At 47.4% G+C, this 71,158-nt stretch overlaps 2 protein-coding genes across 2 annotated transcripts; both read left to right on the top strand.

Moving 5' to 3' along the window:
- Positions 1 to 26,743: 26,743 nt before the first annotated feature.
- SRSF6 (serine and arginine rich splicing factor 6) lies at positions 26,744 to 30,400 on the top strand. Its single transcript, XM_068565483.1, has 6 exons — positions 26,744 to 26,989; positions 27,216 to 27,364; positions 28,658 to 28,782; positions 28,929 to 29,137; positions 29,386 to 29,469; positions 29,568 to 30,400. The coding sequence occupies exons 1-6, from the start codon at positions 26,883 to 26,885 to the stop codon at positions 29,929 to 29,931; spliced, it is 1,038 nt and encodes a 345-aa protein (XP_068421584.1). The 5' UTR covers positions 26,744 to 26,882; the 3' UTR covers positions 29,932 to 30,400.
- A 14,807-nt stretch (positions 30,401 to 45,207) lies between these two features.
- L3MBTL1 (L3MBTL histone methyl-lysine binding protein 1) lies at positions 45,208 to 69,394 on the top strand. The gene is given in 22 exon segments (XM_068523931.1): positions 45,208 to 45,266; positions 47,801 to 47,946; positions 48,118 to 48,344; positions 48,677 to 48,818; positions 49,140 to 49,293; positions 49,425 to 49,557; positions 50,228 to 50,312; positions 55,070 to 55,158; positions 55,652 to 55,756; positions 56,628 to 56,763; positions 57,102 to 57,193; positions 58,446 to 58,597; positions 60,650 to 60,726; positions 61,290 to 61,375; positions 61,559 to 61,669; positions 62,147 to 62,261; positions 63,054 to 63,153; positions 63,660 to 63,857; positions 63,948 to 63,997; positions 68,417 to 68,574; positions 69,027 to 69,123; positions 69,126 to 69,394. Coding segments are annotated over 21 exon segments (2,541 nt in total). The 5' UTR covers positions 45,208 to 45,266; positions 47,801 to 47,810; the 3' UTR covers positions 69,224 to 69,394.
- Positions 69,395 to 71,158: the final 1,764 nt, after the last annotated feature.

The following is a 71,158-nucleotide window of genomic DNA, read 5'->3' as shown; positions in this document are numbered from 1 at the left end:
ACAGGATAAAGAAAAAAGAATGAAAAGAAATGAAGACAGCCTAAGAGACCTCTGGGAAAACGTTAAATGCAACAACATTCGTATTATAGGGGTCCCAGAAGGAGAAGAGAGAGAGAAAGGGCCAGAGAAAATATTTGAAGAGATTATGGTCGAAAACTTCCCTAACATGGGAAAGGAAATAGTCACCCAAGTCCAGGAAACGCAGCGAGTCCCATACAGGATAAACCCAAGGAGAAACACGCCGAGACACATAGTAATCAAATTGGCAAAAATTAAAGACAAAGAAAAATTATTGAAAGCAGCAAGGGGAAAACAACAAATAACATACAAGGGAACTCCCATAAGGTTAACAGCTGATTTCTCAGCAGAAACTCTACAAGCCAGAAGGGAGTGGCATGATATACTTAAAGTGATGAAAGGGAAGAACCTACAACCAAGATTACTCTACCCGGCAAGGATCTCATTCACATTCGATGGAGAAATCAAAAGCTTTACAGACAAGCAGAACCCAAGAGAATTCAGCACCACCAAACCAGCTATACAACAAACGCTACAGGAACTTCTCTAAGTGGGAAACACAAGAGAAGAAAAGGACCTACAAAAACAAACCCAAAACAATTAAGAAAATGGTCATAGGAACATACATATCGATAATTACCTTTAACGTGAATGGATTAAATGCTCCAACCAAAAGACACAGGCTTGCTGAATGGGTACAAAAACAAGACCCATATATATGCTGTCTACAAGAGACCCACTTCAGACCTAGAGACACATACAGACTGAAAGTGAGGGAATGGAAAAAGATGTTCCATGCAAATGGAAATCAAAAGAAAGCTGGAGTAGCAATACTCATATCAGATAAAATAGACTTTAAAATAAAGAATGTTATAAGAGACAAGGAAGGACACTACATAATGATCAAGGGATCAATCCAAGAAGATATAACAATTATAAATATATATGCACCCAACATAGGAGCACCTCAATACATAAGGCAACTGCTAACAGCTATGAAAGAGGAAATTGACAGTAACACAATAAGAGTGGGGGACTTTAACACCTCACTTACACCAACGGATAGATCATCCAAAATGAAAATAAATAAGGAAACAGAGCTTTAAATGACACAATAGACCAGACAGATTTAATTGATATTTATAGGACATTCCATCCAAAAACAGCAGATTACGCTTTCTTCTCAAGTGCGCACAGAACATTCTCCAGGATAGATCTCATGTTGGGTCACAAATCAAGCCTCAGTAAATTTAAGAAAATTGAAATCATATCAAGCATCTTTTCTGACCACAATGCTATGAGATTAGAAATGAATTACAGGGAAAAAAACGTAAAAAACACAAACACATGGAGGCTAAACAATATGTTACTAAATAACCAAGAGATCACTGAAGAAATCAAAGAAGAAATCAAAAAATACCTAGAGACAAATGACAATGAAAACACGATGATCCAAAACCTATGGGATGCAGCAAAAGCAGTTCTAAGGGGGAAGTTTACAGCTATACAAGCCTACCTCAAGAAACAAGATAAATCTCAAATAAACAATCTAACCTGACACCTAAAGGAACTAGAGAAAGAAGAACAAACAAAACCCAAAGTTAGCAGAAGGAAAGAAATCATAAAGATCAGAGCAGAAATAAATGAAACAGAAACAAAGAAAACAATAGCAAAGATCAATAAAACTAAAAGCTGGTTCTTTGAGAAGATAAACAAAATTGATAAACCATTAGCCAGACTCATAAAGAAAAAGAAGGAGAGGACTCAAATCAATAAAATTAGAAATGAAAAAGGAGAAGTTACAACAGACACCACAGAAATACAAAGCATCCTAAGAGACGACTACAAGCAACTCTACGCCAATAAAATGGACAACCTGGAAGAAATGGACAAATTCTTAGAAAGGTATAACCTTCCAAGACTGAACCAGGAAGAAACAGAAAATATGAACAGACCAATCACAAGTAATGAAATTGAAACTCTGATTAAAAATCTTCCAACAAACAAAAGTCCAGGACCAGATGGCTTCACAGGTGAATTCTATCAAACATTTAGAGAAGAGCTAACACCCATCCTTCTCAAACTCTTCCAAAAAATTGCAGAGGAAGGAACACTCCCAAACTCATTCTATGAGGCCACCATCACCCTGATACCAAAACTAGACAAAGATACTACAAAAAAAAAATTACAGACCAATATCACTGATGAATATAGATGCAAAAATCCTCAACAAAATACTAGCAAACAGAATTCAACAACACATTAAAAGGATCATATATCATAATCAAGTGGGATTTATCCCAGGGATGCAAGGATTCTTCAATATACGCAAATCAATCAATGTGATACACCATATTAACAAATTGAAGAATAAAAACCATATGATCATCTCAATAGATGCAGAAAAGCTTTTGACAAAATTCAACACCTATTTATGATAAAAACTCTCCAGAAAGTGGGCATAGAGGGAACCTACTTCAACATAATAAAGGCCATATACAACAAACCCACAGCAAACATCATTCTCAATGGTGAAAAACTGAAAGCATTTCCTCTAAGATCAGGAACAAGACAAGGATGTCCACTCTCGCCACTATTATTCAACATAGTTTTGGAAGTCTTAGCCACGGCAATCAGAGAAGAAAAAGAAATAAAAGGAATACAAATAGGAAAAGAAGAAGTAAAACTGTCACTGCAGATGACATGATACTATACATAGAGAATCCTAAAGATGCCACCACAAAACTACTAGAGCTAATCAATGAATTTGGTAAAGTTACAGGATACAAAATTAATGCACAGAAATCTCTTGCATTCCTACACACTAATGATGAAAAATCTGAAAGAGAAATTAAGGAAACACTCCCATTTACCACTGCAACAAAAAGAATAAAATACCTAGGAATAAACCTACCTAGGGAGACAAAAGACCTGTAAGCAGAAAACTATAAGACACTGATGAAAGAAATTAAAGATGATATCAACAGATGGAGAGATATACCATGTTCTTGGATTGGAAGAATCAATATTGTGAAAATGACTATACTACCCAAAGTAATCTACAGATTCAATGCAATCCCTATCAAATTACCAATGGCATTTTTTATGGAACTAGAACAAAAAATCTTAAAATTTGTATGGAGACACAAAAGACCCCAAATATCCAAAGCAGTCTTGAGGGAAAAAAACGGAGCGGGAGGAATCAGACTCCCTGACTTCAGACTATACTACAAAGCTACAGTAATCAAGACAATACGGTACTGGCACAAAAACAGAAACATAGATCAATGGAACAAGATAGAAAGCCCAGAGATAAACCCACACACCTATGGTCAACTAATCTATGACAAAGGAGGCAAGGATAGACAATGGAAAAAAGACAGTCTCTTCAATAAGTGGTGCTGGGAAAACTCGACAGCTACATGTAAAAGAGTGAAATTAGAACACTCCCTAACACCATACACAAAAATAAACTAAAAATGGATTCGAGACCTAAATGTAAGACCGGACACTATAAAACTCTTAGAGGAAAACATAGGAAGAACACTCTTTGACATTAATCACTTTAAGATCTTTTTTGATCCACCTCCTAGAGTAATGGAAATAAAAACAAAAATAAACCAATGGGACCTAATGAAACTTCAAAGCTTTTGCACAGCAAAGGAAACCATAAACAAGATGAAAAGACAACCTTCAGAATGGGAGAAAATATTTGCAAACGAATCAATGGACAAAGATTAATCTCCAAAATATATAAACAGCTCATGCAGCTCAATATTAAAAAAACAAACAACCCAATCCAAAAATGGGCAGAAGACCTAAATAGACATTGCTCCAAAAAAGACATACAGATGGCCAAGAAGCACATGAAAAGCTGCTCAGCATCACTAATTATTAGAGAAATGCAAATCAAAACTACAATGAGGTATCACCTCACACGAGTTAGAATGGGCATCATCAGAAAATCTACAAACAACAAACGCTGGAGAGGGTGTGGAGAAAAGGGAACCCTCTTGCTCTCTTGGTGGGAATGTAAATTGATACAGCCACTATGGAGAACAGTATGGAGGTTCCTTAAAAAACTCAGAATAGAATTACCATATGATCCTGCAACCCCACTACTGGGCATATACCCAGAGAAAACCATAATTCAAAAAGACATAGGCACCCCAATTGCAGCACTATTTACAATAGCCAGGTCATGGAAGCAACCTAAATGCCCATCGACAGATGAATGGATAAAGAAGATGTGGTACATATATACAATGGAATATTACTCAGCCATAAAAAGGAACGAAATTGCATCATTTGTTGAGTCGTGGATGGGTCTAGAGACTGTCATACAGAGTGAAGTAAGTCAGAAAGACAAAAACAAATATCATATATTAACGCATATATGTGGAACCTAGAAAAATGGTACAGATGAACCGGTTTGCTGGGCAGAAATTGAGACACAGACGTAGACAACAAACGTATGGACATCAAGGGGGGAAAGCGGCGGGGGGTGGTGGTGGTGTGATGAACTGGGAGATGGGGATTGACATGTATACACTGATGTGTATAAAATGGATGACTAATAAGAACCTGCTGTATAAAAAAATTAAAAAAATAAAATTTGAAAATTTAAAAAAAGAAAGAAAATGAATACACAATTCTCAGACTAGAAAAAATGCACAAAACATATATATCTGACAAATAGTCAGTATTCAGCATAATTTCTTTAAAAGCCTCCTACAACCAATAATACTAAATTTAAAAGCCCGTTAGCAAGCACTTCACAAGAGAAAATATATGAGTGGCCCATATGCACATGAAAACACGTTCAACATCTTCAGTCATCAGGAAAAGCAAACTAAAGTCACAATGAGATACCTCTACATATTTACCAAAATGAATATATTTAAAGACTAACAGCACTGATTGTTGTTAAGAATGTGGTGTGATCACAACTCACATCTTGTTGAGGGGAGTGGAAAATGGTACATTTGGGGAAAAGATCCATCAGTGTCTCATAAAACTAAACATACACCTACCATATGATCAGTCATCTCACTCCTAGCTATTTACCTAAGAGAAAGAAAGCATATGTCTAGAAAAAGAGATGTACACAAATGTTCACAGCAGCTTAATTCATAATAATCAGAAGTTGAAAACAGCTCAGAAGAATGGATAAACATACTGTGATGTAGTCATAAAATAGGATACTACTGAGCAATGAAAAGGTACAAACAATATAAATATATCTCAAAAATATTATGAAGAGTGAAAGAAGCCTTACTAAAAAGTACTTATACTATATTTCATTTACATGAAGTTCTAGAACAGAAAAAATTAATATGTCATGAAAAAATCAGAGCAGTGGTTGTTTCTGGGAGCGTGGGGTGGGAGCGATTGGGAAGGGACATGAGAGTAGTTTCTGGGGTTGATGGTAATGTTCTATAACTTAGTTGGCATTTGGGATATAGAACAGCATGCATTTGTCAGGGCTTGTTGAAAGGTACACTTGAGATTCGAACAATTCATTGCATATAAATTATATCTGAAAAAATCTGTAAACAAATATTGAACTAAAATTAATAATATGATGCTAAAGTGTTTAGAAGTGAAGAGTACTGAAGTCTACAACCTTGAAATGCACCAAAAATAAGATGGGTTGATAAAGGAAAAGGCTGTAGTACAGGAGTAGCTGGTACACAGGCAAATATAGCAAAAGGTTCATTGTAAATATCAGTGATGGGTGTATCGATGTTAATTGCATAATTCTTTCAATTTATCTATATATTTAAAATTTTCTAGAATAAAATTTTAGCAAAAAAAAAAACATAGCCTCTTCAACCCAATAATTTCACTCCTGGGATCTATCCCATAACAATACTTGTCTATAAGAAGGGATGTGTAAGAGTATAAGATGTTTATTGAAATGTTGCTCTTAGTGAACAAGGAATGGAAGTAAAATGAATATCCATCAGTAAGGAGTTCATTTGAATAAACTGTGGCATGACCATGCCATGGTCTACTACATGGCCATTAAAAAGATGAATCAGAGCTCCTCCAGAGAGTTTAAAGGAATTTCACTGAGGTATTGTTAAGGGAGAAAAGCGAGTGTGAATATGATCCTATTGAGGAGATATGGGGATATATGTTTACGTATACCTGATTCACTTTGTTATACAGCAGAAACTAACACACCATTGTAAAGCAATTATACTTCAATAAAGATGTTTAAAAAAAAAAAATCACACACACACACATACCCCGTATGGGATTATATACGTAAAGAGAAAAATATGGAAGAACATATTTTAAATTGTTAACACAGCTTATAGGGAGAGGCTAAGATAAGGGGTTGAGTGCTGATGCAGGCTTAAGTGGGGAAATCTATGATAAAAACAGCATGTGTATCATCCCATTTAAGTTAAAGTGTCTACATGTATGCCGTGAGTGGTACCTGAAGAGATGCATAGAACTAAAATGTTGAAAATGGTCAGTCACGCCAGGGTGGTAGGATTCCTAGGTGACTCTTATTTCCTTCTCTTTGTCAGAAGGAATGGAGGGGCAGAGGGAAGGAAGGAGTCGTCCACAGTGTTTCCACATCCTCACCTCCGATTCACCCCTCAACCCCGCTCCAACCCCATTCTGGCTCAGTCCTTATCTTATTTGACCTCTCTCCAGTATTTCACTTTGTCGATTCTGTCTCCCTGAAATACTCTTTTCCATCAACTTCCACAACACCCTGGTCCCCACCCCTGCCTCTCTGCCATCATTTCTCCCGTCAGCTTTGTAAAATCATCTTCCTCTCCCCATCCTTCCCATTATTGCCCTCTGGATTTTGTCCTCAGACCCTTCCTTTTCTCAATTTAATTACCATCTAGCTGCTAATATCTCCCAAGCTTCTCTCTTGTGCTCCAACCAGACATCTCTGTCTGGAAGTCCCACCGGTTCATCAGACTCGGCCTGGCCAAAACAAACCTCATCATCCTTCCCCCCAAACCTACTGCTTCTCCTCCTGAAAGTCCAGCCTAAGGAAACTGCAGACATCACCGCCCACCCAGTTGCTCAAGCCATCAGCTTGAGTATCATCACTCACTCGCTCTCACCCCCACAGCCAATCAATCACTCAGTGCTATCAATTCTACCTCCTGGGTCTCTATCAAATCCAGCCTCTTGTCGGCCCAGCCCCTCCACTACCACTACAGTTCAGGCACCGTACCTCTCTTCTAAAATGACTGAAGCAGGGACTGCCCTGGTGGTGCAGTGGTTAAGAATCCACCTGTCAATGCAGGGGACAAGGGTTCGAGCCCTGGTCCGGGAAGATCCCACATGCCGTAGAACAACTAAGCCCGTGCACCACAACTACTGAGCCTGAGCTCTAGAGCCCACGAGCCACAACTACTGAGCCTGCATGCTGCAACTACTGGAGCCCGTGCTCCGCAACAAGAGAAGCCACCGCAATGAGAAGCCCGCACACCACAATGAAGAGTAGCCCCCGCTCACCAACCCGCGTGCAGCAACGAAGACCCAACGCAGCCAAAAATAAATAAACAAATAAAAAAAATTTTTTTAAATGTTATTTTAAAAAAATAATAATAATTTTTAAAGTAAATAAATAAATAAAATGAATGAAGCAGCCTGAAACTCGTCTTTCTGTCCACTGCCTCTCACTCATTCCCCACGGAAACCAGGGAGATCTTTCTAAACCACAAATCTGACCACATCACTTCCTTGAGGCTTTCCCAATGCTCTTAAAACCAGAATCAAACTCTTAATCATGAGCTGTTGGTTTAAGGATATGCTCAGCCTCCCCCAGCACACCTCGCCTCCAGCCCCTTGCTTCTGTCTTCATCCCACACCTAAGAAGGGAGAATATTGCTGTGGGCCAGGGTGAAGGTCTAGGGTGCTAAGCTAGCCTATGGCACAGACTGAAGAACTGGACACTTCGCAGAGGTGAGCATGTGTTTCCTGCCTGAGAAAACTACCTGCCAGGTGGCTAAAGATGTAAGAGGGCGGAGCCTGCTTCTCCTAGAGCGACAGCCTGCCCTCTCTCCCTTGTCCCTCTGACACTGTCAAGAGGTTGAGCAATGGGCTGGTTGGAGGCTACTGATCACAGGGAAGAACAGCTGGAGTGGGGATGAAGCCACTTTTCTCTGGCTTTAAGGAAAAGGTTCCGCTCTGGCTTTCTCCTGAGTTGCCTCCATTTTAATTCCTGACACCTGAATATTGGAGCTTGGGACCAAGCCCAGAGGGCTCCTTTGCTAGTGACCGTCCTCCACACATACACAGCACAGTGCTGGGTACAATAATTGTTTAATTAAATCTCATTCGTGGAGTGTACGATACACCTTTCCCCTCAGCTCTGTGGATGAAAACTATCACCTGCCACATCAGTAAACAAAGGATGTTGCAGTCATCAAGCCAGCAGCCACTGCAGAGGCCCTGGATGGTGCACCCTGAGGGGATTCAGGATGGAGAAAAGCAGGATTCTGGCCCTAGATAGTTAAGGTGCATATCAAAGGAATGATTTCAGTGAGCGAAGACTCTTGCATCTTCCCATACACAGAAAAAGCACTAAATTCATTAACTTGAGATGTCTGGTTTTCTTTAATGAACAGTAATCTTTAGATGTTCCAACTACCTGTTTTTTGTTGCAAAACTCCTATATATTCTGGCTTCTCCCTTGCCTCTTCAGTCCCTCAGAGCTATCTGAGAGGCTGTTTTCCAGGCTTAAGTCCTCAGTTTTGCCTGCCAAATAAAACATAATTCTCAACTTTTAGGTTGTGCATTTTTTTTTCAGCGGACAGCTCCAAACTCCCAAGCCAAAAGATGAGCCTGAACAGGCTGGAAAAAACTGAAGTGAGGAAACTATGAGGCTGCAGGCTGGTCAGAGGGGCCTCCTGCCCTTAGAGGTACCCCATAAAGTGGCCGCACACTGCCTTTGGGGTCCACCTATGCTTTTAGAGCTGGCCTCATCTGTCACTTACTGTGTAACCTTGGCCTCATACCCTGAGCCTGGCAGAGGGGTGGGTGAGATTACAGGGCTTGTGTGTGTCCGCTTTCCAGAAAAGTCCCAACTTGAATGCTCCTAAAGAACACTAGCCCATTCTTTTTTTTGGAAGCTTCCACATTTACATATAAATTGCTACCTAGTGGCTCTGCCCTCCTTTATCTTAGCTCCAGGTTCTAATGAGCTGGAAAAATGGTCCTGTGCCAAGGAATAATGAAGCTCCCAGGCTGAGGAAGGAAGACAGTGTAGTTCTTCCCTCCCTGTGCCGCGGGAAGGGAAGGAGGGAGCGAGGAGGGGAAGCACGACGCCCCCTCCCCACTGGGACGCATGCCCCACTGTCCCAAAGGAAGGAAAAAAAATTTTGTAACAGTGTGAAACACGGTGGAAAATCAAGCATGAAAGTATGTGAAATCCACTACACAATTTGTGAAAAGCGAGTAATAATTCTATTTGTTCTGCCCAGTGTACACATCGCAAATTTTTTGTCCAGACAGAAACTAAAAACTAAGATGAACCAGGAGCGCCATCTGGGGTGAGAGGTGTCACTACCTCTGCCGCTCTAACTAGGAGGTCTCCGCGGACACCTGGGGGTGTGTGAGGCATGTTATAAAGCCCCCCTCCAACACACACACACACACACACACACACACACACCCTCCACTGGGTGCCAGGCCCTTCTTAAAGCACTTTAATACATCCTTTAATTTCCACAACCCCTGAGGTTCCAATTCCCATTTAGAGATTCAGGACACTAAGACAAGTCCAGCTAAATACCTGGCCGTCTCAGGATTCAAGCTCAGGTCTGTCTGATTCTATGGCCCAGGTTCATTTATACTGCACCACTGAATGTGTCCACTAGAGCAGAGGTTCTTAAATGGGGCAGATAGAATTTGGGGGCGGGGGGGTGGGGGTCTGTGGCTGAAAAAAAACTACCTCTTTATTTTCTCCCACTTCTAACTGCAATTTAGTACTTCCTTCTTTTTATTATCATTATTATAAACTATTTCCCTTTTATTTCTTTTAACAATTAGGACATTACAATAATTATTTATAATTATTTGTACAGTAGGTAATATAATCTATAAATTTTTATTTCAGGGTAATATAAGGTGGTTACAAAAAATTTTAAAAAGGGAACATCACATATGATGGGATTGAGATGTGCTGTTACAGGTATTAATCTGTGTTTTTAACATTGCAAATGATCTTCCCCTAATATGTCCCTCATTGTTCTCTGTCTATGGTGTCTTCCAATGAACTGAGCCTTGATTTTTGATGTGGTCAAATGTAACTTTGCCCATCATATTTTGTGGTTGTTGCATCTTTAAGAAATCCTCCTGAAATCCAACAATAAGTGGATCTTCTGTTATATTATTTTCTTCTAATAACAGCTTTGCCTTTCATCAGGGGCTAATTTTTTGTAGTACTTCCTTCTAATATAAATGCGGGTGACTTTGTCACCAACAGAAATCATCGATATTTTCATATCCTATTACAGTTGTTGCTGGTATCTCAAAATGCCATTTATGTTCACCACCATTTCAAAATGTCAGTAAGTTATCAGGCCCATGACAAGATCTTGTCACTTAATATGCTAATAAAGAAGCACTGTGGCAGCCAAGTGGCTCCTGGAAAATAAAGCTCTACGCAGCATTTGCTGATTCCCATGGTGTAAATACTCCTAACACTGCCAATTTCGAGGATGGCTGTGTTTAAAGACTGGTTTGCAAATTTCCTAAAAATTTAACAATTAGAAGCAGGGACAAGCACACCGTTGGCACAGAAGTGGATTTTCCTGGGCCTGCCTGCCTCCCTCCCTGTATGTACCTCTCTTTCCTAAAACCCTCTGTGGCCTCCGGTATGATGATGTCAATAATAACAATAATAGATTTTAAAAATATACATTAGGGCTTCCCTGGTGGCACAGTGGTTAAGAATCCACCTGCCAATGCAGGGAACATGGGTTCGAGCCCTGGTCCGGGAAGATCCCACATGCTGCGGAGCAACTAAGCCCGTGTGCCACAACTACTGAAGCCCCTGTGCCTAGAGCCCGTGCTCCGCAACAGGAGAAGCCATCGCAATGAGAAGCCTGTGCCCTGCAACGAAGAGTAGCCCCCACTCACCGCAACCAGAGAAAGCCCGTGTGCAGCAACAAAAGACCCAACGCAACCTAAATAAATAAATAATAAAATAAATAAATTTAAAAAATATATATATACATTAAATCCTTACTCTGTGCCTGGTATAGTCATAAGCACATAACATGACTTATATCATTTAATCTACCAACGATCCTGTAAGGCAGATATGATCGGAGTGGTTCTCAATGGGGTGGGGGGAGGGGGGATTTTCACCCCCTAGATACAGTTGGCCATATCTGGAGACATTCTTGATTGTCGGAACTGGGTTTGCTACTGGCATCTAGTGGGTAGATGCTACTACACATCCTACAACGCACAGGACACACACACAAAACTCAACGTAGAATCATCTAGCCCCAGGTGTCAACAGTGCTGAGGTTGAGAAATCCTGCATTACTGTTAATCCCATTTTAGAGATGGGAAAACTGCATAGAGATGAATTTGCCCAAGCTCACAGAGCTATCACATTGTAAGTTCTCAGTAAAGACTAGTTCCTACTCCCTGGCTTTCCCTCACCAGATGTAGGGAGAGGAGCTTCCTGGAAAGAAGGCAGCCTGCTGGGGTTAGTCTTGGCGATGTGTGCCTCATGGAGGCTCAGGCATTACATGCTGGAGGATCCAAACCCAGCCGCTTCTGAAGAATGAGAAGGAGACTTGGCCCCAGAAATGATTTCCAAGGTGTGTCAACCAGGCGGCCCATTTGGGCTGACTGCAAAATGTGTTTAAGACAATAAAATGGAAAGGGGAAGTGAGGATTGCTCTTCCACAAATATTTATTAAGCACCTACTAGTACCAGCACTATTTAGGTGCTGGGGATCATGTAGGAAACAAAACAAAAATGGCTCTCATGGACTGTACAATCTGGTGGAGGGGACAGGAAAGCAAATAAAAAATGGGTTAAAATAGGGAATTCCCTAGCAGTCCAGTGGTTAGGACTCCGCTGAGGGCGCAGGTTCAATCCCTGGCTGAGGAACTAAGATCCCACACGCTGCGCAGCGCGTCCAAAAAAAAAAAAGGCTTAAAATAATTTAAATAGATGCTGTGAAGGAAGCAAGTGAGGTGCTGTGAAAAATAAATTTAGGGGGACTTTCTTTAGACATGGTGGTCCAGGAGGAGTTCCCCAAAGACGTGACATGTGAGCTAAGACCTGGAGGATGAGAAGCCAGCCACGGGAAGAGAGGGGAGAAGGAGGAAGAACAGGAGAGACTAGCAGGGCAGGTGATGGGGGTCCGAGGAGGAAAAGTGGTGGATACATTATAGTCATCAAAAGGAGGTCACTGTGACTGGAGCACAGAGGAGAGAGGTGAGGAGAAATTCAGGACCTAAGAGGTCAGCAGGGGCCATTCCACTCTGGGCTTTGCAGGACTCTGTCCCATCCACCCTTGTGTGCACAACAGTCAGAATAGGTGTGACACAAAGTAAGCCCCAGGCTAGGAGGGCTGGACTAGTGAGTAGACCTGGGGGTGGGGGGGACCTGTAGGTACCTAGATGGACATCTGGCCCCTCTTCTGCTCCCCCCACCCATGTCCCTTAACCCAACACTTCTGCTGAACCAAGATTCCCAGATGCCAAGACGCAGGACCCTAAACACATGAGTGAATGTGTGTGTGTGTACAATAATGACAATGGTCAAATAATCAAATGACATTGGAGGAATCTTCAGCTCCAAGGTAATTCACACCTGGGGAACCAACACACCTCTTTCCTGAGAAAGTTGCATTAATAACTAGTCATTTGGGGGGCTTCCCTGGTGGCGCAGTGGTTAAGAATCTGCCTGCCAATAAAGGGGACACGGGTTCGAGCCCTGGTCTGGGAAGATCCCACATGCCGCAGAGCAACTAAGCCCGTGCGCCACAACTACTGAGCCTGCGCTCTAGAGCCCACGAGCCACAACTACTGAGCCCGCAGGCCTAGAGCCCGTGTTCCGCAACAAGAGAAGCCACTGCAATGAGAAGCCCGCGCACCGCAACGAAGAGTAGCCCCCGCTCGCCTCAACTAGAGAAAGCCCGCACGCAGCAACGAAGACCGAAAATAAAATACAGCCAAAAATAAAATAAATAAAATTAATTAATTAAAATAATAATAATAATAATTAGTCATTTGGGGAGCTGCAGCCCACTTATGCCTAATCACCCCACTATTGAACAGCAACGGGATGGGCTGCTGCTTGAGAGCTTGATGAGCTTTGCTGAGCGGGTTAACAGATCCAGTACCAAGCTCTGTGTACAGAAGCCCAGAGTTCTGGTACAGGCAGGCTCAGCTCAGAGGGCAGGGGATGGCAGGAAGTTGAGGAGACAGGGAGGGAGAGGAGGAAAGGAAACAGATACCAAGAGTACACTCAGTCTGTGCCAGCTGCTATGTAAAGCTTCACTGTACACCCATTATCTTGTTTGGTCCTTCCAACAACCCATATTGGGGGGGAGGGTACTATTTTCCCAATTTTCCACTCAAGGACTTTAGACCCAGACAGGGCCAGGACTGGAATCCAGGTCTCTCTTTTCCTTATGGAAATGCCCAGCCAAAGTTTGGATTATACCACCAACGGTTCAAGGAGCCTCTTTGTCCACTCAGGACATAAATAAGTGAGCAAAGAAGCCATCCATGTGCCCAAGACAAATATGGCTCTGATGTGGGGAAGTAATGCTAAACAGGAGAATTTGCTGGAACTCTCCTGAAATAGTGAATGCCCAGAGAGGGGCAAAGATACTGGGAACTTGGGGACTCATGTCACTGCGTAAAGGGGATGTTTTTGAAACTATCAAATGGATCCATCTATTTTGCATCCGCGTGAATCATGATGTTGTGTGTCCCTTCACCCCACCCCACCCCCGCCCCATTCAATCAAGGACATTTATTACCTTAAAAGGAGTGCAGACACCACCTGAAATAAAGAGGTCATAGTTTGGCTTTGAGTCTGTCTAGAGACGATAGTCTTAAAATCTGGCCATGGGAGGAAAAAAAAATAGAGTTTCTTAATTCCAGAATCTTCCTTTTACATATCAAGGGCAAAGCCTAAATCTGGAATTTATTATGAGCAATCAGGAGATGGGATTCAGGAAAAGAGGTCAGGAAAGTGCCCACCCCACGAGAAGAAGGTGATCTCTTCTAGAGCTGGAGGTGGACCCAAGGAAGGAGGGAGACTTGGAAAGAATGCGAATAGGAGAAAGACACTGACTGGGCCTCAGGGACCCAGTGCCCCTGGCCAAAATAGGAAGGTAAGAAACTAGCAATCCCAGTAGGTAAGGGGATAAGGACAGATCAGAGCGAGTTTTGCTTTGCTGATGCTCTAAGAGGAGACTGTGCCTCAGGATACCCCCATGCCCACCTGGAGCAGCTAAGATGGTGGAGAAAGGTGGGGTAGCCATCAGGATTTTGTCACAGAAATTAGAGCCTCTGCAAGTGCTATGGGAATAAGATGTTTCATATTGTAAGGACTTACACAGATGTGGGAGGACTTGGGGAAGGGAAGGAAATGAGAGGGGCAGAGAAAGAGGCGCTATTGTGTCTGCTGGAAACACTGACGTGAGTGTTGTAGTGCACAGCAGAGCCTACAGGGAAATCCAAGAAGCTGTTCCTGTCTGCCAAAGGGAGCCCACGAAGGGGGGGCCTCATTGTGGAGGAGTGGTGGCAAAGGAGATGGAGAAAGGAGGATAGACTTGAGAGATGCTTGGAGGTAGGACTGAAAGATGAGTAATGGGAAGGAGAGGGGCCACAGAGGAGCCCAGATTACTGGCTTGAGACCCTGAGTGGACTGAGTGCAACCTACCAAGATGGGGATGACAAAGAGGCCGCAACAGGACCAGGACAAAGGTGAGACGAATGAGGTACTGCCTCGGGCACCAGATACAAGGGCATGCCAAAAACTCAGTAATCAAGACAAATAATGTTCTAGTGCAATATTTTTTTAATCAAAATGAATGCCAAAAAAAAATCCATGATGAACAAGATCAGTACTACTGATTTTTCCTTTGCCTCAGGCTTCAATATGGCTTGGCACTGTTACTGATCCTGTCTAGATTTAAAATTCTGATATCTTTTTCATTGTGGATTTTTTTTGCATTTATTCCTTTTTTTTTTTTTAATTGGGGCATAGCTGTTTTACAATGTTGTGTTAGTTTCTACTGTATGGTAAAGTGAGGTAGAGTTCCCTGTGCTATACGGCAGGCTCTTACTAGCTATCTATTTTATACATATTACTGTATATATGTCAACCCCAGTCTCCCAATTCATCCCACCCCCCCATTCCTTTTTTTTTTAAATATTGCGTTAAAATATTATTTGATGGCCATGTTTTTTGGTGCCCCCTTAAATGTTGAGCCTGGCACGAAGGCCTCACTCTCCGCACCCTAGTCCCAGCCCTAAGGAGTAGGACTGAGAAGAGGAGGTAAACTAAGATTCAGTCTTGGATATATGCAGAGGTTAAATGAGATGGCAGATGTTAAGTGCCTGGACCACAGTAGGTCTCTATGGGTACCTGGCTCAAATTCACCAGGCCTTACCATTTCAAGGCATGCCAGCTGCCAACACCTGCATTTCCTGCCTGAGGACTGTCTTGGCCACCAAGTGAAATAGGCCAGAAGCACTGGGTAATTAACACCCCTGCAGCAGCCCTCAACCAATAATGATCCACAAGAGTGTAAATACCCCCACTCCTTCACCCTCCAATGGGGTAATTTTGAAGTGTATATGCTACACCATTTCCAGAGTCCCCAGGTGAGATTAAGCTCCATTGTCCACAATGTAACTGGCTTTATAATACACCTCTAAGCTCTGCCCCTTCCCCATCTCACTTCCCTTCCCCACCTCACTTCCCTTCCCTCCTGGTGTTTCCCAGGATCGCCTCCCAAATAAACTCCATGGACTCAAATCCTCGTCTCAGAGCCTGTTTCAAGATCCACGTGTGTCCTTTCTTCCCTTACCCTCTTCTCTGTGGAATCATGGAATGTTCTGCATATACTTGGAAGTCTGAGCCTGCCCCCGAAGAGAGACCCCTGACTTCCACACTCTCCCGAGAGGGAAGTCAGTAAGGGGGTATTTGCCAGCCAGTGCTGGGAGGCCTGGATCTGAAATGGGCTCCACTGTGTTTCTGTAATCTCTGCACCTTGAGTGGAAAAATAATTGGCAGACACCTTTCCTGGCCATTAATTTTTCATAGCCAACACTGAGCCCTTGGGGCAAAAACTGATTGTCTGCTGTTACTGCCAGCCTGGCCCTGAATTCATAACAGGAAGCATGACTCTCCCCCTCACCCTCTTTACAGACAACCTCTCCTCTCCCATGGTTCCATCTCCCACCCACCCACAGAGCCCAAGAGCGGCCAGAGAGGGCTATTGGTGAAGACTAAAGACAAGAAATGACCCGCAATCCAGGGGGACTAAGGGGTTGAGTCAAAAATCATGGATGGTGGAGACTTTATGCTTCTTTTTTAGGAAAAATTTTTTGAGCATCCACGTTTTCCCATGATATCCATTCACACTTGCAACAACCCTATGCAGTAGGTAGATTATCACGCCCATTTTACAGATGAAGAGGCTCAGAGAAGGGAAGTATGTTAGCTTAGGTGACAAAGAATCTCTCCTTGACCAAACTTTAACCTCTGAACTCTCTTCCCAGCTAGGGCCTGATTTCGAAGCTTCTGTGTTCATCTCTGCTAATATGTACAATTTTTGCAGGAATCCTGCTAAGTTGGTTTCACTAGAGTTCCCCACCCTTGATATCTGATCACAGTCAATATCTGATCAGGTTCCTCATCTTCTACCATCCCCCAGGTGATGACAAATCACCCTGGCCTGCCTTCAGCAAGAATCCTGTTAGGTTGGTTTAACCAGAATCGCCCCTTACTCCTGATGTTTCCCCTTGATAATTTTCCATCTGTCAACCCAACACACCATGCTCTTTGGCTATAAATTACTTGTTTTCCTTATTGTATTCGGAGTTGAGCTAAATCTCTCTCCCTACCACAAAACCCCATTGCAGTAGTCCCTACACTTATCTCAATTTTCCCCCCTGAACTGAGTCTGCTTTCCCGTTTTTTAACAAGGGTGGTGAATAATTTTTTTCTTTAACACAGGTCACAGGACTTGGACCCAGGTCTGTTTGACTCCAAAGGCCATTCTCTTCCCAGTGTCATATGCTGTTTTTCCTGAGCACCTACTATGCACCAGGCCCTATGCTGAGCCCAAAGGAGGACAAAGGTGAGTAGGAAACATTGCTTCCCTCTAAGAGAGAGAAATAAAAACCTCCCCATTCTGCCCATTCCCTATCCCAGGGGTCAGCACTGGGGGCTTGAGCCTTAGAAGGGCAGATCGGAGTAGGTGCAACAGAGATTTAGCCCACAAAGCCAAAGTATGCACTGCCTCACCCTTTACAGAAAACGTTTGCTGACACCTGGTCTACCAGGCTGTGCCCTGCAGATGCACCATCTTAATTACTTCTCAACTCAACTCCACGACTTCATCCTATAGTTATGTCCATTCTACAGATGAGGAATAAGGCTCAGAGGCACAAGATGACTTGGCACACTGCCAGAAAGGTGAAATTTGGATAATTCCGAAGCCCTCCACCCTTTCCTTCTAGGCACTCCTCCAAGTCACATTCAAAACATTGGTGGCCAAAGTTTTGAAACACTGACATTCACTCTTGAAACAGCCCACAACCCCTACCAGGAGCGGGCCACTGGACCAGTCCCCTGACCTCCACCCTCCCCACCTCCAGACATCTGCCAGGCTGCTCCTAGAGCTGAAGCCCATCTGGTCTCCAGCCTTGTATCATGCTTTTCTCCAGCTGGTATCCAAAATCTGAGGCGCCGAGTAATTATTTCTACTGGTTTTATTATTGAACTTTTATGAGAAGAGCAGAGCAACAATCACTGGAGTTGGCATGTCAAGGTGGAGCTGGTGAAGGCAGGGAAGGGGTGGGGGAACTGGGGTGTGCTGAATGACAAAAGCGCCCAGCTCAGTTCACAAGAAACCGTACATCAATCCATTCTTATCAGGGGAAGATGCCTTGAAAACGGAATTGCAAGGGGAGGTAAGTCGACATGCCCGTGGCAGATGCCGAGCTAGCTGCTTCGTCTTCTCAACACTCACCTCCACAGCCAAGGTTGCAGTGCTGGCAACACCTGCGCCTCTCTACCCCAGGGCTTGACTTCTGGCTGTAGGAGACAGTTGGCCACTTGGGCAAGCTGGAAGTGGCAGGGAGTGAACGCTCTTGGAAGCAGCCCTCCTCCAACACGGCTGGCCAGCTGATGTACCGCTGCGAAACCTCTCAGTTGCGCAAAGGCCATTCTCTTCGCCAGTCTGAGGTGTGTGCTCTGCACTGGCTCCCAGAGTCCTCAGGGGACTCCGCAGCATTTGGGATCTTCCCGGACCAGGGCTCGAACCCCGAGTTCTCAACCACTGCGCCACCAGGAAAGTCCCCTAGTGGACTATTACAGTGAGACACTGCAGGACACAGCGCCCCCTTCAGGCCTGGAGGGCCAGTTCTCATTTTTGGCAGGATGAGTAGGAAACTCAGGTATGCGGGGTGGGGTGCAGGGCAATGCGGAGAGGCTTAACCTAGGTTCTCTGGAAACAGTACAGTTGGTACGAAGCACTTGATGGTCTTGGTCTTGTTACGTGTCTTTTTTTTTTTTTTAATCATTTTTACTGATATATAATCTACATACAAATACACCCATTTTAAGCATCCATTTCAATGAGTTTTGGTAAATGTATACGTTTGTGTACACACCACCACAGTCATGACATGGAACACTTCCCTCACTCCAGAAAGTTCCTTCCTGCCCCTTTGCAGTCAATCCTCCCCCTCCAAACACCAGGCCCCACAACCTGTCCCTTTAGTTCTGCCTTTTCCAGAACATCATATAAGTGAATTCACACAGCATGTAGATTTTTGAGTCCGGCTCCTTCCACATGGTATAATGCATTAATCTGAATTGTTCCTTTTTATTGCTGAGTAGTATTCTATTTTGTGAATCTGTTTAGCCATTCACCTGGGCTGTTTGTAGTTTGGGGCTATTATGGGCAGAGCTGCTGTGAACATTCACGTACAAGATTTTCCCAGTTTTGGCAAAGATTTTCATTCATTTATTTTAATTACTAAGTAATGCATGAATACACTCTTCCTCTTATAAAAATAATACACAAGTAGGGTCAAAAGAACGACTCCCTTGCACCTTGCACTGGCAATGCTTCTCAAACTTGAATGTGCACACGAATCCCCCGGGAATCTTGTTAAAATGCCTGTTATGATTCAGTAGGTCTGGGGTGGGGTCTGAGATCTTGCCTGTCTAACACGCTCTCGGGGAATGCTGATGGGAGGGAGGTCCACAGACCACACTTTGAGTAGTAAGACCCCAGGCCAGTATTTCCCGAGCATGGTCACTTGACCATCTGCTTTACAATCACGCAGGAGGATGTTAAACATGCAGATTCCCAGGCTCTGCCCCATACCCACTGACCCCGGCTCTGAGGGATAGAGCCTGCATAGCTTTGAGCTGAAATCATGCTTGCCAATGTCCAAGGATCACTGCTTTGGGACTAGTTTTTGGAGGGCCTGAGTGGGTCTTTTTTCACACCGGTTATGTCCCCTGAGCCTCACAGAGTGCCGGGACCACGCAAGACGCCTTTAAAAAGACTTACTTCCCCTCCCTCTGCTAGGAAGTGGATTTCATGTGCCAGGCACACCCCTGGATGCTCTCCAGCATGTTCCACTCAACTTCTCTGCCCTACGACGTTAGAGGGTCACCATGCGATGCAGCTTTTGCTGCCAGGGTAAGAGCTGTAGTGATAAGCATGAGCACTGACAAGGCAATCAGCTTCAGCTTAAATTTTTCCAAATAACAGCATGTGGAACTAATGACAGGTAAAATGTCTGAAAGCCAAGCTCAGTGCCAGGTGGAAGAACAGAAACCTACATGCAGCAGCCCCGGGGAACATCTGTGAGGGGACCCAGCATTGCCTCTCATGGGACTCTGACAGGCTTGGAGCCCACAGCACTGGCTGAAGGCTGCTGTGGGTTCTGTAGTCATTCTTTTCAGATTTCCTCCACGGCCTCGTGCTCTTCACCTGACACATGGCCAACTCGGATCTTTCTCATCGGCACTTCTGCCTCCCGGCTGCCCCAGAAATTGAAGCAATGATTCTGAGTCCACCTGCCTATGAGCGCTGGATTTCCATCCTGCTGCCTAGCCTGCTTCCATTCACAAGACAAACATTTTTTGCCACAGTGGGCTATTCCAGGAGCTTCTCGATCCCCGTTTGGTTCCGCACAGCATGAGAGGCAGGGCTGAGTGAGGAATGAGACAGCAACCACCACCTATGCCAACAGCGGCCACAGCTCTTAACTGGCCCAGAGAACAGTATGGCGGCAGCAGCAATGGGCACGTCCAGACAAGCCCAAGGGGGCGAGCTTGGCTCTTAGGGCCGCACCTGAAGAGGACCACAGATGAGTCTCAACACACGAGCAGCCAGCAGCCAAGGTGACAAATGGACTTGAAAGAGGGCCCCAGGAAAGATTTGGCAGAAACTGTAGACATTTAGCCAAAAGAGGGGGCATGAACAGGGAGAGGGTCTGTGTGCTGCCCCCAAACATCTGAAAGACCTATGTGTGGGAAACAGATGTGGTTATTGAACAGCCTCGGAGGCACAGTCAGAACCAGTGGGTAGACAGTTCAAGGCAGCAACTTTTTTACTTTCTTCAAAGAATTTAATCACAGTGCAAGATGTCCAAGAATGGACTTGGCTGCCCAGTTAGGCAGTGAACTCTCCATCAGGGGAGGTGTTCAAGTAAGGGCCAGAAAACCTCTGGGTAAGGGCTTGACAATTAGAAGATTTGGATTCAGGGACCTTCAAAGACCTTGTCACTGAGCTGCAAGAGGCATGGACGAGGCAGCAGGTGGAATTTATCTACCACTGTAATAACAAATAGCCACCAGGTGGCGACAGAGCCACATCTTCCCAGCCAAGGAGCAATTAGCTTACAGAAAACCATTTGGAAGCAAACACAGTAACTAATGGATTCAAATCAACATTCATGGGCAAAAACTATGAATCAAGTCCTCAGTAGACCTTTAGTCCCCAGCAGGACCCAGAGGGCTCCAGGTCAAGTAAGTTACAATTTTCTTTGCGAGAGATTTATTATCTTTTTTTTTTTTAATTTTCCACTGGAGTACCACACACATACAGCAAGGTACACAAACCATAAGCGTACAGCTTAATGAATTCTCACAAACAGGGTACACTGTGTAACTGGCACCCAGCTCAAGAAACAAAATATGACCAGAATCCCAGAAGCCTCCTCTCTAGTCACTCCCCGGACTCCTGGTCCTAACTTCTAACACCATAGCCTAGTTTTGGTTGTTTTTTTCAGTTTTACATACATGGAATCATAGAGTATGGATTCCCGTGCATCTTGCTTAGAGGGTTACATCGTTGTGAGAGCCACTGATTTTGCTGTGTATGGTTGTGATTCCTTCTCGTTGCTGTGTGAATAAACCACAACTGATTTGTCCATTCTCCTGTTGATGGCATCTGAGTGATTTCCAATTTGGGGGCTGCTACACATTATGCTGCTATGAATTTCTAGCACGTTCCCTAAGGAGAGCGTATGTACATGGTTCTGTTGGGTGTGGAGCTGTTAGGTCATGGGGTAACACTAGCAGTTTTCACCTTTAGTAGACCCTACCAACCAGTCTTCCAAAGCAACTGTATTAATTTGCATTCCTACTGACAATGTATGAGAATTCTGGCGTCTCCATAGCCACCCCAGCCTTCTCTCTCTGTCTAGACAAGTTTGGGTGGAGGAAGTGTGGGATCTGGAGTGGACATCTCTGCACACCTCTCAGCCCTCAGAGGGGGTGAGTGTGTGGGCAACACGAGTGGGTGAGCACGAGCCAGAAGGAGGAAGATTCCATCCCACCAGCATGTCCCAATGAGCCCTTCAGTGCAGGTATCTGCTGGACGGACAGCCTCATTTCCTGGGCTCTGAACAATTACCACGCTGAGCACTTACTGTGGGCCTGCCACCTTCCTCCATACTGGGGATACAGCAGTGAAGAGACAGACGACATCCCTGTGCTAATGACACTTATGCTCTAGTGGGGGTGGGGAGAGAGTAAATAAATACATGTCACGTGGTCAAAGTTTGATAAAGAAAAATACAACAGGGTAAGAAAGTACAGGGAGGCATGCTGTTTTAAAGTGGATGATCACCATATCACCTCACACCTGTTGGAATGGCTATAATCAAAAAGTGAGGATGCGGGGAGAAGGTGGGAGTGTAAATTGGTGCAGCCACTATGGAGACAACGTGGAGGTTCTTTAAAAAATTAAAAATAGACTTATTATATGATCCAGCAATTCCACTTCTGGGTATACAGTATATCCAAAAGAAATGAAAGTGCTGTCTCAAAGAGATAACTGTACTCTCATGTTCACTGCAGCGTTATTCACAGTAGCCAACACATAGAAACAACTTAAGTGTTCATCAATGAAAGAATGGATAAAGAAAACGTGGGGGGGCCTTCCCTGGTGGCGCAGTGGTTGAGAATCTGCCTGCCAATGCAGGGGACACGGGTTCGAGCCCTGGTCTGGGAAGATCCCACATGCCGCGGAGCAACTAGGCCCGTGAGCCACAACTACTGAGCCTGCGCGTCTGGAGCCTGTGCCCCGCAACAAGAGAGGCCGTGATAGTGAAAGGCCCATGCACCGCGATGAAGAGTGGCCCCCGCTTCCCGCAACTAGAGAAAGCCCTTGCACAGAAACGAAGACCCAACACAGCCAAAAATAAATAAAATAAATAAATTAATTAAAAAAAAAAAAACAAAAACGTGGGGAGGGACTTCCCTGGCAGTCCAGTGGTTAAGACTCCACACTTCCACTGCAGGGGGCGCAGGTTCGATCCCTGGTCAGGGAATTAAGATCCTATGTGCCTCACTGCGTGGCCAAAAAAAATAAATAAATAAATAAATGTGAGGAATGTGCTATATACACACACACAATGGAACGTTATTCAGCCATAAAAAAAGAAGGAAACCCTGCCTTTGGCTACAACATAGGTGGACCTTGAGGGCATTATACTAAGCCAAGTAAGTCAGACAGAGAAAGACAAATACTGCGTGTTCGCACTTATACACAGAATCCAAAAAAGTCGAACTTATAGAAACAGAGTAGAATACTGGTTGACAGGGGCTGGGGAGTGGGAGAAATTGGGAGATGTAGGTCAAACGTTACAAACTCCCAGCTCTAAGATGAATAAGTTCTGGAGAATCTCATATACAGCATGGTGACTATAATTCATAATTAACAATACTGTATTAACAATTTGAAAGTTGTTAAGAGAGTAGACTTTAAAAATTATCACCACACACACCCCCCAAAAATGGTTACTAAGTGAGGGGATGGAGGTGTTAACTAACCTTATTGTGGTAATCATTTTGCAACGTATACATGTATCAAATCATCACATTTTACATCTTAAACTTACATGTATTATATGTCAATACTATCTCAATAAAACTGGGGAAAATAAAATAAAGTGAGTGGTTAGAGGAGTGATAAGGTGATTTTGAGCAGAAACCAGAAATGAGGGAACAAACCATTGGAAAAGAGAGCTCCAGACACGGGGAGACAGTCAGGGCAAAGGCCCTGTGGTGGGTGGGAGCTTGGCACATTCAAGGCACAGTAAGAAGCAAGTGGGAGGAGGAGTAAGGAATGCTAGGAGAGGATTAGCAGGGACATGACTGGGTAGGACTCACCCCCACGGATGCTCAAAGACAACCACAAACCCAACCCTTATACACATATATGTTCATATATAGGGTTGAGGCTTGGGGTGATTGTTGTTGTTTATAAGAATAGGATCATGCATATATTAAAACTAGCCTTTCTCATTTAACAACATACCACAGGCATCTTTACAAGTCCCTAACATGGACCAGGGGTAGGCAAACTTTTTCTGTGAAGAACCAACTAGTTTATATCTTAGGCTTTGCGGGCAGTCTCTGCTACTCAATACCGCTGTTGTGGCTTAAAAGCAGACACTAGGTAAGTAAGAGGGTGTGGCGGTGCTCTAATAGAACTTTATTTACAAAACCCGAAAGCAGGCCTGATTTGGCCTGGGGCCATAGTTTGCCACAGTCATTGCACGCCACCCTCTTGAGTTGCCATGTTTTCCCAAAATCCATTCAAATTGACAGCCTCTGGAATGATAAATTTTTCAAACATAAGACAGCCTATCAGAATCCAGCTTACATCACTTCAAAGCTTGGGAAATACTTTTGGTTTCCAAAAGTAAGAATACCCACTGGATTGAAAATCACAACTATGCCCTGCTCCAGACTGTACTTTACAATCTGGTTAATTATGGATTTGAAGTTATTAACTCTCTTCTGTATCAGATTGAGGCTCCTCTCCCTCTCTGACAGACTCCTGTCAGCGCTCCACAACTTTCAAATGAGCAGTGATCTTTATCTGCCACCATGTTTATAGACACTTCAGACACCACCACATGCTGTACATCCATCATTTCTCCTTTGAGTTGTTCTTCCAAAATATCAACAGAGGTGAGTTAGATTATCAGCAAGACTCCACAGAAAGCTGATGGCCCAACACTCCCTTCAATGAAGCTATTTGAGACTGTTTCCTCTTAGGCAATTCAAATTTTTTGTTAAGAGTAGCCAGTGGGCGGTACTTCCCTGGCGGTCTAGTGGTTAGGACTCCGTGCTTCCACTGCAGGGGACATGGTTTCAATCCCTGGTCGGGGAACTAAGATCTTGCATGCTGCTGCGCGGTGCAACCAGAAAAAAAAAAAAAAAAAAAGGAGTAGTCACTGCTCTGGAGAAAGAGAGGTGAGAGAGTGTGGAGGACAACGTCAGCTGCATCTTTCTCTTTGGGCAAATGAACTGAAAGGAGAGAGGAGGCAACACCCCACTCCCCATATGCTTCTTACTAATAAGTACCACCCCATTACCTTCCCAAAAGGAATGTTCAGAGTGGCATTTCCTGGTTCACCTCTTGCCAACAATGAATTTTTGCGTGGCTTTTGGGATCTTAGTTCCCCAACCAGAGATCGTACCTGGGCCCTAAGGCAGTGAAAGCATGGAGTCCTAACCACTGGACAGCCAGGGAATTCCCCTCCAACAATGAATTTTAACAAACTTTAAAATATTGACAATTCAATGAGTGAAAAAAAATGTTATCCCATTAATTCTTCTTTCCCTAATTACTATATGCCACACACACAATTTTTTTAAGATCCACCTATAGATTTTACTTATCTAACTTTAAGCACAGTGTAGCCTCTACCATCAGATGCCAGTTATTAACACTCCCCCTCCCCTAGTCGTGACAGCCAACAGACCCCCAGACTTTGCCAAATGTCCCCTGGTGGGGGCAAAATCGCCCCCTTTCAACCAGAAGCTGTAGAATATCAAGGCTGCCCCGCCCACGAAGAGCTGGAATATACGGAGATACCTAAACAGCCAGTATTATCTCCGTGATGCCATTTCCTCTCAGCTTGTGTGACACCATGCCCTCCAGCTCTTTTTCCCACCTCTCTGGTCACTTCTTCCCAGCACCTTTTCCTGAACTGAAGTTTCAGAGGACTCCAGGGTCTTCTGCTCTCCACTTAAACTTATTCCTCTGTGGTTTTCATCTAGTTCTCCTGCTTTAAATGGCATCTCTAGTGATAGACTCCAAAATGTGCGTTTCTGCCACATAGATAAGATGCCTTCCAAACCAATGGGGGAAGGGATCGCGTTGGGACAACAGACTCTCCACAGTGGGGAGAAAATGAGCGTACCTCTGTGGCAGGACTGCCAGGTCTTGCTCAACTTTCTTGGGCCAGAGGCCTTGGCCCTGCTCCTTTCGTCGGCAATTACAGCGAGCGTGGGACTGCCATATACACCTCAATCTATAGGTGACTCCAGGTGCCAGTGCTCCAAGAAAGACCCATGGAAGGAGAGGTGGACGTACAGGGAGGCGGTGAAGTGAGACCACGATGACGTCTGTGAGACCACGATGACGGCTGTGAGACCAAGAGGGATAGAAGCCAGCAGGGCTGTGCGCGCCCGGCCGGGCCCCCACGACCTCGGAGCGCAAACCTCGGACGCTGTGGAAAAAGGCACTTAATCGACTGTGTCCGAAGGCACCTTCCCCACCAGCCGAGCGTGAGCCGAACGACCCGCGGAGAAATTTCGAGCCTCGTTTCCCGGGACCAATCGGAGACCGCGGAGGCCTATTATGACAACCTCGAGAACCAATGAAAAAAGGGATTCTCCTAGCGCCAGTCCCGGAGAGATCACACAGAGGAACGGTTCGTTTTTTTATTTTAAGTACAAATTAGAAAACAAGTCCGCGGCTGGAGACAGAATACGACGTTTACAAGGATGTGTGGAGAAAATTCGATGAGCTGGTAGAACCTCACTTCCCCGAAACTTGGCGGGCGAAGAACTCGCAAGTCACCCTCGCGCCCAGCGCTCCGGATTAAAGCGCGGGAGGGTAGGTGCAGCGCGCTGACGCCACACGCCGGGCCCCACCCCCAGCCGCCCGCCCTTATAGCGTAGCCCAGGCGCGCGCGCACCATTGTGTGGCTGGACTCGGCCGCCGCTGCGGTGGGTGGTGTGTGCCCGGGCCCTCGCTGTCCCCGCACCCGCACCGCGGCTTCTGTCTTGCGGTCCGCCGTTCGACAGCCAGCCCTCGGGCCCCTCGCCCGCCGCGGACATGCCGCGCGTCTACATAGGACGCCTGAGCTACAACGTCCGGGAGAAGGACATCCAGCGCTTTTTCAGTGGTTATGGCCGCCTTCTCGAAATAGACCTTAAAAATGGGTGAGTCGGGACTGGGTGCCCACGTCCGCCCGCAGCGCCTCGGGGCTGCGGCGGCAGGGCCCGTCGGAAGGAAGAGACGACCAAGGCCGCGGCGCCGCGTGGCAGGGCCGCCAAGATGGCGGCGGCGCGGGGCTGCGGGAGCGCGCGGGGGGGAGCGGGGGCGCGCACGCGCGCGCCCCCGGCCTAACGACTCCCGCCGGTCTCCCGCCCTCGCACCGCCCCCCAGGTACGGCTTCGTGGAGTTCGAGGACTCCCGCGACGCCGACGACGCCGTTTACGAGCTGAACGGCAAGGAGCTCTGCGGCGAGCGCGTGATCGTGGAGCACGCCCGGGGGCCGCGCCGCGATCGTGACGGCTACAGCTACGGAAGCCGCAGTGAGTCCCACCCCCGCGCGCTCCGCGTCCTTGGGACCCCGGGGGGCGGGCGCAGGCTTAGGGGGGGCGGGGTGGGGCCTCCCAGCCGGGCAGGCGCGGTGGCCGGGGTCGTTTGACTCGGGTGTCCCCGGGGCCCGCTGCCTTCGCGCCTGCCCGGGGAAGACACGGGACGCCGGAGCGCGGGGATTGGGTGGTGGGTTTTGCTTAGCCAGGGTTTGGGTGTTTGGGGGCGGGGTTGCTAAGTTGGGAGGGACTGACGTGCTGGGCCCCTGTCAGCACTGTCGTGGGCTCTGCCTACAGAGGAAGTGAGGGATGGCTGTATTTGTTGCATGCCCCTTACTTACCTGTCAGTGCATTAGCTGGGAATGTGAATGATTTAGCCTAGAAGTTTGGGGACAGGCTGGGGTGGAGGTGGGGTCGGGGCGGGAAAGGGGGTGGGGTTTTAAGAGTAGGTTTTAGTGTTATTCAAATTGGCGGGGGCCAAAGGAAATATTCTTTAGAAGTAATGTGGTAGTCTACCACAAAGTAGATTTAAATGAGCTTTATGCTGTATTTGAACTAGTTGGGGCATGTTATTGGGAGGAGGTGGGGGGATTTTTGGTTATGTTAAATGTTTGATGTTGAAATTGTTGCATGTTGAATTCAAACTTTTTAACAAGTCCTTGATGTTTCAATTTGAAAGTGACCAATGGGGCTGAGGCTGTGTCCACTGAGGCTAAGATGACTGCCTTTCCTGATTGGCCTTGGCTTTTCCATACATTGTGTGACCCTTGCCCTATGACCCTTTGGCTGACCTTACCGGAAGCCATGACGACAGCAGCCTTTTGCCATTAGACGCAGGGTGATGGTGAGGATTCCAAGGGTTAGACAAAACTGGTTAATCTGAACTAGGTGACTGTTACCTTGCGTGTTTTGTGGCCAAACCACCACCAAAAACCTCACACTGTGATGTAAGTACTTAGTGTAACTAGTAAACATTTTTGTAAAATGTAGAAATGCATGTAATCAGTTAAGTTTTATATTTTACAATGTTCTGTAAAATAAAACTTAGCGAGGTAAATTGAATAAAGGAGCAGTCACTTTCTAACAGAATGTAGGAGAGTTTAGTTGGATTTAGTCTATTTGACTTGCCCTTAATTTAATTTATGGCAAATCACAACTGTATCAAAGGTTTAGCAATATAGTAGCAAAGTCCTACTCCAGTAAATAAAAGTTGATATGTTTGTACTAACTTTCAAAAACATGTATCCCTATCATTACAAAGCATCTAATTGTTCTCTTCATGTGATAAAGGTGGTGGAGGTGGATACAGCAGTCGGAGAACCTCTGGCAGAGACAAATATGGACCACCTGTACGCACAGAATTCAGGCTTATTGTAGAAAATCTTTCTAGTCGTTGCAGTTGGCAAGATTTAAAGGTAAGTGCTATAATGTGAGAGAAAAAAGATATGACTAATGGTTAAAAGGTAGGGTTTTGTATTGCTCTTTTATTTCTGAGAATCGGATTTAATGCATAGTTTTTTCTTTAGATTTCTGGGTCTGACCAGTCTTGTTGCTCTTTTAGGATTTCATGAGACAAGCAGGTGAAGTAACCTATGCGGATGCTCACAAAGAACGCACAAACGAAGGCGTCATTGAGTTTCGCTCCTACTCTGACATGAAGCGTGCTTTGGATAAGCTGGATGGTACGGAAATCAATGGGAGAAATATTAGACTAATTGAAGATAAACCACGAACAAGCCACAGGCGGTCTTATTCTGGAAGCAGATCAAGGTAACTTACTGAAGGATGTGGAGAAGGGAGGAAACAGTATTTGCCACAAATAAAGGAAAATTCAAACAGCAGTATTTCAATTGCTGCTTAATTGAAATTAGGTCAGTTCTTAGTTTCCTTTGTTGCATCATTGGAGCAATTAAGGTTTTTTTGTTGGTTTGTCTGTTTTTCGTAAATTGTTCAAACATTCACGTCAAGATGTCTTGAGATAAAGATTTATTGATTTATTGTCACGTTTCTTGTTACAGGTCACGGTCTAGAAGAAGGTCACGAAGTAGGAGTCGTAGGAGCAGCCGCAGTAGATCTCGAAGTATCTCAAAAAGTCGCTCCCGGTAAATGTGTCCTTGAGTGTTTTTCTGAATTACATACTTTATAGAGTGCTTATATGTTTGGCAAGGTACTGAAAAAAAATCTGGCTTTTATTGTCTAGATCCAGGTCTCGGAGCAAAGGTCGATCACGTTCTCGTTCAAAAGGCAGGAAATCTAGATCAAAAAGCAAATCTAAACCTAAGTCTGATCGAGGCTCCCGTTCGCGCTCTCGGAGCAGATCGAAGGATGAATATGAGAAGTCTCGAAGCAGGTCTCGTTCTCGATCTCGTTCCCCCAAAGAAAATGGGAAAGGTGATATAAAGTCAAAATCCAGATCAAGGAGCCAGTCTCGTTCGAATTCACCCCTACCTGCTCCACCCTCAAAGGCCCGTTCTGTGTCCCCTCCACCAAAACGAGCTTCAAGATCCCATTCTAGATCTCACTCAAAGTCAAGGTCACGATCCAGATCGAGTTCCAGAGATTAACCCAGAACTCTACATTCTTTGCACACTATTACGGAACACTTTCCTACTTGCTTAGGCAGTTACTCTTCCACATTTGTACTTGGCCTCTTCTGCAAGAAGAATCTCCCGAAAACAGGGGCATACAAAAATTGGATTTGTAGCCAAATTTGATGAAAAAGATGAGGTTCTAAAGAAATGGCATGAAGTCAAAGATCCTCTCCCTTTGTAGAATTAAGATAACTTTGATTTTATAGCTTTTGAGCTAAAATAACTTTTGTAAAGATTAAGCTCATTTAGATTTTTTTTTTAAGTATTTCAGCAGGATCTGCTGCAAGGGTTTCTGTCATTGTTATATTTGTTTGCTTAATTTTAAATTAACCGTTTCAAGCTTTGAACACTTAAGGCTTTAGAGGGAGAACCCAATTTCCAATTATGTTGGCTTTTTATAAAGCTTGAGTTATGTAAGATTTCAATAAAAGTTTGCTACCAAGATGATTGCCTTATTGAATAGGTCACTCTTAAATTCCTTTAAATATTGATTATCTGCTATCTGTGGAAATAATGTAAATTCTACTTAAGTGTAAAACAAGGCAAGTCTCAGACCAGCAATAAATTATTCAATTTGGATAACATTATTTTGTCCTGTTATTCAAATTTGCCAACGTCATATTGGCCCCTTAAACAGGTTAAGTTAAAAATAAAAGATTTTATAGTTGATCTGTTATACAATTTTGCCTAAATTAATAGATTTTTTAAATAATGAAACCTTTTTCAAACTTAAATTGATTGAACTCGTTCAAAAAATAGTTCCTGTTACTTGGGATCTTATCTAGCCTGGTAATCCCACTTTCTGGAAGTGGTCGTTGTAATTAGTGTTTTGTTAGAATAAGGTTCCGTGGTCTTTAATGTTTGTTACGTAAAAATGGAAGTAACCTTTCTTTGATCAGAAATTTGGTGTGTTATTCAAAATGGAAAAGCAAATATTTCATTTTCTACTGAAAGATCCTTAACAGGCACTTAAAACAGATCGCTTGATAAATCAGTTTTACTGATTAAAGTAAAATTCCACCTAACAGTCAGTCCCCTTTAGTTAGTGGGGTTCTGTGATAATTGGTTAGATCATCGTTGTAAAACTTCATGTGGTTGGCTTGGAAAAAATTTAAACGGGTTAACCCTAAACTTTTGTACTTCATCATGAAGGGTAGTGAATACTGTGGAAACCAAATTTTATAGTACTGCAAATTTGTAGGAGTTACTGGGTTACCAATTAGTCCATACATCCGTTAAGCCTAGTTAGTTGAGATTGCAGTTTGAGAAATGAATTACCTTATATATATATCTCTCTTTCTCCAGATTCTTTAAATAAGGTAATTTCACTAAAAGCACTCATTAATCTTAGTCTGAAATCAAGATGTAGGTTATACGGCTCAGCTTTAACATCTTCCTGGGAGCTGTCACTCTATATCAGGTGTTAAGGGCTGGGTAGTGTTAGGGTGTGGTGGCTACCACTCATTGTGCTGCAGGGGGGACTAGAAAGCATCATAATCTACAGTTGGTTTGTAGGTTTAGATAATCCAGAAGCCAAGCCTAATAAAATTGAGACGGCGTGGAAAAGGTTGAGTCAAAGACCTAGATGCCAAAATGACACTGTAACTGCTAGTGTTTGCTCATGTAGAAAGACTTGTTCTAATAATTTCTGGGCTTCCTGTTACGAAATCTTAGAGCCTAATCTTAGGAACATAGTGCCCCAGAAGGTTGATGCTTCTTCCAAGACCTTATTTTCTTTAATGCTTTTGATATTTTTTTTTAGATGTTTATAAGAAATATGGTTTGTTTGGGTTTTTTTTTTTTTTCAATATAAACTTCAGATTTTGAGAGAAGAAACTGGTATCTGTAATTATAGTTCATTGTTTTGCCTGTTTGAAAGAACAAAAGTTAGGACTCTTACATGAGGAAGCAAGCCTCCACTGCCTTTCAAATTACGTTTAAGGACAAGTTACTTTTAAGAATTGGCTTTGACCAAAGTTCTCTTGTTTTCAGCGAAAGAACGAAGGCTTTTAAAATGAAAGACGGGAGTACTAAAATGTGAAATTAGGCTTTCTAAAAGTATGCAGCATCCTTCAACTGGGCTTTCTTGTGTCGATAATTCCATCGCATGGTAATAGGTTTGTTTGCATTGTTAGCTGCCCCCCACCCCCTGGGTAACTGTATAGGTAAATGTCTGCACCCATAAGAATTTAGCAGCAAAGGCCAACTTATTAAAATTCTGGTTCCTGTCCCACACCTGTGGACCTACATCATTGGACGTGCTAAACCACTGTATTTATAACACTGGCCCACTTGACCAGTGAAATGTTTAGTTCCTTGCTAACTTTTAAGTAGAATTTGAGTCTCTACAACTTGCCACATGTTCCTCTGTGGCTAAATGGAGTATTAACCTGGTGGAGAGCAAAATAGAAGTGAATGATAACTGGATCCCCCTTTCTTTTACGTGGTAGTGTGTTGACATGCCGTAGTGCCTTTATGGCCAGTTCGAGTCCTTCCTGCTCCTATGACTTAACGTTCCACTCCTGTGTTGTTACCATCTTTTCTGTTGGTATCTTCTTTCTCCCACTTTGTTAACCTGCTTTGTGCTTTATTGCTTCAATAAAATGTTCACTGAGGGAAAGGCTTGTTTTTTGAGTTTATTGTGTATTCCCACTTAGCGCCAAGTATTTGGCAGACGGTTTTTTGAATTGGAGTTGCCATTGGCAAGTTTCATTCCTGATTTGAGTATGAGAAGAGGTCTTGTTTTCAGCTCCTCAGAAACATGAGGTTAGGATCTACATAGTAGATGGTTTAACTGGGGCAGGTACTTAACGTTCGTGCTTCAGTGTCATCCGCAGAGTGGTAGGGATAACCCCTCATGGGTGGTGAAGATGAAAGGTTAATATGTGAGAAGTACTTAGAACAATACCATAATGAGTAACTATGCTGTTACGAAGGACTAAACATGGTAAGTCTCTCGTATCACCCTGCTTTAGTTTTCACATAGAATTTACCCATTGTTACCTTGTAGCAGTTTGAACATTTTCTGTGACAATTACTCAGATAAACTAGGGAGCTCTAACACTGTATTTGCCCAGACTTCTCCAGTCGTAATTCCTATGCGCTTCAGTAAGCTATTCATACCATGAGTGTGTTCTGCGACTTGCTTTTTTGTTTTGGCCAAGCTGTGCGGCTTGCGGGATCTCAGTTTCCCAGCCAGGGATCGAACCTGCAGCCTCGGCAGTGAAAGCGAGGTGTCCTAACCACTGGACCGCCAGGGAAGTCCCAAAATACTGAGCTTTCTGAGGCAGCAACCACATCTTGAACAAGATACATCTTTGTGTCCCTAACACGATGTATGCTTCCATTCACTAAAAGGATGTGTATTTGCAGTTGTGTAATTGGTCTTTTAGATCCTAAATAGCTTGTTTAGATTTGCCTGGCTGTCTTATAACAACTTCACAGATGGGCCCCCAGCATAGTACTTAATAAAGTGATAAAGTGAATAGAAAGGAATCATGGTTCAAAAATCAGAAGGCAAATACAAAAAGTTAATAAACAGTAAATTCCATCCTTGACCCCTTGGAGGAAGCCAGGATTACTAGTTTCTTATGCATCTTTCTCGAGATGCAAACCTGGTAAAATTAATGTTTCCCAGGTAGTTTGATCATAGCTCATCTGAATTTTACAAAGTCAAGTGATATTTAAGTATTATACCTTCTACTAAGAAACTCTCACGTGTAATTTATGTTATTGTTAACATGCAGAAACTTGCACCCATTTTTGAGATCATTACTGAGAAAGGTATGGTATTTGTTTGGGAAGTTGTTAACAGAGGCAAGATTTAAATCCTGGTTCAGTTCTTAACAGCCCTAAAGTGTCAATATCTATTTCAGATATTCAATTCCTCTTAGTGAAAAGCACTGAAGAGGCATGAACGAGCAGGCTTCTTTTATAGCTATTTTGATAAAATTTCAAAATTAGGAAAAAATTGCAATATAGTACAAAAAATTACATACCCTTTGCCATTCACCAATAATATTTTGTTTCATTTACGCTGTTTTTTCCTAAACCCTCTGAAAGGTAAGTTACATCTTTCTGTTTTATCCCTAAAATTTTGTGTATTTCCAGGGACATTCTCATATAACTATAGTGTCTGCCTATCAAAACCAGGAAAATAGCTTTGATATAATCTTGTCTCATCCACAGTATTTATATTTTGTCAGTTGTCTAATAACATTCCTTATACTTTTTTTTCCATTGGCCCAGGATCATTTGCTGCATTTAGTTGTCATGATTTTATTTAGTCTCCTTTTTTTTTTTTTAAAAGTTTAATTTTTTTTTTTTTTTTTTTTAATTTATGGCTGTGTTGGGTCTTCGTTTCTGTGCGAGGGCTTTCTCTAGTTGTGGCAAGTGGGGTCCGCTCTTCATCGCGATGCGCGGGCCTCTCATTATCGTGGCCTCTCTTGTTGCGGAGCACAGGCTCCAGATGCGCAGGCTCAGTAATTGTGGCTCATGGGCCTAGTTGCTCTGTGGCATGTGGGATCTTCCCAGACCAGGGCTCGAACCTGTGTCCCCTGCACTGGCAGGCAGACTCTCACCCACTGCGCCACCAGGGAAGCCCTATTTAGTCTCTTTTAAACTGGAACAGGTCCTTGGCCTTTCTTGACCTTGCCATTTTTGAAGAGTAAAGAATGGTTATTTTGTAGAAGTTTTCTCAATTTGGGTTTGTCTGATGTCTCCTCACGATTGCATTTTTGGCAGAAATATCACAAGAATGAGACTGTCCTCAGTGCATCATATCTAGTGGCACATTGTGATAATAACCTGAATCACTTATGAAGTCGCTTTTTCCCTTTATAGTCAATAATTTGTGGGAGATAACCAGAGCCTATTAAATACCCAGTTCGTATCAAACTGTCACCCACTATTAACGTTTGTTGATTTTCTAAGTTTTGTTCATTGGCATTCTGTCAGGGTGCTTTCTGTGGGGGTTAGACTGTTTTAAATGTCAGATCTAAAGAAGGGGTGTTTGGGTTTTAGGAGGGGAAGGAATCCTTTTGGAGTCTGACAAAGTTGCTGAAGGGAGAGCTTTGATGGCATCAATTTGTACTCCATTATTGTGGAAACCAGGACAGTGGTTCCCTTGGCCAAGGGCCGAGAAAGGGAGCTGGAGGTAACTTTTACGTAGATGAGAGGAATATGCAATAGAAAGAAAACTGTCCTCAGCTATGAAACAGTGTCTTCCCACATTGTAGGCAGTGAGTGCAATCATCAGAGCAGCTGGCACAGCCACTTGTGAAATAGTAGCTGCCTGTGTTGTAAACCATTCCAGGGGACTCCCTGGCGGTCCAGTGGTTAAGGACTCCACGCTTTCACTGCCAAGGGCTCGGGTTCAATCCCCGGTCGGGGAACTAAGATCCCGCACACCGAGTGGTGCAGCCACAGATAAAATAAAAATTTCCATGATTAGAATAGTCAAACCTTAATGTTGTTCTAGCCAGGTGAGAAAAAGGTAAAGCAGAGTTGCTGAATATGGTGCCCAAGTATTAGAAATGTCACTACTCCTTTCCAGTCATTCACGGACAGCCTTGCATGTACTATTTAAATATATTGCTGCTACTTTTATGCAAAAGTTCAAACACCAGCTAGAGAATAGTGTGATGGACCTCCTGTGCACTCATCCAGCTTTAACAATATCTATATGCCTATCCACTTTCTCTGTAGATACTTTTGAAGGAAATCCTAGATATTTCAGCTGAAGATGGTTCAATATATACCTCTAAAAAGACATCTTAAGTCCCATTTATCTATAGGGTCCTCCAGTTTTTTTTCCTTGCAATGTATCTGGATTTTTTTGTTTTTTGTTTTTGCAATGTATTTCTTGAAGGTCACAATTGAGTAGTTTCCTGGTCTTGATTTTGCTGATTGCATTCTCATGGCATACTTTAGCATGTTCTGTCCCCTGCATTCCCTGTGAATTAATAAACCTAGAGCAGTGGTTCTGGAAGTGTGGTTCCTGAAACAGTAACATCAGCATCACCTGGGAACTTGTTAGAAATGCAATTTCTCAAGCCCCACCCCAGACTCACTGAATCAAACTGTAGGTGGAGCCCAGCCATAGGTGGTTTTTTTTGTTTGTTTGTTTGTTTTAAATTTGTATTTATTTATTTATGGCTTGTGCTGGGTCTTCGTTTCTGTGCGAGGGCTTTCTCTAGTTGCGGCAAGCGGGGGCCACTCCTCATCACGGTGCGCGGGCCTCTCACTATCGTGGCCTCTCTTGTTGCGGAGCACAGGCTCCAGACGCGCAGGCTCAGCAACTGTGGCTCACGGGCCTAGCTGCTCCGCAGCATGTGGGATCTTCCCAGACCAGGGCTCGAACCCATGTCCCCTGCATTGGCAGGCAGACTCTCAACCACTGCACCACCAGGGAAGCCCGCCATAGGTGTTTTAACAAGCCTTCCAGGTGAGTCTGGGGCACGCTCAAATTTGAGACCCATTATTCTGGAGGCTTTTTATAAGATTCTGATTCATCTCTTGTTGTTCATATTGGCAGCCATTGATCTTTATCAAGATCTTTGTCAAGATCCGTTAATCCATGAACCCTTGATTTTAAAACTTTTTCAACCCACTGCAGTTCTTTTTGATGTTGCTTTATTCTGTCTTTGATCAGTGGGAGTCAATTTAAGTTGCTTCCTGAGTTCTTTTGAAACAACCCTAATAATCTTAGCAGCTTTTTTGCTTTCTGGTATAAGATTTCCAGGCTCATATATCTAGTCCCAAACCTGCAATCAGGCATTTCTCCCAGTAGCCCTGGTTGTTGCTTTATTCTCAGGAGCCTGAGTCAGACCCACTTGCTGGCCTTGGAGAGCTTCCCAGAGAGGCAGGAGGCAAGTGGGACTCCCCCTGGGGCATACAGAAATGGGTGGCAGCCATTTTGGGGAGCTCGTTCTACCATGAGGTCACTGGTGCTGGCAAGCACCATTTTGGAGTCCTCCCTGTGGCCTATTAGTGCCAGGTGCTAACCCACCAACCAGCAGGCCAGCATCAGTCCCAGAACACCCCAGCCCCACAGCCAACTGTGGCCCAGGGGTCAGCCTCACCTACCACTGCACCCACAGTAATCAGTCCTGCCACAACAGAAGGGCCACAGAGCCCACATGGGGGCACCCCTAGAGCATATAGCACTGGTAACCAGAGGGGAGTGTGCTGCTGGGCCCCATAGGACATCTAATAAGGCCACTTCTCCAAGAAAGGGAAATGTAACTGATCTACCTAATACAAAGAAATAAAAATAGAGATTTAGGCAAAATAAGGAGACACAGGAATATGTTCCAAACAAAGGAACAAGACAAAACTCCAAAAGAAGAGCTAAGCAAAGTGGAGATAAGCAATCAACCCAATAAAGAATTCAAGGTAATGATCATAGAGATGCTCAACCAGCTCAGCAGAAGAATGGATGAACACTGGGAGGAGTTTAACAAAGAGTTAGAAAATATAAAGAAGAACCAAACGGAGCTGAGGAATGCAATAATAAAAATACACTAGAAAGAATCAACAGTAGATTAGATGATATGGAGGAACAGATCGGTGAATTGGAAGACAGAGTAGTGGAAATCACCCAAGCTGAACAGAAAAAAAGAATTTTTAAAAGTGACGATAGTTCAAGAGACCTCTGGGTCAACATCAGATGTACTAAGTCTGAGAAGAAGAGAAAGGGGCAGAGAATGTGTTTGAAGAAATAATAGTTGAAAACTACCCTAACCTGGGAAAGGACACAGACATCCAGATCTAGGAAGCAAAGATAATCCCAAACAAGATCAATCCAAGAGGTTCACACCAAAACACATTGTCATTAAAATGGCAAAGAGAGAATCTTAAAAGTAGCAAGGGAAGTAGAATGGAACATCCGTAAGGCTATCAGCTGACTTTTCAGCAGAAACTGCAGGTCAGGAGGGAGTGGTGTGATATATTTAAAGTGATGAAAAGAAAACCTACAACCAAGAATACTCTACCCAGGAAGTCTATCATTTAAATTTGAAGGAGAGATAAAGAGTTCCAGGGACAAGCAAAAGATAAAAGAGTTCAGCACCACCATTTTGGATTTCTGACCTCCAGAATTACAAGATAATTAATTTGTATTGTTATAAGCCACTAACTTTGTGGTCATTTGTTCAGCACCAATTAAAAACTAGTAAGGACTTCCCTGGTGGTGCAGTGGTTAAGAATCCGCCTGCCAATGCAGGGGACACGGGTTCAAGCCCTGGTCCGGGAAGATCCCACACGCCGTGGAGCAACTAAGCCCATGTGCCACAACTACTGAGCCTGTGCTCTAGAGCCTGTGAGCCACAACTGCTGAACCAGTGCGCCGCAACTACTGAAGCCTGTGTGCTCTAGGCCCACGTGCCGCAACTGCTGAGTCTGTGTGCTGCAACTACTGAAGCCCACGCGCCTAGATCCTGTGCTCCGCAACAAGAGAAGCCACCACAATGAGAAGCCAGCTCACCACAACAAAGAGTAGCCCCTGCTCGCCGCAACTAGAGAAAGCCCGTACGCAGCAACGAAGACCCAACGCAACCAAAAAGTTAAAAAAAAATAAGCTTAATCCAGTGATTTTTTTCCCATTGGTATTTTTTTTTATGTTTTTTAAAATATATTTTATTTTTTTGGCTGCGTTGGCTCTTCGTTGCTGCACGCGGGCTTTCTCTAGCTGCAGCGAGCAGGGACTACTCTTTGTTGTAGTGCACGGGCTTCTCATCGCAGTGGCTTCTCTTGTTGCGGAGCATGGGCTCTAGGTGTGCAGGCTTCAGTAGTTGTGGCGCGCAAGCTCAGTAGTTGTGGCTCGTGGGCTCTAGAGCGCAGGCTCAGTAGTTGTGGTGCACGGGCTTAGTTGCTCCATGGCATGTGGGATCTTCCCGGACCAGGGCTCGAACCCATGTCCCCTGCATTGGCAGGCGGATTCTTAACCACTGCGCCACCAGGGAAGCCCACGCATTGGGTTTTTCAGTAGCATCATGAGACATGAATTCTATCAGTATGTTGAGAACAAGATTCAGATATTTAGCACGGTTGGGGTAATGGAAATAGCCGAGGCTCTGGCCCTCACTGAGACAAATTTACCTAGTGGTTGCAAACATAAGCTTCAATTCCCAAAGCCAAATATAAATTTTGTCAGTTTCTGATGCTTTGGAAAACATACACCCATACACCTATGTCCAGGGGGAAAGCAGGACCTGAAGCTAATCATATTTGGAAACTTGCACCTCCCCTGCCTTTTCCACCGTGGGACCCCTAGGTCAGGGGTATCCAGTCTTTATACAGGGGATTCAGTTTCAACTCCCAGTACCACATGGACCCAAGATCCCATCTCCCATCACTATGTGTGTGATGAAATCCAAATCCCTATCCAACAACCACCTCCAGGACAAGAGAGACGTCAGGCCACCCCCTGGTTGCTCTGTTTCCGTCTTTGTTTCTGACTCCTGCTGACATCCCCTTCTTTCAAGTTCAGCCATGAATTTACTCTCCTTCCTTCTTGGCTTGCCTGCTTCCTTCCTTGTAATATTTTATCCAGGATTTTGGGGTGTCTGTGCTACAAAATGCCCCCTATTAGCAAAATGTGCCATACCGCTGAAACCAGAAGTGTTTTCCCACTTACAAAAAGGGCACATCCTGATGATTTTCCTAAAATACATGGACTGCCCCAATGGTGAATTTATAATCTCCTGTAGGAACAGAAAGGTGTGGGCTGCTCACAAACAACAGTTTTCTCTGTGCTTCTATTCATCAACATTTCAAAAAGTTTTGGGTCCACTCTTGGGTAGGGGGTTAACTTGGAGAAGACACTGGGGGCTATTAACTTGTAGAAGAGGGGGCTGTCTCTTGAGGGAAGAATTGGACTTGATCACTTTCTCCTGAGGGCAGATTGGACCAGCGGAGCAAACTCTGGCTATATCAGAGGCAGAACCTTCCCCAAACACATCCACTTGGGAGGAGCTCTCCATCCCTGAAGGTGTGGAGGCAAGCAAGCCCACCAAAGGTATCAAGACCACCAAAATACTGTTAACGAGCAGAAAAAAATAATATATCGGCAACTCACACCCGCATTCATTGTTTATTCCTGCGTCCCACTAGCTCAGATTCCACTAGTCTAAAAGACGCATTCCTTATTAAGAAGTTATGTGTTTGTGTAGTTCTGTCACTTTCTTTTAATCTTCTGAATACCTAAAATAAACCTTTTGGAATCTAGAACAAGCACAGTCTGGGTAGAAATGAGAGAAAAATGAGTGGATGGTGTATATGTTGGTGTGTATAAAGAGACTTCCATTGTTATGGCAACCAGCATCCTCAACTGATGTAATCCTGTTCCCAATAATACGAGTTGTGATTAAAAATTGACACTGCAGCGAGGAAGGACACATGTAATGCGTTGGTGTGGCAACCAGAATAAAGTCTGCATAAATTTAAACCTGATGATCAAAACAATTAGGGGAATTTGCCTACAATTAATTAGGAACTCTTTTCTCATCTGCACTGGAAATCAGGAGCCTGGAGGTCTGACCTGTGGCCATGACCTTAGGCCAGATGGACCTCAATATCCTTTTCTGTAGAGTAAGAGGTTAGATTAAATCACTAATGTGGGTGTGGGGCACAACTCGACTGTACCAAGAGTTGCCCTGTTTTCATCTGCATGCAGTACATCATTAGTCAGTCAACAAACGTTTATTGAGCACCCACTCAAGTGCCCAGCTCTGTGCTAGGTGCTGGGGATACACAAACTAGTGTGTTTCCTTCCCTCTCGGAGCTTGCAGTCTCTTAACCTCTCCAATAACACAAATCTATGTGAAGTTACAGCTGCCGAACGTTTAGAGGCATTTTGTGCTACAAGAACCAGTAACAGGGAGATTTGACTAGTTAGATCAACCAAGGAAATCGAAGCACAGACAGGCAATGATTTGCACAAGGCAACACCACCACGGGAACCCATTATTCAAAACAAAACAAAACACACAAACAAAAAACCCAAAAACAAAAACCCTATGCCATGAAGTAGGTTATAGTCTTTACAAACGGAGAAATGGAGGACCAGGAGAATAAAGTGATATGCCCCAGGTCACAGCAGCAGCCAATGGCAACGTGGTCATCCAAACGCAGGCGCGGCTGATGCTGCCCTTTAGGCCATCAGGGCCAGGATCGGAACCCGCACCTCGCGGGGGGCTCCTTTCTTCTGGTCGCACGGCCCTTCGCCCGCCCTGAGACGGTTTTCTGACGTTCCTTGGCTCTCCTTCCTCAGGTGAGGAGCAGGCGCCGTGGGAAGGCGTTGGATAGCGCAGCGACCCGGCCGGGGTGCGTACGGGGTGCATGCAGCCTGGTCTTTTGTCACTGACCACTCAGCTCAGGGGCCCACCAGGCTCTCTCTTCCGGCGCCGTGGTCCCCGCGCCCCGCTGCGCGCTGCTAGCTGTGAGGCAGGGGGTGGGAGACAGGGAGAATCTCGACCCGCCCCGCCCGCGCAGCAATCCGACCCCGGGGCTAGGGGACATTAGGCCCACGCAGTCGGGGCCTGGCAGGAGGGCCCCCAGCCGGCGTCCCCCAAACGGGCTCCGCGCGCGGTCTGCGCTCCGCGTCCTGCGGGGAGGCGGGCCCGGCCCCCCACCCTGTGCGCGCACGCGCGCGCCGCGCGGGGCTCGGACAGCAGCTCGGCGCTGGGCGGCCGCACGCGGGCCTTGCAGGTAAGGACCCCGGGTGCGGGGCGCCGCGCCGCCCGGCCCCGCCCGGCAAAGCGAGTGCTCGGGTCTGCGGCCGCGGGGCGTTGCTCCTCCAGAGCGCCTCCGGCGGGGTGCACGGGCCGAGGAGGAGGTACGGGGAGCCTGAGTGCAAGGGGGTCTGGGCGGGTGCGGGGCTCGAGGGCAAGGCGAGCGCGTCCGCCGTGCTGCTGCTGGCGGCGATCGGGAGGGTGGGGAGGGAGGTGGCTTGGTTTTTAGAGAAATGCAGTCAATTAAGAGTTGTTCATTAATAGAAGAGAGGGTGTAGAGGGCGCGGCTTTGGTTTTCTTGAAATGGGTCATTTGGCAAACTTTCTCTTTCCTACCGTTCATTTCCAATTTTTATAACGGAAAATTGAATTATTATTATTATTTTGCCATAAAGGGAAAGAATTAAAAGAATTCCGCCATTTTGGCGTTTTAAAAAGTAACCGTTCTTCGGGGCTGACTGGTCAGTGACTGCCCCGCCCGCCGCCGTCTACACTAGTCCCCGGAGGCGGTACCCTGGAGCCCGCATCCATCCCTCCGCGTTCTGGCCGCAGCTGCAGCGGGGGGCGGGGCCGAGGCCCCAAGTTTGCGGCGCTCAGTCTCGCTGGGGCTCAGAGTGTGTGTTGGGGGTATCTGTCTGGGGCGGTAGCTCGCCACCCCCAACACCTAGAGCGAGGGCATTTATTGAGGATCCGTTGTATGTGAGGCCTTGACGGGCAAGGGGTGGGGGAAGCCTTGGCAGACAGTCCAAGAGAAAATAAACACGGACACATTCACTCAATAAATATTTATTGAGCATCTGCTATGTGCTAGACACTAATCTGGGTTGGGAATCCAACGGTTGTTTTAGGTCGGGTTCCCTGGAAACAGACTCTGAGAGGGAGGTTTGAGTGTAGGTTTATCGGGGTGCCCTTGGGAATATCACCTGTAGGGGAGTGAAGACAGCAGGTTGGTTGGGCGGAGGAAGAAGTTGAACTGCTGATGTAGTCTTAACAGAGCCTCCGCCTGTCCCAAGGGAAGTTCTGGAGGGAAGATGGCCCTGCAGAGATGTCCCAAATTGAGGCAAGGGGGCGGGGCCTTCATACCCCGTATCAACTAGTGGGCAGATGGCTGCTTCCCGGAGAGGGCACTTGCTTCCCCTGGCTGAGGGCAGTTCAGAGAGGAGCTGACAGCTGAGGGCTGCCAGTGACAACCTTCGCAGTAGCCCGGGCCTCCCACTCTATCCCCTCCTCTTCCAGGCTCTGAGAGACACAGAAGGAGGAAATAGTATTCTAGCCCCTAAGGCAAGAATGGCTAAGCCATTTATGGATTTCAGAAATATGTGTTTCTTCTTATGTTATTGATCACTCTTTACTCCCATCTCTCCTTCATTCATTCACTGACTATTTGTGGGTGCAGGCTCTGGATCAGGCACTTTGGTGCTTTGCTCTGTCCCAGGAGAAGACACATGTTAATGCATAGTTAGATTGTGGTGTAGTGGAGAACAGTAGAGGGAGTGATGAACTTTGTTTTGGGGGGTGGATTCTGGGCCTTTCACAGAAGAGGTATCAAGCTGGATCTTGAAGGATGATCAGGAATTTTCCAGACATATGGGATCTGGTAAGGTACCAAGCAGAAGGATCAGCATGTGCAGAGGCCACAGAAGTGGGGTTCTGAAGGTGTGACCAAGCTGCAGCGGGGGAGTGGATGGATTCCTGGCATCTGGCTCAGGCCTGGGAGCCATGTCAGACTGGTTGTGTTGCTGTGTGGGCCTAGAGGGACAAAGCTTATGAAAATTCTGTGTGAGCTGCGAATTTGGGGGCTGGTAGTGGTAGAGGAGAAGTGAATTCAAATCACAGAGAAGGTAGTTCCAGGTCTCAGAAAAGTTAATGGTCCAGCTGGGGAAAAACACACACACAGTTGGTGCTGCTAGCCAGGAGCCCACAGCCGCATGCGATGGGTCCCAAACATCACAAGTGCCCTGGATCCTTTCCCCTCCTGCACTGTCAAGGACTTGTCTTCTAGAATTATTCTTTTTCCCCTGCTCTGTCAGTTTCTTCCTTTATAGGCTTATCTTCATCAACTACAAACATGCTGTAGCATCTTCTATTTAAAAAACAAAAAAACAAAACAAACTCCCCCTTCCCTGAGAACTCATCACTCTCCAAATACCATCCCCCACATCCATGTTCTCCTTCCCAACACAACTCCTTGAAAGAGTTGTTAGTCCTGTTGTTTCCACTACCTTTTCTCCCATCTCCCTACAAGGACCAATTCTTACTGTCAGTTTCCCCACTAGAATGCAGACTCCATAATAGAGGTTTTTGTCTGTTTTGTTCATTACAAATCTGCATTGCCTAGAACAGTGCCTGGCACATAGTAGATGCTCAGTAAATATTGAACTAATCAATGATTTCTCTCTAGAACCCACTCTGATCAAGTTTTTGTGTCCACAGCTCCTCTGAAATGGCACTTGTCAAGATTTCTGGTGATTTCTTTATTGCTAAAATGGTCAATGCTCAGCTCTCATCTGACTTGATCTGTCAGTGGCATTGAACACCACTGAGCAGTCCCACTTTCTAGAAAACTTTCTTCCAGAAATCCCTCCAGGAGCCCAGATGCTTCTGGTTGCCCTTTGATCTCATTGCAAGCTCCTTCTCAGTCTCTTTGGCTAGATCTTCTTCCTCTTCGCAACCTATAAATTTTGGTGAGCTCCAGGGCTCCCACCTTTTTCTTTATACTCGGTTCTATAATTTTTCCCTCCCGTCTGTACAGGATGGTTTTTAAATTATAACTCCAGCCTTAACTTTATCCCTTATTTCTAGAATGTAGGCTTCATGAGAGCACTTTCTCTTGTTTGAGACTATTCGCAGGGCACAGAAGGATGCTGATACCTAGTTGGCCCTCCAATGTCTGCTGAAAAAAGGGCAGAAACCTGAACAGAAGGGCAGCTCTCTCAACCACCCTCCCTTCATAGACCTGAAATATATGATAGGCTTTCAGATGGAATGGAATTCTTTCAGGAGTAACCATATTCACTCCTAATGACTGCCAATGTTTTGCATAAAATGGTTAACTCTATTTAAAAGAACTTAAAATGGTACAACTATGTCAGCTGTGCAAAACAAAATAATTGGATTTGAAATTCAGGGAATGCTATTGTATTTTAACATTTTTTTTAAGGGGGGAAGGGGGAGAACAAACCTTGGTTTGACTGTTGCCTTAATTAATCAGGTTATATGTCTAAGCCTTTGCCTACCTGAATATACACTCTCTATATACTATATAGGATGTACTCTGTATTTTAGGGAGGAAAAGCTGGAAGATAAATCAGTGCTCAAGAACAGCAGGAGGGAGGAATGAAGGGTGGGAAAGATAGCAACCATTGCAAGCTGATTTTGCCAGCAAGCAGCTTATTTGTTACTGGAGCTACCAAGCTCCTCAAAATTTCTGTTAAAAGGGAGTGAATTGGTATTTATTGAAGGCCTGCCGGTATCAAGACTTTACATATTTTTTCCATTTAATCTTCATCAGAGCCCTTCAAGATAGATACCATTACCCCCTTCATTTTACACATGAGGAAACTGAGGCTCAGGGAAGGTAAGCTACTTACTCAGAATCACAGGTATTAAGGGGGAGCTGAGATTCAAACTGACTTGTCTGTCTTAAGCCTACATCTATGTTCTTTCCTTTAAGCTGTATGCCAGAAGCCATTGTCAAGCCCTGCTAACACCTTAAAGCAACCAAGTATCACTTACTCATACACTCCTTTTTTTTTTTTTTTTTTTTGGCTGCACCGCCAACTTGTGGGATCCTTGTTCCCCTACCAGGGAGTGAACACGGCCCCCAGCAGAGGAAGCATGGAGTCCTAACCACTGGACCGCCAGGGAATTCCCTATACTGCTTTTTTTTCTTTAATATATTTATTTATTTATTTATTTTTGGCTGCGTTGGGTCTTCGTTGCTGCACGCGGGCTTTCTCTAGTTGTGGTGAGCGGAGGCTACTCTTCGTTGCGGTGGCTTCTCTTGTTGCGGAGCACGGGCTCTACGCGTGCGGGCTTCAGTAGTTGTGGCACACGGGCTCTAGAGCACAGGCTCAGTAGTTGTGGCGCACAGGCTTAGTTGCTCCGTGGCATGTGGCATCTTCCTGGACCAGGGCTTGAACCCGTGTCCCCTGCACTGGCAGGCGGATTCTTAACCACTGCGCCACCAGGGAAGCCCCCCTATACTGCTTTTTATTAACAAGTTCAAATTACTGAAATCCAACACAGTACATACTGTGTGCCAGGGACTATTCTAAGTGCTAGGGATATAGCAATGGACAAGACAGATAAAGTCTCTGCTCTTGTGGAACTTACATTTATATGGGGACAACTGATCAAACACAAATAAATAAATGAAGATCATTATTGATTATATATATATAGTGATGGACATAAAGGAAATCAACACAGTTATGAGATAAGCGGTAGTGAGATAGGGTGATGGGCGTGGTGCTTTAAACTGAGTGATCAGGAAAGACCTCTTCTGGGGACGTGACCGTTGAGCCGACGCCTGCTGAAGGGGAAGGAGGCGGCCAAACATAGAGCTTGGGGAAGAGCATTCCAGGTGGAAGGAACAGCAAGGGCAAAGGCTCTGAGGTGCGAATGTTTGTCAAGCAATAGAAGGAAACCAGAATCTATCAAGGGTAGAGAACAAGGTGAAGGGTGGTGGAGGATGAGGTCAGAGAGGAAGGCAGAGGTTGGATCCTATACCGTAAAGCACTTCGATTTTATTCTAAGGGCAGCCAAGAGACCTTGGGGAATTTTGGATAGGGAAATTATGTGATTTGGTTTACACTGTTAAAGATTGCTCTTAGTGGAGACTAGACTGTAGCAGGGGCTGGAGAAGAAGCAGGGAGATGAATTAGGAGGCAATTTCAGAAGTCCAAGGAGAGCTGATGGTGGTTGGGACTAGCATGGTGGCGATGGAGATGGGGAGAAGTGGTCAGACTCTGAGATGTGTTTTAGAGGTGGAGGTGACAGGCTAATTAGAATATGTAGGGACTTCCCTGGTGGTCCAGCGGTTAAGACTTCTCGCTTCCACTGCAGGTGGCGCGGGTTCGATCCCTGGTTGGGGAACTAAGATCCCACGTGCTGCGCAGCCAAAAAAAAAAAAGAAAATTTATAAAGTTGTTCTGTGCTAAACAGTAGCTATGGCCAGCCCCGGTAGCTACTTAAATTTAAGTACAGTTAAACGAAATTTAAAATTCAGTTCCTCAGACACATTAGCCACATATCAAGTGCTGAGTAGCCTCATGTGGCTAGTGGCTACTGTGTTGGACAGTATAGGTATAGGACATTTCCATCATCACAGAAAATTCTACTGGACAGTGCTGGGAGGGCATCTAGGACAGTGGCCAACACATTTTAGGAGTTAAGTAAATGATAGGTATTAAGCACATTTGTTATGTCACTAGGTCATCTTTCCTATAAACTTACCTGTTCAACTAACTCTTTATTAAATGTCTCTACTGCCCTGGCTTTATTAAAGCAAAATCATGCACTGCCTGCGTTCTCATACACTACCTCTTTGCTCTTCAGATGCATACATTTCTCCAACAGATGTTTGAGTGCCTACTCTGTGCTTGGGATTGGAGGGAGTGGTGGACAGGGGGCATAAAAGAACATGATCAGGAAAGATCATCTCCCAGGAAAATGAACGTGTATGAGTGAAGGAGAATCTGGTACTTGAAGGCTCTGAATCCCCAGAGGGAGAAGGGAGTGATTCTATTGGGGATGGAGGTGGGGGTTGAGAAAGAGGGGAGTTTGGACTTGGCCAGGGCTGTGCCATGAGACAGCTGGCCAGGCAGAACCTTGGCCTGAAACACACTGCCTGAGACTCCCTAGAGTGGGCACATCAGTTTACAAAGCACCCTCATACATGCCCATCTTACAGAGACTGGGGGAGGTGCAGGGCCTGGCCAGAGCCCTCACCTGAGTGACCTGGATAGAGCCAGGAGCCAAACTTGATGCTGGGCTCCTAAAACACCCTACTCCCCTCAGCACTGAGGCTTTTCTCTGTGGGTGAGCAGCCCCTCCTCAAGGAGGCCTCCTACCTCCCTGATGGCCTTGGGGGCTGTGTTCCGTTTGTAGGCCTACCAGGATGGAGGGGCATGCTGAAATAGAGATGCTGGGGACACTGAAGGGGCCCTCCACAGGGGAGGTCAGCGTGCACCTGGTGGCCAGAGACAGCCCAGGTTCCGGCTCTCACCTGCCCGCTGCTGCCTTTATCATTCCAGGTGGGCATAGCCAGGGGTCTGGGGAAGAGAAGCATCCACATACCTGCCCAAGCAGGTGTGGGTCCTGGGGAGGAGATGATACTTTTCACTTGCCTGCACACGTGCATGGCAGGATTGGGGCAGGGCCACCAGGCTCATCTGTGTCGTGTCTGTCCGTGTATCTGTTCGCAGCCAGCTCGGCCACCCTTGGTCTGCCCAGCAGTGCCCTGGATGTGTCCTGCTTTCCGCGGGAGCAGATCCATGTGGGCACCCCGGAGCGAGTGGCTGGCAGCGTACCTGTCACCGCCACCGTTCTGCCACAGTTAAGCACTGGGCCGGCGGCCAGCCCCAGCACCAGCACAGTGCGGCTCCTGGAGTGGACCGAGGCCGCGGGCCCGCCTTCTAGGAGTGGCCTGCGGGTCAGTATTTGTGGGGATTGCGGGGGTCCAGAGAGCCGCAGCTGCGGGGCGGGGCCTGCGGGCCTGGAGGCGGGGCCTGAGGCGGAAGGTGGGGAAGCTGGCCGAGAGGGAGGATTCTGGGGGTGGGGCTTGGAGTGAGGGACTCTGGGGGCGTGGCTTGGAGTGCAGACCTCCCCAAACGAGACATTTGCGGGGCCCTAGGGGCGTGGCTTATGGTGAATGGGTTCCGGGGGCGTGGCTTGCAGTGAGGCGGCTGGAGAGGGACCATGCTGACTAGGGGTGGGTCAAGGGCCAGTACAGGAGTCGTGGTCCTCTGACCCTCCGCACTCCAGTTCCAGATAAGCGAATACGCACCGCCGAACATGGTAGGAGCGGAGCAGCCCCCAAGCCCCGAGCTGCGGCGGGAAGGCGTGGCCGAGTACGAAGATGGCGAGGCCCTGGCGGGAGGTAGCGATGCGGGGCCCCAACAGCCGGGTAGGAGCCCCAGGCCCGAAGCTGGGCACCCGCGGGAGTAGGGGGAGCCCTGAACTCCCTGAGGAGCCAAGACCAGGGGCGTGGCCCGAGGGGGCGTGGCCCGGGTGCCTGCAGGTGTGCCCGCGCCCACAGGTCGGTCTTGGGGCGGAGAAGGCTGTGGGCCTGTGGGGCGGGGTGGAAGGGAAAGTAGGCGGGGCTGTCCGGTAGGGGAGCCCAAGGTGGGGGGACCAAAGGGGAGGCCAAGCGTGGGCTCCGAGGTGGGCGGAGCCTGAGTGTGGAAGTGATGGGTGGGAAGCCTGAGACCCTTTTGGCCCCCTGCAGAAGACCTCCCCCAGGACCCTCCAGAAGATAACCCTCAGGACCCGCCAGAGGATGATGATGGCACCTGCCAATGCCAGGCGTGTGGGCCTCAGCAAGGCGCTGGTCCAGATCCTGGTGCCTCCAATGATGGCTGCCCCCAGCTGTTCCAGGAGCGGTAAGGGGGAGGGAATTCACCTGTTCTTCTCTGCCTTCGGGCCTCAAAGCCCCACGCCTGTTCTGGGCTTAGGAGAGGGTGTGGATGGTGCAGGGTGGGTAGTTCTTTCCCTCAGGCTGCCCCTCCCTCAGGTCAGTCATAGTGGAGAACTCTTCAGGCCAGAACAACTGCACCAGCGCTTCTGAGCTCCTCAAACCCATGAAGAAAAGGAAGCACAGGGAATATCAGAGCCTATCTGAGGAGGAGTCGGAGCCGGAGGCGATGGTAGGAAGAGGGCATGGGGAGGGTAGGGGGAGGCTAGAGGCTATACCTCAATTCCACTATCCCCTCCATTAATCCAGATCATGGGGCTGGGCTAGAGAAGACACATAATGACTCACTCATCATATTTTGGGGTCCCATCCTGAGTCAGATCCTGTACTTGGTTGGAGGGAAATAAACCACTCTCCTGTTTTTCTAGAGCTCCCATCTCAGTCTAGTGGCAGGGCTAAGTCACATTGACATGAATCAGTAACCAAGTAGATGTGCAGGCAGATGGAAAGCTTCATCACTGGAGCCCCATCTCTGAGCCAGAGGCCAGGGAGCACAGGGCTCTAGTTGCAGAGAAGCTGGAAGAGACAGAGCATGAAAGTTCCACTGGGCAGGCAAAATTGGCACAGGGCAAGTATTTGTGTCCTCAGTTTCCCCACCTGGGAATGAGGAGAATTGCAGTCAGGCTGTGTAACTAGGGGGGGTGTGCTAATGTGAGTCTGTGCCCATGTGGTAAGGGACTGTCTGCCAGAGCTGTGTTCCTGCTGGTAGCCTAGAAGAATATCCATCTGTTTGGGGAAGAACACCATGTGACCAGAGAGCTAGGCAGGGGCCAGGAATAGAGGCTGAGGCTTCACACCAATCCATGAGGACAGGAAGCTGGGATCTGGCTTGCCTTCCACAGGAGAAGCAAGAAGAAGGAAAGGATCCAGAGGGACAACCCACCACTAGCACCCCAGAAAGTGAGGAGTGGAACAGCAGCCAGCCTGGTATGATAGCCTGTGTATATATTATATTCATGTGTGTATACACCTTTGGAAGTGTGAGGCTGGGAGTGTGGGTTACCATTGTGATGGTGTGTTGTACATATACAGATGACCATAAGTTAGCATGTGTGTGACAGAGAGAATGAGAGAGAGAGAGAGAGACAGTGTTTTTGGTTTGTGCATCAGTATATGTGTGTTCTTGGGGGTTATATCATGTGTTTGTTTATCCTCTTTTATCCAGTTGTGAGTAGGCCTCACAATATCCAAAGACTTGAGCAGCCTTTAATGGCACCATGTGGTATTGCTTCCCTTTGGTGGTGTGAGCAAGTCCGTACTGGTCATTGGTCTGACCTTGCTATTTGGGCCCCCATTCTGACCCTTCAGTTCTAAGAAAAATGGAACAAAGGTCATTCATAGTTAGCTCTGGCCCTCAGGTCTTCTCCATTACCATCTCCGCATTGCCATGTGACAACAGCCAACTGGAGCCAAGTAACATTTATCACACTTATAATCACCTAGATACTGGGTAGCAATGTCTGTCTTCCTCCCTCAAAACCGAATCTCTTCTACTAAGCATTTGTATCCCTGGTCCTTAGTCCAGAGGCTGGTGTGGAGTACACTCTCAATAAATGTTTGTTCAGTGGATGAATGGAGGAGTTGTATGTTGGTGCTTCCTCTTGGACCATGGCTCAGTTGCATGAGCCACTGTCTTTCCTGTCCCAGAGAGAACCAGAGAGCGAGGTCAGTTCTAGGGCATCGTTCTGCCTTGATGGATCCAGTGCCGTACAGAGGAGCGCAGTCTGTGTTCAGGGCTCTGAACTCTATAGAGCCTAGTCCGTATTTTGCCCATCATAGCCAAACCAGATTTCCACCGCTCTCTCTCACACCCGAGGCTGTCACATCAGAAGCCAAAGTCTTAGCTGTCATTGGTTTATGGCATCTCAGGTCTTAAATAGAGGAAGGAGTTAGTGTCTAACGACTGTTGGCTCAACTGCTCTATCTTTCTTAAGGAAATACGTTCTTTTTTTGTTTCTTGGGGCCGCACCGCTTGGCTTGTGGGATCTTAGTTGCCCGACCAGGGATCGAAGCTGGGCCATCGGCAGTGAGAGCACGGAGTCCTAACCACTGGGTCTCCAGGGAATTCCCTCCCCAGAAATACATTCTTAAACCAGCATTTTTTTAGCTGGGTCCTGTTGACCAGTCTAAAGTTATCTTTTGATTCATACATTTCACCATCTCAACTGTGAACATTAGTGTGGCATTGGTTTCTGGATATTTTCTCCCTTCTGCCTTTTTTCAAGGGAAGAAACTTTATCAGTAGACAGAAGTTTGCATTTATGGCTAAAATCTTTTTCCACTCATTTTTGGGATCTTTTGGGAGAAGAATCTGGGGGTAGGGGTGGAGGTGGTAGGGCTGCTTGCATGTCCTGTGTGTGTGGATAATCTGTATTTTATCTACATTCTATTTGGCAGTTTGACGGCTACCCTATTGGATTCATGTTCTAAACACCTGACGTATCTAGCCCTGATGTAATGTTCCAATAGTTTAAGAGTTAGAACCATGTAACTCATGTACACACACTCAGCCTTCTCTCCCATATATTTCCTTCACCTTTTCAATTGTTTTGTGTGAAGCATCATTTTCTTTTTTTTAATTAATTTATTTATTTTTGGGCTGCGCTGGGTCTTTGTTGCTGCCTGCAGGCTTTCTCTAGTTGCGGCGAGCAGGGGCTACTCTTTGTTGCGGTGCATGGGCTTCTCATTGCTGTGTCTTCTCTTGTTGTGGAGCACGGGCTCTAGGTGCATGGGCTTCAGTAGTTGTGGCACGTGGGCTCAGTAGTTGTGGCTCACAGGCTCTAGAGCACAGGCTCAGTAGTTGCGGTGCACGGGCTTAGTTACTCCACGGTATGTGGGATCTTCCCGGACCAGGGCTTGAACTCTTGTCCCCTGCTTTGGCAAGCAGATTCTTAACCACTGCACCACCAGGGAAGTTCTTCTCCTTGTGGTTTTGATTTGCATTTCCCTGATGGCTAATGATGTTGAACATCTTTTCGTATGCTTGTTGGCCATTTATATATTCTCTTTGGAGAAATATTTATTCAGATCCTTGCCGTTTTCAAATTGGCTATAAGAAACACATTTCCTATCAAAATACAAGGAGTGCCATGCAGAGTTGGGGAACAAGTTGAGAATATTAAGTGTGTGATTCAGTACAAGACATTGATCAGTATGCCTCTTGCAGCAGTGCCCTCTTAAATTTACATGCAAAATTCTGTGAATTGCTCATTTTCCTGGGGAGGTGGTCCATGGCTTTCATTAGATTTTGAAAAGAGTCCATTTATACTCCGTAGAAACTGAGGGCTGGATAAACAGTAGAGCACAGCATTATGGAGCCCAGCCTCTTGAGTTTGGTCCAGGCATAGATCCCTTATTCTTTTGGGACACAAGTAACGGGCTCTTCATTAAGCATTCTGTCTTAAAATGAACTGACTAAGAATTGGCAAACCATGCTCTATAAGAAGTAGATAAATACAGAGATGTATCTGTAGCAATTTGAAATGAAGAGACCCAGCCAGTGGTGGCATCCTGATGACTGCTTGTCATCGGTTGTTCTTGAACCATGGTGTTCTGTTCTTCTCTTTACATTTTTTTGTCTTTCCTGTTGACCTTCCAGTGGAAGGTCTGGCTAGAACCATTAATTTGGGAATTATCTCTACTGAAAAAACTGAAGCCATGCTGAAGAGGCTTCCAGAGAGAAGATGGGAGGGAAGTACTATATTGATTTCTAGGGATCCACCATTAATGAGCAGAGTTAGGGTGGGAGAAAGAAAAACTGGTAATGGAAGTAGAAGAGGTGGAATATACAGCCAAGAAAGTAGAGCAAGAAGGAAATGCTGAGATGGAACAGGTGGCTGGTAGCACATGGAGATCAAGAGAGTTGAGTAATAAGACAAGATCATTGGATTGTGGCCCTGGTGACTCAAGAGAGCAATTTCATTAATGTGTAGAAGTAGGCTTAAGACTGGGTGATTAAGAAGGGAATTCGTTAAAAGAATGTTAAAGTTCTTCATAATATCCCTTTTATCTTTTTGAAGTCTGCAGGATATGTAGTGATATCCCTTTTAAAATTTCTCCTATTATTATGTGTGCCTTCTCTCTTTGTTTCTTTTTTTCCCCAGCTTTATTGAGATATAATTGTCATGCAACATTGTGTAAGTTTAAGGTGTACAACATGTTGATTTGATATATTCATAGGGTCCCCAACCCCCGGGCCGTGGATCGGTACTGGTCCGGTCTTCGGCCTGCTAGGCACTGGGCTGCAGAGCAGGAGGTGAATGGCAGGCAAGCGAGTGAAGCTTCATCTGCCACTCCCCTTACCCCCCGCCATCGCTCGCATTACCACCTGAACCATCGCCCCCGCCCCCCTCCATGGAAAAATTGTCTTCCACGAAACCCGGTCCCTGGTGCCTAAAAGGTGGGGACCGCTATTCTAAGGGGTGACCCAGGTTTCACTCAGGACAAAGGGGAGTTGGAAGAGCAGTGCTCTAGGTTGCTGTGTCGGTGTAGGTCTCAGAGTTTCCTGGCTTAGTTGATCTGTTGGTGAAGAAAATACCTGCTTTGGCCCATCTGGGTTAGATGGTTGGGATCTCAAGCTTCAGTGGAGTGACTGGTGAACTTAGGCAGCTCCTAGGAGCCATGTAGGTTCCAATTAAGGAAAAAGCTTCTTCCTGAGTGACAAACCACTCCACAGCAGAATGACCCAGAGCGATAGCCAAGCGAGCCAGAGCTAGGCAGAGCGAGAATCCAGATCAGACAGACTTAGTGGAGACCTAGGAAGGATCCAGTATTTCATAAGGATCTTTTACTCACAGCATCTCACTTACTCTTCCTGATGACCCTCTCTGGTAGACAAAGTGATCTGCATTTGACAGATGACAAAATTGAGGCACGGAAGTTTCTAGAAGAAGCTGGAGCTATTCACCCGAGCGATATGAATTGATTGTGGCAGATTTTTTCAGGCTGACGTTGGGAGCTTACCTTACATGTTGCCAGCTTTTCCCGTCTTTAAAGGATGTTTTGCCTCTGTGTTGGAGGCCAGGACTCCATCTCAGGCTAAATTGAAGGTCCCACAGGGGGATTCAGCTCCCCCCTCCCCAGGACCTGGAGACTCCAAGGGCTGTAGGCTCTGACCAAAGTATGTGTGTGTGAGTGCGTGTTTGTGTGCACTCTATGTGTATGTCTGGGGTGTGTGTGTGGAATCAGTCTCTACTCTGTGGGCACGCCAAGCACACGTACATACATTTTGTCTCTATGTGACTCTGTCAGTGCTCAGAGGAAGAAGAATCGGGAAAAGGGGGTTTCTTCTTTCTGTGTGGTCTCTTCTGTTTCTTCCTCATTGCATGTTTTCCTCCCATCTCTCTTTTTCCTCTTCTCTCCCGGTGAGCTTAGGTGGTGCTGTGATTAAGTCCTCTGGCTCAGGATTTGTCACGCAGCTTTGTCCCTCTGTGGTTGAGACTCTGTAACCTCTGTTAGTCACTCCCTAATCCGAAGTGCTTTTGCTGACAGTAGGCTGGGGGGTGGGGCGGGACGGACAGAATTCGGTACAGCCCGCTGTGTGCGGCACCTCATGGCTGAGTGGGACCAGAGGGCAGCACGCGATCACAGACACAAGTTTGTTTTGGAGGTTAAGGTAGAGTGGGGTTGGAAGATAGTATTTGAGGAGCAGCCCAGGGGTCAGCCTGTCTGTCTCCTGCCCACAGCCTCAGGGGAGAAGAAGGAAGGCTGGTCGTGGGAATCCTACCTTGAGGAGCAGGAGGCCATCACTGCCCCCGTCAGCCTCTTCCAGGACGTGAGTCACATACTTTCCTCCTAGGAAGAGCTTGTCTTCCCAGCCCAGGGGCTCACCACCAAACTCAGGCCTTCTGGTGTTTTCTGCGTCTGACATCCCTCAAAGGACTTGCAGAACGGAAGGTGGAAAGACTCGTTAGGGGCCCAGAGTAGAAAAGGGCTCACCGAAAGGGGCTTCCTCGGTGGGAAGAAATAGGGGAGTGGGACCCAGGCTCACCCATCACTGGGCCTGCAGACTTTTGAATTCTGGTGCTTTCTAATCAATTCTGATCTTTCCATGACTTGGGTAAGAGAGAGCCCTGACATCCATTTTTCGAGGGACCTAGGAGCTAGTCTGTTCTGCTTTGGATCCCTGCACTAAAGATCCCCAAATAAGTTACCCCTTTGGTAGTACTGGGCAGGTGGAGCCCAAAGGCAGTTCCTTCGCCGCAAGCCCACTCAGCAAGGGTAAGGCTGGAGGGAAGCTGAGCCCTCTCCCATCTGTGCGTTGACAGTACCAGGCGGTCACCCATAACAAGAATGGCTTCAAACCGGGCATGAAGTTGGAAGGCATTGACCCTCAGCACCCAAGCATGTACTTCATCCTCACCGTGGCTGAGGTGAGCTGAGGCTGGCACCCCCATCCTGGTGACGCCTCTCAGGATGGCTTGAAGGAGCCAGCCGGGGGCACGGAGGGCCCGGACTCAGATGACGGGGGCACTGCACTGCCCTCAGAAAGGGGAGGGGAACGCGCAGAAAGCTAAAAAACAAGCAAAAAGCAGGCGAAGGGTCGGGGTGGTGGTGTTACTGAAGAGGAGCGCTCCTGAGGGCGGGGATGGTGGCACGAGCCCAGCAAGGTCCTTGTCCTCTTAGGAGCTCACAGTTGTGTGGGAATCAGCCAGATAAACAGCAACAGCCGCAGGGGTGATGACAGATGTGACCAGGGGGGCACTGAGGGGACAGGAGCGGCTTCAGAGAGGAAGGGCCTCCGTTGCTGAGTCTCGAGAGATGAGTTGTGAATGAATAGGATGTTCCGGGCACAAGAGGCAAAGCGAGCGGAAGCTCTGGGGCGTGGAATGCCACATTCAAGGGCGCCATGCTCAAGGAGCCGCCATCAGCTTGCTGAGGTCTGAGCAGTGAGAGAAGGTAGCAGAAGGAAAGGTCCCCGGGGACCCTGAGCAGGCCTGAGCCTTGGGCACTGCCCTTGGGATTCTATCCAGGGTTCAAAGGGGCCAGAGAGTGCCTTAGAATCTACCTGTCTTGTGCCCAGAGCTCAGGGCTCGTGAGTATGTGAACCATCCTCATTGCAGGATGGGAGGGTATGGGGCAAAGTGCAGGATGCAGGGAAACCTGGGGGTGAGGAGGGGTGGAGTGGGGAACCTGCTAGCACCAGAGCCCCTGAGACGCCAGGCCGAGCCAGGAGAGGTGAGGGAAGGGGAGTGAGGCAACTGCTGGCATCGGCGTCCCTGTGCTTCCCCCTCATGGGGCCAGGTGTGTGGCTACCGCCTACGTCTGCACTTCGATGGGTATTCCGAGTGCCACGACTTCTGGATCAATGCCAGTTCCCCTGACATTCATCCCGCTGGCTGGTTTGAGAAGACGGGGCACAAGCTGCAGCCCCCCAAAGGTAAGGCCTAGCTGGGTTGGTGCCAGTGAGGCAGTGAGCCTCCCAGACCTGCCCCCACCCCTTGCTGGTGGTACCTCCTTCCCTGTTCCCATTGCACAATCAGCTCTCTGCATCCCATCCTGCTATGCCTCGGCCCCAGGGCTTCTGCTTTGCCCTTGCCCTTTGAGCGGACGTCCACCCAGGTTGTGTCCTGCTTTGGCAGGGGTTCCCTGGGCAGGTTCTCGAGGCCTGTGGGGTCCTCAGGACTGCCTGATTCTGCTGCTTCAGTGTGGGGTGCGCACGCCATGGCCCAGCCTCTGTCTGCACGGTGCTCTTTTCTTCCCCCCCGAGGGGCCTAGGTTACAAGGAGGAGGAGTTCAGCTGGAGCCATTACCTGCGCAGCACAAGAACCCAGGCTGCCCCCAAGCACCTGTTTGTGAGCCAGAGCCACGTGAGTGCCCCTGAGCGAGCAGACATGTGCCTCCCAGGATAGAGTCACTGCAGCCGGCCAGGCTCTCTGACTCAGCAGACAAGCACTCATCTACTGGTGCCCCCAGCTGGGCTCTGGTCCTCACCAGATGGGAGGGGCCCACTGGGCAGGGCCAGAGGAGGAAGCCGATTACGGGGTTCCCCCAGTTCCCTCCCTCCTCCCTACCGCTGAAATCCTCTCCTCCTCACATCCCCCTCCGAGCCTGGGCACTGAGGTGTCATTCTTCTTTTTGGCTTGGGTTTCTCTGCAGTTCTTGGTGTCAGGTCCAAGCCTCTATTCTGGGAGTGGCTTTTTCCTTCCTTCTGACCAACATTGAGGCTTTCCCATTTGGTTCCAACACTCACCCCTTGTCTTTCTCTCTGTTCAAGGCAGCCGGCAACTTTATCCCGCAGCTAAAATATCTCCTAATCCCAAGCAAAAGGTTTGAGAGATATATAGGGAACTCCCAGTACAACTGTTACCGTATGGAAAGTCCAGGGTCCCCGTGGGCCAGGGGCTGTACCATGCTGTCCAGGAACGGGCAGGTACCCCAGCCCCAGTCCAGCCCCAGAGATCATACTTAGAGGTTCCCGTGTGACTGGTGGGCTTCTACCAGCTATTGTGACGGAGGATGCAGATTTTTAAATCAAACTGTTTAAGTCCTGTCCCCACCGTTGACCAGCTTTGTGGTCCTGGGCAAGTCACTTAATTTATAAAATGGGGGTGATAATACCCATCTCCCTAGGGCTGTGGTAAAGACTGAGGGAGGTGATGGCTTTTGGAGTTTATGCCCGACATGTGGCAGGTGCCTCCCTGCCCTCCCTCCCCGCTCCCTGCCTCACCTGTCAGCTCCTCTTTCTCCGCCACCCCGCTGTGGACCCACCTGCCTCAGCCCAGGCTGGGGCAGGCTCGTCTGGGGAGGGGAGGCTTGTGCTCAGCCTGGCAGACTCTTTGGGTGAGGGTGTAGCCTCGTGTTAGTCAGTCATCTTCTGCCACAGTGAGGCTTCCTCTGAGAGTCCCTTGGAGGCCAGAAATTCCTGAGTGGCTCAGGGCTGGGGTTTATGATTCTGCCCTGGAGTGACCCTCTTTCTCAGCCTCTTTCTCCCGCCCTCCTCCCTGCCCACCCGCCAGGCACGACCCCCAGGGAACCTACTCCTCTTCCTTTGCCGGCGGGTCCTGGGCCAGCACAAGCCAGCCTGGGCCTGGCCGTGGCAGCCCCTCTTCTTGCCCCCAGAGTCCCCCACCCCTGGGCTTCCAGGTGGGCATGAAGCTGGAGGCCGTGGACCGCATGAACCCATCCCTCATCTGCGTGGCCAGTGTGACCGACGTGGTGGACAGCCGCTTCCTGGTGCACTTTGACAACTGGGATGACACTTACGACTACTGGTAGTGGGAGGACCCAGACTTGGCCCTGGGGGGTGGGGATGGGGGTGGGGAGGGGATGGCGGGGGCGGGAGGCTTCACGTAGACCCAGCCCAGCCCTGACATATTGCTCGGGGGACAATTGACTGCCCTGTGGATTTGATCTACATCATTTATTAATTATGATGGCAATTAAATATTTCATCTAAAAGTACCAAGGTTAAGACGAGCAAACCCCTGTGACCCATGATTGTCCCTGAGATATTAAGGTGCTGTTAGAGTTTTTAGTTACTGTTGGAATTTTCTGACTGTCTCACCTCATCTGTCGCACTCTCACTCAGAAGTAACATGAGGGTGTGCCCTGTCGCCGTGATCTCATAGGACAGCAGATTTAGGACCTCGAAGTTTCATCTGGGACAGTGAATAATTCTTTTTTTTTTTTAATTTAATTTTATTTATTTTTTTATACAGCAGGTTCTTATTAGTTATCCATTTTATACATATCAGTGTATACATGTCAATCCCAATCTCCCAATTCATCCCACCACCGCCCCCACCCCGCCACTTCCCCCCTTGGTGTCCATACGTTTGTTCTCTACATCTGTGTCTCTATTTCTGCCCTGCAAACCGGTTCATCTGTACCATTTTTCTAGGTTCCGCATATATGCGTTAATATATGATATTTGTTTTTCTCTTTCTGACTTACTTCACTCTGTATGACAGTCTCTAGATCCATCCACGTCTCTACAAATGACCCAATTTCGTTCCTTTTTATGGCTGAGTAATATTCCATTGTATATATGTGCCACATCACCTTTATCCATTCGTCTGTCGATGGGCATTTAGGTGGCTTCCATGATCTGGCTATTGTAAATAGTGCTGCAATGAACACTGGAGTGCATGTGTCTTTTTGAATTATGGTTTTCTCTGGGTATATGCCCAGTAGTGGGATTGCTGGGTCATATGGTAATTCTATTTTTAGTTTTTTAAGGAACCTCCATACTGTTCTCCATAGTGGCTGTATCAATTTACATTCCCACCAACAGTGCGAGAGGGTTCCCTTTTCTCCACACCCTCTCCAGCATTCGTTGTTTGTAGATTTTCTGATGATGCCCATTCTAACTGGTGTGAGGTGATACCTCATTGTAGTTTTGATTTGCATTTCTCTAATAATTAGTGATGCTGAGCAGCTTTTCACGTGCTTCTTGACCATCTGTATGTCTTCTTTGGAGAAATGTCTATTTAGGTCTTCTGCCCATTTTTGGATTGGGTTGTTTGTTTTTTTAATATTGAGCTGCATGAGCTGTTTATATATTTTGGAGATTAATCCTTTGTCCATTGATTCGTTTGCAAATATTTTCTCCCATTCTGAGGGTTGTCTTTTTGTCTTGTTTGTAGTTTCCTTTGCTTTGCAAAAGTTTTTAAGTTTCATTAGGTCCCATTTGTTTATTTTTGTTCTTATTTCCATTACTCTAGGAGGTGGATCAAAAAAGATCTTGATGTGATTTATGTCAAAGAGTGTTCTTCCTATGTTTTCCTCTAAGAGTTTTATAGTGTCTGGTCTTACATTTAGGTCTCTAATCCATTTTGAGTTTATTTTTGTGTATGGTGTTAGGGAGTATTCTAATTTCATTCTTTTACATGTAGCTGTCCAGTTTTCCCAGCACCACTTACTGAAGAGACTGTCTTTTCTCCATTGTATATCTTTGCCTCCTTTGTCATAGATTAGTTGACCATAGGTGCGTGGGTTTATCTCTGGGCTTTCTATCCTGTTCCATCAATCTGTATTTCTGTTTTTGTGCCAGTACCATATTGTCTTGATTACTGTAGCTTTGTAGTATAGTCTGAAGTCAGGGAGTCTGATTCCTCCAGCTCTCTTTTTTTCCCTCAAGACTGCTTTGGCTATTTGGGGTCTTTTGTGTCTCCATACGAATTTTAAGATTTTTTGTTCTAGTTCTGTAAAAAATGCCACTGGTAATTTGATAGGGATTGCATTGAATCTGTAGATTGCTTTGGGTAGTAGAGTCATTTTCACAAGATTGATTCTTGGGACAGTGAATAATTCTTGCGTTTCAGGTGTGATCCCAGCAGCCCCTACATCCACCCGGTGGGCTGGTGCCAGAAGCAAGGAAAGCCCCTCACCCCTCCACAAGGTGACCCTGCAGCCTGAGCCAACCCCCCTCTCCCTGGTCCCTTACCAGTATCTCATTAGCTGGGTCTTTAGGGGGCAGGGTGAGGGGACAAATGTGGCCTGGAGCCTTAGATTCTTTGCCTGGGAGTTGAGAACCCTCTGATCTTAGGAGAGGCCTGTCAAACCCTGACTCTGTTAAGGTTGAAGGGAAGAAAGTTAGATGACCCCCCACCTCAGCAAGGGAGCAGGAGTCCAGAGCAAAGAAAGTGTATCCTTCCCTGTCGGGGTGTTACGCTGGCCCACATGCAGTAGGGGTTCAGATGGGACCGGGGCTGGAGCAACATAGCTGAGGAGGGGGCTGGGGGCCAGGGTTCCCAGAAAGCCCTGTGAACTGTGAGGTGGTGTGCTTGCTTCTGCCTGGCACCCCTCTGCCTCAGGAGCCCCCTGCAAGGAGCAGGCTGTGGTGATGCCGGGGGACTTCTCTCCACGGGCCTTTGTCCTTTCCATGCCCCTGGTCCTGCTTGGAGGGGAGAGCTCCCCCAGTACACCTGGGTGCCTAGACATTGCACTCATCCTCTCCTCCAGACTACCCAGACCCTGACAGCTTCTGTTGGGAGAAATATCTGGAAGAAACTGGGGCCTCTGCTGTGCCCACCTGGGCCTTCAAGGTGGTGAGTCATCTCTCCCGACCCTGAGCTGAGCTCGGGAAGGCGAGGAGCCCTTGGCCAGCCAGTATGGGGCCCTGGCCTCCCCCTTTGGCTGTGGTTTCCCCAGGCACAGCACCTGGGCTCCCCTCTTGGGGATTCAGCTCTGCTGAGCTGGGCCTTGGCCTGAAGGCCGCTGTCCCCCTGCAGCGACCCCCGCACAGCTTCCTGGTCAACATGAAACTGGAGGCCGTGGACCGCAGGAACCCAGCCCTAATTCGTGTGGCCAGCGTGGAGGATGTGGAGGACCATCGGATGAAGGTGGCTCTGGGCCCCTCGGGCTGGGAGAGTGGACAGGCCAGTTGGGCAGGACTTCTGTAGGCTGAGTTGAGGTCAAGGGCATGGCATGAGCCAGACTTGAGGGAGGCTGTGCGTTGCAGGGAAGAGAGCTCTAAACTTGAGGCCGAAGATCTTGGGTCTCAGTCTGGCCTCATCTGTGACTTACTTTTGTGAGTCTGGATAAGTCACGTCCCCTCTCTGAGCCTATAAAATGGGCCTAATAATCCTTGTCCTATCCAAGGACTGATGGGAGATGCCAGTAACTTAAAGGGTGAAACCCTTGGGAAGTGTGGTGGCCAAGACAGATTACTGTGGGGTTGGCCCCTTGGTTCTTCCAATCCAGGATCTTGCTTCTGACAGGCCCCAGGGATGGGGAGAGCCTCCTGGAGCCTGGAGGACCTCCCGGCTGAGCTGGGCTCCACGAGGAACACCTGACCTCCAAGGGCCTTTCCTCCCCAGCTCCACTTTGATGGCTGGAGTCACGCCTATGACTTCTGGATCGATGCCGACCACCCTGACATCCACCCCGCGGGCTGGTGCTCCAAGACAGGGCATCCCCTGCAGCCTCCTCTCCGTGTGTACCCCTAGGGCACTCTGACCCTCTCCTCCTGATGTCCGGCCCTGCCCCCGAGCTCTGGCACCCCTCCGCCTTCTATAGCATGCCCACAGTGAGCTCTGGGGTCCCTCATCCTCCCCACCCCGGGGGTCTCTGCTACACATAGCAGTGCTTCTGGCCTCCCCAGTTCGCTGGGTTTGGGGCTGGAGGTGTGAAGGGCCAAGCTCACTTGGGAGCATATGCTTAGGAGGTAGTTGTACCCCTGGGGAGTTCTCTCAGCGAGTAGCAGAGCCACACAGAGCATGCGCTGTGTTTGCTAAGGCAATGTGGCTCCCTAAATCAAATCCTGGTCCCCTCAGCAGGCAGGGGTTAGAGGTCACCCACATCTGTTTCACGTGTGGTGTTGATTCTTCTTGATTGTTCTCTGCACGTGGGCAGAGCCTAAAAAACGTCACCAAAGTCTTGGGGGTAAAACTGAGAAACAAGAATAACATGAAAATCTGCCTGATGTGGCTTCCGGGGGCAGCTGTGCCCACACCGGCTCTGAGTTGATCTCCCCAAGGGTTCTCCTCCTTTCAGAGACTATGGCCTGCAGGTTTCCACAAAGTATATGAGAGCCAAGCCCTCATTCCCCCAAGAGGGGCTGACATCCATATCCATCCAGGAAGCGGTGTCCCAGCCTGGTTCAGGGCCCCTGGTACCTGGGGAACTGGTTCCTAGTGCTGACCTCCCTGCCCTGCATGACTCCTCTCCCAGCCCCTCGCCCACCCCCAGGGCCCTGTGCTGACCCTTTTCTTCCTGCCCCTCCAGGACCCAGAGAACCCAGCTCTGCCTCCCCTGGGGGCTGTCCCCCTCTCAGCTGTCGAAGCCTGCCACAGACCAGGACCTCCAAGTACAGCTTTCACCACCGGTGAGTGAAGGACTCCTGCTAAGAGACCCTCGGGCACTGTTGCTCAGAGAGGGTCTGTTTTTTGTTTGTTTGTTTGTTTGTTTAATTCATTTATTTTATTTATTTATTTTTGGCTGTGTTGGGTCTTCGTTACTGTGCGCGGGCTTTCTCTAGTTGCGGCGAGCGGGGGCTACTCTTCATTGTGGTGTGCGGGCTTCTCGTTGTCGTGGCCTCTCGTTGTGGAGCACAGGCTCTACACGCACAGGCTCAGTAGTTGTGGCTCACGGGCTTAGTTGCTCCGCAGCATGTGAGATCTTCCCAGACCAGGGCTCGAACCCGTGTCCTCTGCATTGGCGGGCAGATTCTTAACTACTGCGCCACCAGGGAAGCCCGAGAGGGTCTGTTTTATACCCACTAGGGGTGGCCGACCAGGGTCCACCCAGCCGCTCTCCTAATGGGGCCATGGTTGGGAAGAGCTAAGTGGGAACAATCAGATTCAGCCCATCTTAAGCCTTCTTCTTCTCCAGAAAGTGCCCCACTCCTGGTTGTGATGGCTCTGGCCACGTCACAGGCAAGTTCACAGCCCACCACTGCCTCTCGGGCTGCCCACTGGCCGAGAGGAACCAGAGCCGGCTGAAGGCAGAGCTGTCCGACACGGAGGCCTTGGCCCGTAAGAGGAACCTCTCGGGCTTCTCCCTAAGGAAGAAGCCTCGCCATCACAGCCGGTGCGGAGGGCAAGGGTGCAGGGCCTCGAGTCCTCCTGGGCCAGGCCAGGCCCTGATTCCCTGCCACGGACCTGGTCCCTCTCTCTCCAGGATTGGACGCCCTCCAAAGTATCAGAAGATCCCACAGGAAGATTTCCCGAGTGAGTCCTGGGTCATTTATTCCTGTGTCCTCCACCACGTTCACAATGAGTACTTAGTAATTGGTGGGAGGAGTCACCAGGGGTGCCCAGAGCCGGAGAAGCTGGCAGGCAGGCCACCTCTGCTTCGACATACTTGGGGATACAGAGCAGTGGCAAGACCACAGGGTGGGGCCTTGAGCGACCTCAGATTCCAGCCCCTTTTCATCTCTGGTTTTGCTGTGAGTTTGCGGGAAAGGCGCAGAGCCTCTCTGGACTTCTGGTTCACTGTGAGGTGGGATGATGCCTCCAGCTCTGCTTTTCTCAATCTAGGCTTCCAGGGAGGGAGGCCATGGCTGTCACTTTCTAGCTGTGTGGCCTTGAGCAATTTAATTAACATCTCTGAGCTTCAGTTTCCTCATTTGAAAACATGAATAATAGCTGCATTTCCGGTGTCAGTTACCTGAAATAATAGTGGCTACTTTGCTGTTTATTGAGCACCTACTATGGGCCCAGCACCGTTTCAGATGCTTTACCTATACCGTTGCTGACTCTCACAAGTGGTCTGTAACGTAGATGTCGTTCTCTCCTGAGAGAAGAGGAGTGGGAGGTTGGTAGAGTGAGGTCATTTGCCCAAGGTCACTCGCCTCTTAAGGGGCTGAGCTGGGCTTCAAACTCGGGTCTGACTTCTGCTATCGCTGCTGGTACAACAGACGTAAATTATCTGACCCACACGTCAGTTCACTTTTCCACCTCCTTTGTCTTAGATTGGCTGCAACAGCCAAGTACCACAGATTGGGTGGCTTCAACAGAAGTGTACTTTCTCACACTTCTGGAGGCTGGAGGTCCAAGCTCAAAGGATCAACAGGTTTGGTTTCTTCTGAGGCCTCTCTCCTTGGCGTACAGACAGCCACCTTCCTGCTTGTGTCCCACATGGTCTTTGCTCTATGCCTGTGTGCCCCCAGGGTCTCTCCATGTCTCCAAAATTCCTTTTCTTATAAGGATACCAGACAGATTGGATTAAGGTCCACCTTATCAGCCTCATTTTAACTTAATCACCTCTTTAAAGGCCCTTTCTCCAAATACAGTCACATTCTGAGATACTGGAGATTAGAGCTTTAACGTATCAATTTTAAGGGGCATGGGACACAGCTCAGCCCATGGCTCCAAGGGGAGGGACAAGGTGACCGAGCCCTCCACTGCATGATGAATTCATCTGTATCTTCAGCCGCTGGCACAGGTCCTGATACACAGCAGGGATGCTGGGGATCTTGTTTCAGTTGAGTTGAATGCGCATCATTTTTTTTGTTAGATAGATAATTTTTTTGGCCACGCCTGGGGGCACGTGGGATCTTAGTTCCCCGACCAGGGATCGAACCTTGGCCCTCTGCAGTGGAAGCACAGAGTCCTAACCACTGGACAGCCCAGGAATTCCCTGAATGCACATCACTTTAAGGCAAGAAGAGACCTTGAGAAATCACCTGGATCAATGCACAATTTCTGGGCAGGACCCAGGCTATTCCAGTTCTTCAGGAACAGTCTCTGTAACCCGGTCAGTATTAGCACAGAGATTTAAAGCACAACCTCAAGGCAGACTGCCTTTTACATTCTGTGAGATCTTGAGCAGGTGAAGCCACCTCTCTGAGCCTCAGCTTCCTCATCTGTAAAACGCTAATAATAATAGTGTCAATCTTAAAAGGTGGTGAGAGGCTTAAATGAGGTGGTCCATGTGAAGTGCTTGATAACCTGCAGGAATTATTAGTCCTGATGTCTTGCCTGACCCCCTCTTGCTGCTGTTCCATACTGTTTCCTCTTGGTAGAAGCAGAAGGCAATTCCTGCAGCCCAGGCCTGAGTGAGGCGGGTCTTGGCCTGCCTCCCGGCCCTCAGAGTGGGGACTTCAGAGATGGGACTGCCGTGGGCACCTCTTCTATCCCGTCCTGGTACACCTTGTCGGCTTCCATGTTCTGACTGCCAGAGGGCTCTTGCCTACTGTGTTCATTCCAGAATTATCCTGAGAACTCTTTCCACAGACTGAGGCTGTGGCCCAGATTGGACCGGGAAGGACTCACCCAAGGCCTGAGGCACTTCAGGGACAGAGTGAAGTCCTCTTGGGGGACAGAGCCCAGGCCTCTGACCTCTGGGCAGGGCTCCCCATTCCACCGGCTGGCTCTCCCAGAGGGGACACTTGTCACTCTGGATTTCGTTCCGGAGGAGACTTCTCACGCATCCGTGGGCAGACCTCGTCCCTGTGGGTTTGCTGGGAAACAGCTCCCTGGGGGAGGCTGCCTGGAGAGGACAGGCCTCAGCTGTGCTCACTCTGTTCGCAGGGCCATTCACGCCCCATGAGTGTCAGCTGTTGGAAAGAATGAGGAAACCGCAGTGATTTCCTTACCCAACCAGTTTATTTACAGATGGAGAAACTGAGGCCCATGTTAAATGACCTGCCCAGGACTAAAGAGCAAGTTAGTAAGGAACTAACCCCATTTCCTGATTCTGAGTCCAGTTTGTGTTTTCTATTATACTGCATTACCCCCACTGCCCACACCCCCCCACCGTGGTTCCCCTGCCTTTCCACAGTGCCTATTCAGCACACCATTATTAACCTCCAATAATAATAGTACTGTAGACTGAACGTTTGTATCCCCCCCAAATTCATATGTTGGAACCTAATCCCCAGTGTCACGGTATTTGGGGTGGGGCCTTTGGGAGGTGATTAGGTCATGAGGATGGAGCCCTCATGAATGGGATTAGTGCCCTTATAAGAGACCCCTTGCCCCTTCTGCCATGTGAAGACACAGTGAGAAGATGGCAGCCTGTGGGTCAGGAAGCAGACCTTCACTAGATATCGAATCTGCTGGTGCCTTGATCTGGGACTTCCAGCCTGTAGTACCGTGAGGAATACATTTCTGTTGCTTTTAAGCCAAAAAAAAAAAGAACAAGAGGAGCTGATTCTGACCTGCAGCTAGATGTTTTGCAGTTAGATAAGATATCACGGGTGCCTGCAAAAGCTCCTGTCCTGTGCTCTGGGGAAGAAAGATAGGGAGCAGCACAGCTCCCAGATTCCTCGCCAGCATACATGGAGCACCAGACACAGGGCCACCAGACAAAGAGGGGCACCTGGGTGGATGGGAGGCCAGACCCGAGGGCAGGTAGATGAAGCGCTGGTGGCAGTAGCTGTCACGGGAGATCCGGGGTGCACCCCAAATGGGTCCTGAGAGAGCTGGCTGGGCTGTGCAGCAGTTGCAGGCTCCCTGGTGGTGCTGAAGGGTGGTGCTCTTCAGGGTGTGGGCAGGTGCCTGGGTTTGGGCTGATGAGCAGAGAGGCAGCAGGCGGGCCGAGTTACAGAAGAACAGTCAGTGGGGCTGGAAACGGGATCCCAGAGGCTCTGAGGGTGATTGTGAGGTGCAAGGAGTCAGGGTGAAAGGCTGAAGCGAAGAGGAGGGATGCAAGGACAATGTGATGAGCAGGGTGGGCCTGCAAGGGGAGGGCAGTGGGGGACTGCGTTCACGAGAGTCTAGAATTAGCACCTGAACAGGATAGAGCCAGCTGTCTTGGATTCTGGGCAGAGGCAGGGCAAGCCCCATGGGACAGTGGCCATGTGGCCCATCCAAGGCAGGTAAGGCGGGTAGGGGCCAGGTTTGCCAGAGTGGCCAGAAGTAGATGAAGTCCAAGCAGACAGCCACCAAGCCTGGCCAAAGAGGAAGCCAGGTAGAACAGGGTCACTCACCAAATCGAAGAGCCGCTTGGAGGCTGGAGTCGGGAGCCAGGGGTTCCAGGAACAGATCAGGAAGCAGAGGGACAGGCAGCATGGCGAGTGGGTCAGGGGTCACCCCAGATGTGCCTGAGTAGACCGGGGTCTGGCACGCAGAGAATGAACTAGACCCGGCTGGGGACGTAGTGGGGAGGAGTGGAGCTTGAGACAGAGGCAGCCGTTACGGGGTGCGTATCAGACTGGGCAGGTTGATCCTGATTCTCAAACAGGATCCCCCTGAGGCTGCAAGAATGGGGGCTCAAAAGGACTTAGGAAAAGGAGGGCAAGCAGAATGGACTTTTGATGTCCGGGCTGAGGTTGCTTGGATGTTGGGGGCCGTTTTGATGCAAGGTGTCTAGAGAGTGGTGTTTCTGGGATGCTGCAGCGGATCCAGGAGAGAAGAGCATGCTCGAAGGGCCCAGGGTGATGCAGCCTCAGAAGGATGGGGGTGGGGTCATTCTACACAGTCTGTAACGTGAGGAACCCACTTTTACCCCAAGGGGCGAGCACTGGATGAGGAGTCAGGAGATCTGGATCACCCTCTTGGCTCTGCAGGGCTGCCCGAAAGGGGCCGTGGTCCTGCCCACTCTGCCAGCCAGTCTCTCAGGTGGCCTGGGGATGAGCGGGCTTCGGGGACCAGGTTAGCCTTCGGCCTTGGCTGCCAGCCTCTGCCCCTGCCTCTGCCTTCCAGCACTGACCACTGACGTCATGCACCAGTCCCTCTTCATGTCGGCCCTGTCGGCCCACCCCGACCGGTCGCTGTCAGCGTGCTGGGAGCAGCACTGCAGGCTCCTGCCGGGAGTGGCGGGCATCTCGGCCTCAACAGTCGCCAAGTGGACCATCAATGAGGTGAGGGCCCCTCCCTCTTCCGCCTCCTCTACTTTGCTCTCACCGCACCCTGGCAGGAGGGCTCAGGAAAGGCCCCTGTCAGGCAGAGCCCCACACCGCTCCTGACTCAACCTCCTGCGGTCCACACTCCCTCCCAGCTGCTCAGTGGGGGCAGGTGGGGTGGCTCGGGGTGAGGTGGGGGGCACTGAGGGACTGTTTGATAGGCCCATCCTGGTGGATGGGGAGGAGGGCGTGCTGCTGGTCTAGCAGGAGAGACAGGCTCAGGCCTGGGCCTCGGGAGCAAGGGGCCTCACCTCGCTCACCCAGCAGCACGGAGATGCAAGATCCTCTTAGGCTGACAAGAAAAAGCAACACTGTTAGAGCCCAGGAGGCACCAAGGCCGGGTAGGCCCGCCTCCTCCCTCCTCTCCCGAGCCCCGTCCCCTTGGCAACATGTCTCCTTTGGTTTCCAAGGTCTTCGGCTTTGTTCAGACACTGACAGGTTGTGAGGACCAAGCGCGGCTCTTCAAAGATGAGGTAAGGTGCAAAGCGCAGGGTGGGGACAGAGGAGGGTCACCATCATTGAGATGGCAGGACGCAGGAGCCCTCCCCAGCACTGCCCCCAGCTAGAGAGGGCCCTCTGTCGTCCCACCTGGGGGGACCAGTCATAGTGACCCAAGTCTTTGGGAAAAATCTGGTACGCACCATGGCCCAGCTTGGGAACCAAACACTCTGTTCAGACCGTCCTCAGGAAGGGAAACCATCCTGGAAACAGGATTCCATTCACAACAAAAGTTGTGCTCTCTGCTCGAACTTTTGTTTTCCAAACTTAGCTTCCTCAATGGCAGTCAGTTAAAGTGTATTTTGACTGGCACAGCTATTGCCATTTACTGCAAGGATCCTAACACACACGTAAAATTAAGACCCAAAAGCTTACTAAAGTTGAGAAGCAGTGAGCTGTAGGAAAGACCACTAGTTTTGTGGACAGGTGGATTTGAATCCTAGTTCTGCTGGTTGGAGCTCTTTTGAGTCTGCATCTTCTCATCTGTGAGATAGAGATGGGGAGTTCCCTGGTGGTCTAGTGGTTAGGATTTGGCGCTTTTACTGTCATGGCCCAGGATCAATCCCTGGCTGGAGAACTGAGATCCCATAAGCCATGCAGCATGGCCAAAAAAATAGAGATAAAATGGGTATAATGATGACTATCTTGCAGGGCCATGTGAGCACTGGAAATGATGAGTGGATCACTGTACCAGAATGTCTAGTGTAACTATATCATCAGCATCTATATTATTATATACCAATGCTGTAGAGTAATATACAAATCACATCACTATAGCCACATGCCTGTTACAGGGAGAGCTCAATCCATGGTGTTTCTGGCTTTCAATGTGTAGTTGTCCTTAAATAAAGAGCTTTATCATGACTCTCCTAATTCGTAGAGTTTGAAATTGGAAGGGACCTTTCAGTTTGTTTAGGTCTTCCTTCCAAAGAATACACATACCCCCCTTAACCCAAGAGAGCGTAGTTTCAGCTCCCCATAGATGCCACCTCCAGGTCAGGTGCCCAGGAGGAAGAAGTATATTCCTCTTTCCCAGGCCCAACACAGCCAGTTTCTTCATTGAGCCTTGGGTGGTGGCGCTCCCAAACTCCTCCCCACTCTGGGTGCTTGCCTTCTGGGTTGATGATCTTCTTATCGGAACGTGTCTATGCCCCGAGTTTCAGATGCCGTCTGACCAACACAGAACACACTGGGCTGCCGCTCCCCTGTATGTCTGATGCTTTTGTTTTTAAAAAGACTTTATTTTTTTTAGAGCAGTTTTAGGTTCAAGGAAAATTGAGAGGAAGGTACAGAGAGTTCCCACGTACCCCCTGCCCCCTACACATGCACAGCCTCCCCCATTATCAGCACCCCCACCAGAGTGGGACCTTTGTTACAACCTATGAACTGACACCTAGATGTTCTGTTTTCTTAATGGAGGTAAAATATGCATGGAGTGAAATGCACACATCTTAAAAGTACAATTCTACAAGTTTTGTGAAATGTATGCACCCTGAACCCAATATGTCAATCAAGATATAAAACATTTCCATCATACCAGAAAGTTCTTTCCTGGCCCCTTTCGTCAGCTCTCATAGGCAACCACTGTTCTAATTTCTAGCACCATAAATTAGTTTTACCTGTTCTTGAACTTCATATAGGTGGAATCATACAGCACATACTCTTTTGCGTCTGTCTCTTTTCAGTGTAATGTTTTGGAGGTTCATCCATGTTAGAGTGTACACCAGTCATTAGCTCCTTTTTATTTCTGAGCAGTGCTCTGTTTTAAGAAAATCCCACAGTTCTGTTAGTGGGCATTTGCATTGTTTTCTCCTTCTCCAGATTTGAACCCTATGTTTTTGTTGGCAAAACTTAAGTTTGCACTAGCTTTATTACAGCCACATCACACCAGTTTGGAGTTCATCAAAAAGTCCCCCAAGTGCATTTTCTGTCAATTATCTATTATAGTCTAACCAAATTTTCCAGTGTGTTACTTGTACCACTGGGGTTTTTTTGGGTTTTTTTTTAGCCTAATGTAAAACTTAACATTTATCCCTATTAAATG

This window comes from Eschrichtius robustus, chromosome 16 (genome assembly GCF_028021215.1).
Source record: "Eschrichtius robustus isolate mEscRob2 chromosome 16, mEscRob2.pri, whole genome shotgun sequence".
Taxonomy (NCBI): Eukaryota; Metazoa; Chordata; class Mammalia; order Artiodactyla; family Eschrichtiidae; genus Eschrichtius; species Eschrichtius robustus.
Note: the sequence above shows the minus strand (reverse complement) of the source record. Positions and strands in the feature narration are given on the sequence as shown.

Coding starts and splice junctions, on each gene's coding strand:
- SRSF6 (XM_068565483.1), top strand. CDS start 26,883: ATGCCGCGCGTCTACATAGGACGCCTGAGCTACAACGTCCGGGAGAAG. Junction 27,365..28,657: donor CTACAGCTACGGAAGCCGCA/GTGAGTCCCACC, acceptor CATGTGATAAAG/GTGGTGGAGGTGGATACAGC. Junction 28,783..28,928: donor GCAGTTGGCAAGATTTAAAG/GTAAGTGCTATA, acceptor TTGCTCTTTTAG/GATTTCATGAGACAAGCAGG.